This window comes from Fringilla coelebs (genome assembly GCF_963513975.1).
Source record: "Fringilla coelebs genome assembly, chromosome: 1".
NCBI lineage: Eukaryota > Metazoa > Chordata > Aves > Passeriformes > Fringillidae > Fringilla > Fringilla coelebs.
Window position 1 is genome coordinate 106,690,734 of NC_140028.1, and position 60,948 is coordinate 106,751,681.

Here is a 60,948-nt window from a genome sequence, read left to right on the forward strand (position 1 = left end):
GAGGGCAATAGACTAGATATGATGCCATGAGAAAGCAACATTTATTGTATCCTGGGGTAGAGAAGGTACATACAAGGATGCCTTCTCAATCTCTTGAATTACATGAGAAATTTCCCCATGGCTGACTGGCTTTTACATGTCCTTGGGAGTGTGATGTTTCAGGGTGTCTGACCTACTATAAGCAGCAGGTCAGGGGATGAAGGTTCCAGAGCCAAGGTTCACTTCAGCACTTAGATGTTTTTTCTACCTGTAGCACTCCTTTAAAAATATATGAAACACTGAAAAGCACAGAATCTTTGTTGGAGTTAGGCGTCTGTTGCACTTGCACACTTAAGGTTATTTTCTATTATGACCTTTCTTTCCTTCTTTGTCCTCTGACTTTTCATTTTCTTCCTCATTTATTACCTACTCCTCTTCATTCTCATTCCACATACACGTCCCCTATTCTCAGTGCTACTAATCAATTATTGTCACAGCTCTCTTCCTTCCTTGTTATCACCTCATTTTACACCATCCACTGTACTTACAAAGTAGATCTGTGGCAGACCTAGTAGTGAAACCTGTGTGCCTCTTTAAGACCCAGGCTAGTTTTCAACTGCAAACTCAGTGTTACTTCCTTTTTTTCTTCTTCTGCTCTCCCACTTTAAAAGAAAGGCCCAAGCAAATATTATAGGTTTGTCCCTGCTCTACTGCTTCCAGAGTTCTTTCTCTTTTCTTGTTTGGTTTTTTTTTTTCTTCTTTTTCAGATAGTGGCAAAATTTAAAGGTGTTGCCCATGTAGTTTACTGTTGAAGACTGATAATCTCCAAGTTACATAGAGCCTTTGTGATAAACAGCATGGCATCTCAGGGTAAAAGTAGCATTTTCTTCAGTATATTGGGAGCTGGGTGGTCTCCAACTCAAAGCTGGGTCAGGGGATACTCAGGATGAATGTTTTTCATAAATACTCACTGAGGGATTAGCCAGTATATAATAATAATAATAGGTAGGGCAGAAGGGGTCTTCAGAGATCATCTCCTTGACTCAAGCCAAGATCAGTTTATAATTAAACCACCTCTGGAAGATGTTTATCTTTTTTGTTTTTAAAACCCCAACAATGGAGACTTCACAGGTCCTTTAAAGATTCTGCTGCTTAACTATTCTGTCTTTAGAAATTGGCCCTAATATCCAAACTGACCCAGACTGAAATTTTAGCCCTTCACTCCTTATCCACTGCTTCTGTCGCTTCTTGTAGCAAGCAACCTTTTGCCTATTTGAAAACTGGTATTACATTCTCTCTGCTTACTCTTGTTCAGGCTACTTTTTACATCTTCCTTGTGTAGACTTCAAGGGTGTTTTCTGCTGTGTGTATGTGCTTGGTGGAGGGGGAAATCTGCTCTGCAACTACCATGGCTGATGTAAAATAAGGATGACAGCAAGGGATAAAGGAGATTAGGAAAAGTCCCTGTCTTTCAGTGGGTCTACACTACTGAAGCACAGTGTTCACTCTCAGAGACATTCCTTTAGCTGAGATCTCCCCAGTACTAACTAAAGTTAACAGATGACTGCAAAGTAAGACTGTCATAACCCATTTTGTATTCTTTCTTCTGCGGTTTTTCTAATAATGCTGGCAGTAAGGCTTATAATGACAGCTGATATGTGGAGGTTCCATGCTGTCTGTAAAATGGAGTTCCACATAGGGCGTGCTAACATGAAACTACTTTAAACCTGGTTCACGCAGTCTGTGAGTTGTTAGTGGGCACTGAAGCTCTTTCTGTTTGAAAGGCAGATAGAATTTTTCCAAGTACCGCCTCACCAGATCAGAAAGTCTTCTCTAAAGAGACAATACCTTTTAAAACTTTATCATCTTTTTCTGATAGTTATTCTGCATTCTGCTGTTTGACATACTTTTCTCCTTCCATTAAGTGGCAATTTTAAAAGCATCCTTCCCAAGAAGTATTTCTTCAGCAAAACCCAGGATTACTAGAGGGCCATAGTTTCTTTGCAGTGCAAGCCTGGGACTCATTCTGAAACCAGAGCTCTACTCACTGAAATTCTCTGTGACTTTTTGACATGGCAGCTGCATGGGAGAAATGGCTAAAGACAGGAAATATGCCTTCCATACCCAGCAGTGCAGGATTTTTAGTATTCTACAGATGCTTTGTATATCTACATGCATGCAAACACATACACTTGTATGTGCACACTTGAAAGTGCATTGTTTAGTGAATTCTCTTCATTTTGCTGTGGGGCTAGCAGGGGAAAATGAATGCCATCCTATATTCAGGCTTCAGTCCATCATCAACATATACCTTGATATACATCATCAGTGGAATCTCTCTGGAAGAGAAATCCTCTGAACTCCCACGTTACATGCCACAGGGAGCCATGCTACAAGATCCCTTACTGGGAAACAAGCTGTAGCACGTTGAGGAACTGGAGTGGTTGCACCTGCCTTGTGACACAGGAGGTCAGCTGCTGCTGTCTGAGCATAATCAGTTATTCTGTCAAACTAAAAAGAAATTGAGAATATGAAACAAACAGTGTATTTTAGGAGTTTTTCCCCTCCACTCACATAATCTCTTCAGTGCTGACAGCTGCATGCTTCTTGAGAAATGGGTGATGCTAGAGATTTTTCTTGCCTATAGATACTTCTTTTGAATTGTTTTTGGTAGCATCAAAAGTTCTAATGGTAGGGATGGAATGGGCAGAGCAGTCCATGCCTTGTGTAAATGTAAATGGGGCTTATGGGGTGAGAGAGGGAGTGCCACCAAGGGCCTGTGGTTACTTGTGAGCAGTGGTCCCAGGCTTTCTCACAGGACAGTCTGTGGTGCTCCAGGCAGCACTCACAGGGAAGTGAAACTACCTGAATTGCCACACAGCACTCATGGAGAGAGTGAAGGCAAACACAAATTGAAGAGGAGCTTGTAAAGAACACCTCTGTATGAAACAGGTAATTTGTATCTGCAGAGCTGGAATGATCACCCGGAGCAATACAAATCTGTGGCAGAGATATTTACAATTTGTAAATACAATTGTAAATCAGGCCTTGAAACACAGGCCTGATTCTTCTTACTTTGCATGCATCTCCAAGTTCTTCCTCATGTAGACTTACTCAACATTTACAAGTCAGGTGTGATTCAAGATCTGCATAGATCAGTTGTTTAATTTAAATTATCAGCAACTTTGACAAAGAAACATTAGTCAGCAAGAACTGACAATGGCCCGGCCAATCTGTTTTCTTTCCAATCAATGAAACAACCCCAGACTTGGTCTACTAGCCTAGATGAAAGAGTATATTGAAACATAAATTAACGTGTTATTTCACCTGCTGTTGCTTTTAATTATGATGATGCAGTAGCAGAGAGAATACATTGGACAGTAGAGGGCACCGTGGCCTCAAAAATAAGCTTCAAACTGGGCTGTAATTGAGCCTTTTTGTGAACACAGCTGATCAGAGACAAATGACCTATTCCAACAGAAAAAAAAGCTCTGTTTGTTTCTTAGTAGTTCTAGAAACTAGAGAAATAATGTCAAAAAGCAAGGAGGGGTTGGACTTAGATATAGTGTAAGGGCATGATCACTACAAATTTCCACAGGAACAAATTGAAAAAAGGGGATGAATTCCATCAAGATGCTTGACACTGTGGCACATCTTAATGTTTTGTGAACACAGACTTTAAAGACCGAGTTAGGTGCTATTCTTAACGAAGTTTAAGAATGTATAGTGAAGTATTTAGGATCATCCTCTGAGACAGATTGTCAAAAAGTTGAAAAGGTGAGGAAGGAGATGAGAATATGCAACTACCATTTTTAGTCACCAACAGGGACTACTAGTACCGTTTTCAAAATTTTTCTGTGTAAAATTTGTATTTTTAGTCTTGTATGGGTATAGAATAAAGGGTTTGTAGCCTCAGTATTTTTTTCCTCCTCCTCTCTATAAGGTATCTAGCAAAAAGACTATATTTACCAAGAAAGGATGCCCTGCAGCACTCAAAGTGACTGTGTTAGTTACCTCAGTTTCTCATAAAGAATTCACCCTTTCTCAGTCATATACAGGAAGCAAACAGCATTCCCAAGCCACGGTTTTTGTTTGTCATTTAAGGGATGTCTGATGTGTAGGATTATCTTGCCTTCAGCCTTGTCTGCCATGCTGCTCAGTTTGCCAGAGGTACTTTCTATCACTGTCTTAATGTGCCTCTTCTCGACCTCCAGTAACCAGGGCAGCAAAGCATTCTGGAATCCCCACCGAAATGAAAATCAGGTCAAGCAAAGAGTGAAACAGAAATAAACTTGCTAACTTCTGAACAGGCAAGCTTAGACCCTGCTGCTGTTTCTGGTACAGCTGTTTGTATTTCACAGTGGTCCACAAGCTTCTCTTGCCAAAACAGATTTGCCAGTAAATCTCCAGCGTTGCAGATATACTGACTTCAATATGGCAACATATTTCAAGAGCCCCACTGTCTCTCACATCTGGCTGCTCTGCCAGTTGTTCACTGGGAGCACATCCAGATCATTGCTTTTCTCCTGTTGTTAAGTCTGTCGCTGACCTTCCTGTATTTCCCCCATAAGTGGTGTCTATATTCTCAATCTCACACAGTGAGCATCTGCCATGAAATATAGTAGTAGCTCAGGCCCTGTTCATATGGTCCTGTTCTGTTGTTACCACTTAGCTTCTGCTTGTCGCTGCAAGCTGTTTCCTCCGTGTTCTCTGATGCATCTTTTGGCAGCTTCTACTTGGAGACACAGCAGATAAACACCGACTCCATAAAAAATTAAGTAAAACCACCGTGGCTAGTAAATCAGGTTAGGGGAAGCCAGATCCATCACTTCTGCTTGTAAATGTTGAGTTCTCTGGTCCTCGGATAACTTACTCTATAATTTGCTCCTCCAAATAGAAGCATAATGGGATGCAGTTGCTGTGGCTGTGAATCATGGCATCTATGCCAAATTAGCATGACTACTCACAGTGGCCAAATGCCAAGCAATGAGAATGCGGCATGTACAGCAAGAGATCTTCATTTTGAAATCTGTAAGGAGATTATGTCATGCAGAGGAGTTAAAAGTCCTCAGAACTGTGAAGAATTACAGAAACATTCCAGGCCTCAGTTGGGAGGAGATGATCACACTCCATGATTTAGGAAGGGGCATTGCCAAATCTTCCCAGTCAGCTGCTCAATAGGGCAAATGAACGCCTGTGCTGCTTTCATCGCTCTGTCTGCAGCAAGGAAAGAAGGGTAACTGGAAATATCTTAGAATTACCTAAAAGGTTCTCAGAATTTATTTCCTGAGGTCATAGTATTTAGCGGCCTTTTTTTTTCTTCAGAGCTGCAGGGAAGCACTTAAGGTAGCATGAATATATGGTACTGGAAACTGGAAGCAAAGAAATAAGGAAAACTCTGGTGGAGACTAATTAGGTTATCTGAGTCACTAATGTTCTTCAGTGTAATTCTGGCAGCAGGAAGTTTGAGGCTTATAATCAACATTATAAAAACAAAGGAAGTAATTTCCATGTCAAAGATAGAAGGGCATTCAGGACCTCTCATTGCCAATACATGATTTTTTAAATTTCTTTTGTTGTTGTTGCCAGGGTAGGCAAGCTAGGTAAATTGTTCTTATTTGTTTCTAGTAGAAACAAGGTTTTGGTTGTATGAGCAGTTAGCCATACAGACACAGATAATCCGCTTCTACATGTTGTTTTATATATACAAAAGTTAGAGTTGATGCAACTACAACTTGAAAAGTGAGAGAAGATACATATGAGCAAACATGTGTAAGCAGAGATCAGATTTTTAACACACCAGGAGCATATTTACCCCTCCTCAGAATATAGGTAATATACGTTTAAAGGGGTTAGCTCAAGGGGCAATATTTGTATCCTGCAGAAATTGAACTGGTCCCACAAAAGTGTTAAAAAGGACAAGGTACACACTATAATAGTTTGCCACTGCATTCTGCTGGTTTTGTTTTTCCCTAGCAAATTCCTCCATGTACAAACTCCAGTGGCAAACCCGTATCTTTACTTCTGCCTTACGAGACTCCTTTGTCTTCTGCACTTATATTCAGCCTGGTCTTCAAAAGAAGAAGTCCCAAATATTTCTGTTTTCATAAGGTTTTTTTCTTTAAGTAAGAATTTGTCTGCCCTGTGACTGAAGCTCAAGTAGTATAAATAATGAGTTAAGTCAGATATGGCCATATGGTGTGGAGCTCAAAACACTCTAACATCCTGGTTAGTTACCTGAGGCTCTGAGCTCCACATTGCTGCAGCTCTCTTGCTGTCAGCACTCAAAATGGCTCATTTAATGCTAGGTTGAGTACATCTAACCATGCAGCAGTCACACAGTGGTTTTCTGAAGAGACGTACATTCCAAAACATGCCTTCATTGCATGCTAACCTTGGATTAAATGAACCAAGGAAAGGGAGCCTGAAGTTCCCTAACTTGCTACAATGCAGTCCTGCTATTATTAAGTCTGCTGCTGAACGTGTGAAAGTGTGGGGGATCAACAGAAACTTCACAGAAGCAAAGCCCTGTGGTAGGTGCGAACGGCAGCCTTGTCACAAAATCTACAGAACAAGCTCTGAAGCAGCTCCACTGGAACAAAGCAGAGCAGTAGAACATCATTACAGACTGAAAAAAGGAATCTCTACAAGCACCCTTATTCAGATCACCTTGAAGGTGACTGGAGAGAGAAATGGTTGGTATTGGTAACAAACTAGAAAGTGAAGGTCTCACTTGAGGCAAGAGAAAAAGAGAGAACTGGTGTAATGAAACAGTACAGAAGATGAGAATGAATTGGGGGAGGAATGCAAGCTCTGGACTGTTTGGTAATGAGGTGTGCCCATGCAGCCTCCCGAGGAATGAATGTTGTTAGAGAATGTACAGGAACTGTCAATGTGCTTCACTAGCAGGGGCTTATTCCTGAGGACTGTGAATTATTTCCACTGACAGTGTGCCACAACTGCTATCCAGCTGAGATTGCTGATATCTGTCAGAGAGATTTGGAAATATGAAGGGACAGTCTAGTGATCATAGAAAATGTGTGAGCAAAGAGAGAAGACCTAGCAGAAACAGAAATATCAGGTTCCAGAACGTGCCTTGTCCTGGGACAGCAGAAAACCGTGGAACAAACTCTTATGGATTTTGCTTTCCCCAGACAAAAGAAGTCAGGACAATCTGTCTCTCCTATGTACTTGTATAGGTCCGTCAGCACCCTTGAGAGTTGAGAAAAATCTAATTTATTTTCAGAGATATATTTCTTTCCTTCCCTTCCTTTTTTGTTATAAACAGGAAGATTTATTGGAATCACTCCTTTCGCTGTAGTGTGCAGGATTAGTAATGAGCTACACTGTCTGAAATGTGATGCTGGATATTAAACATAGCACTTCTCAAAAAAATATGCAATTCCTGTGATGATATAAACCCGAGCTTTATTTCTTACTACTTGTATCTTTTAGATTGAAACAAATGTCATTTTATTTTTAGAGGTGTACTGCTCTAACTGCAGCTCTTCTGAAGTAGTGTTGGAGGTTTTCTATAGCAATTCATGGTTGCTGAATATGGGCACCTTAACATTTAAGAATGTGGTGTTCTGTTTTGCACACTTATAGTAACTTTTAAAACCTTTAGAATTGTTTAGTAGTATGTGCCTTTCTAGCCAGGTTCTATGTGTGGCACCTGTTGAAATAAATTGCCTGAAGAGTTTTATTAAGAGAAAACAGGTAATTGATCCGCTGCAGGCTGGAGCAGGCCCAGTTAATCTCAAGAGCTAAGCCATCCCCCAGCAATTTTATGAACCTTAATAATATCAACCCTTCAAGTTTCTAAGTGTTCATGACTCTATTGATTTTGGCAAAAATTGAAATATAGGTTGCAGGGCGTTAAAAATCAGCAGAACGTATCATATTGCTCTTTTTCTATGCTGGTTATGTACAAAACTCTATCTGGAGTCTGTACCCTTCAATCACTCAGACAGCAACAACAGACTCCTTTGGTTACTGAATTTATAACAAGGCTACTCAATTAAAATCAAATACAAAGAAGAGCAGATTGTGGGACTTTTTCTCCTGAAAAGCAGGTGGGGAAAATAGTATGTAGTCCTCAAACACTTGAAAGGTGTTCCTTTTATGCCTTCATTTATATTTAGTATGTAATAAGCACAGATAAATGTTTCTTGCAATATGAAACTGCCACACGTAATTCATGTTGGAAGAAGAGCCTGGGTACTCAGGAGACCGGCTGTCTTATATGAAAAATTGTATTTCTTCCTTGCTTGCTTTTTTGAGATCAGTGTAATACATGTCCTTTGCAGTTATCTCCCCAAAACAGCTACTGGTAGAAGGGTGATTCTCCCCCAGCAAGGAACAAAATATGGGCCAGGAGGACTTGGACACAGGATTTCTGTCAGTCCCACAGGCTGGTTTGTTTAGCACCAGTTTTATCTTCACAACCTTATTGGGGTGTAAATGGCCTTACTATTACCACAAAGACAGCAAACCCCATCCTGTTCTTACACTTACATTTGCCTCACTAGCTGAATCTGAATGGAAATTACTTTCCTGTGCTAACGATGTGACAGTTGTCTATCTGTTAAATAATTTTTTATAATACTTAGTATGGCACTTGCCACGATAGACTCAAACCTTGTGTTTCACAGGAAAGGATTCATAAAAATAGTTAGGAAAAGGAAATGGACATAAAGAAGTTGTAAACATTTTTAGGAGAAACCTACATTTGTCCGAGGAAAAAAGTGGAAAGGCTAGGGAAAGTAAACAGAGTTGAATGGAAAACTCAAACATAGAAAACTTGTTTGAGCAAGAACATAAAATGAAGAGTGCAGAGGGATAAAGAAAAGCGTGAAGACAGCAATGAGGAGCACCTGGGACGCAAGGAATAGGTACAGTCAAGAAAGATAAAAATAAGAAGAGGTCAGGGAGGAAAGAGTGAAATTGATCTGTTTGGAGAGGCTGTATTTACTGAAGAGGTTATACTCTGCTATACTTAATCAACACTTCCAAAAAGTGGTATTTAAATTATTAATATTTCCCTACTGGATGAGCTGCTGCTTGAGCGCTGTTCTGTGCTGAGTAGGAGAGCACAAGGAGGAGGAGAACAGCGGCTTTGCTGTAGCTGGGTCTTGTTCCACAGTTGTGCTGTATATTCACAGCTCTTCAAAGAGGAGTAATTAGAGTAGGAGCTTCGGGGATTGCAACTGCGAGCTCCCGAAGATAACTGCTCTGGAAAAGTCATGAAACGCCTCATGTCCCAAGGGGCCATGTAACAGAGTTTTTGTGCAACGGGGCCTTTTAACCCCTGAACCCAAAGCAAGGGTTTGGCTGGATCTGCAGGGTGCTCATGAGCGAAAAGGCCGCTTTGCAAGGGCAAACCCACAATAAAACTCCAGAACAAGGAGCAGAAGAAGGAGGAGGGATGTTTTCTGGCGTGCGGAAGCCCTATAGGACGTAGCAACAACACAAACAAGTTACCTTCTTCTAGGAGTTAACATTTTGGGAATTTGGGCGGGGGGAGGAGTGCCGCCCACTTCTGGAGCGCACTCAGTTTAAGCAGACGGTATTACAAAGCGGAACGGCCCGGGAACGGGAAAGGCAAGTGAGAAAAACACCCAGAGGTGTCGGAGGACGAGGCCGCAGCAGCGCGGGGGGCAGGGCCGCCCGCACGGGGACCGACGGGAGAACCGCGGCCGGCTCTCGGGAAGGAGCGAGCGGGAAGAGCCCCGCTCCCGCCTCCTCTTTCCTCCTCCCCCTCCTCGCTGGGCTCCGGGGCGGCGCCTCCGTGAGCGGCGGGGCGGAGCGGGGGCCGCGGGAGCCGCTCTCCGCCCCGCCGGCAGCGCCGCCCCCGCCCCCACGTGTCCAGCCGGGCGGAGCGGGCGGCGGCGGCGGCGGAGCGAGGACCGGCCGCCCCCTCGCCCCGTTACTACGAGCCCGCCGGCTGCGGCTCCGCCCCGTGGCCTCCGGGCCCTGCCAGGGGGTGGGGGAAGCTCCTCGCTGAGCACCGCCCCCCTCGGCTCGGCTGCCCTCCCCTCCGGCGCGGCGCCCCGGCCCCGGCGGGGACTATGCGGAGATGGTCGTCCCGAGCCGAGGCAGGAACAAAGAGTCGCCTCCGCTCAAGCCCGGGCAGCAGCAGCAGCAGCAGCAGCAGCAGTCGCCAGGCGCCAGCCCCAGCCGCGGCCGCCGGTCGCACTCGCCCGGCAGGCAGGGCTCCGGCGGGGCCCGCGCCATGCGGAAGGGAGGCGGCGGCCGGCGGGGAGCCAGGGGCGACCCCCGGGGACCCTACCGGGAGGGGCCCGCGGCGGACGGGGAGCGGGACCTGCTGGGCCGCGGCCCCCTGAGTCTCCTGCGCCTTTGCGGAGAGCGGCTCCGAGGTGAGGTTGCTGCCCCGAACCCTGCCCCCTCTCCGCTCCCTCTGCCCCCGCGGGGATGGGAGCCGGCCCTTCCGCCCGGGGAAGTGCGGTGGGGCTGAGCGCCGCTTCCCGTCCCTCTTTCCGGCAAGCGCGGTTCCCTTGCCCCGTGGCACGGGGTGGCTTTTGCCGGGGAAGGGAGCGCCGGGACGTCTTTCCCCGGGAAGCAGCGATCGGGGTCCGGCGGGCGGGAAGGTGCCTCCCGCGGCGGGGAAGGAGGAAGGAGGCGGCGGGCGGTGTCTGGCACTGCCCGGGGCATCGGCGGCGAGGTCGCGCTCCCGCTCTGCCCGGGCCCGTGCTCCCCCTGTCACTGCGCGGGGACGGTAGAGAGAGAGAAAAGCTGACGAAACCCACACAGGGATCGGCGAGAAACGGGGGCGAGGGAAGGGGAAAGGGTTTTTTACCACTTCGGCATCCTTTGGGAGGGAAGCGGGGAAGCGTGCTGTTTGTGTAAGTAACTCTTGTTAAAGCAGTCTGTCTGGTGGTGTTGACTATCGCAGCTTGCGGTGCTGGCATGACCAGCTTATTTCTGCTGGAAAGCACGGAGGGTTCAGTATTCTTTAGAAGTCTGACTTTCTGCTTGAGCGAATTTGCCAGTAACATAGCTGTGTAGAAATTCCCTTTTGACAAGTTACTCTGTAAAAGTTATTTCAGAGATTAAAAACCTGATGATTTATATAGTCTCCTTAGTAGTCTGTCTGTGATGTTTAAAGCTTTCATGTGTAGTTATGAACTTGCTGTATGAAGTTTCTTTCAGCATTTTTGAGGTCTAGTCAAGATTTTTACATAAAATGTTGCAGACCTCAGATATCCTTTTATAGACGCTGCACTTAAGTGATGCTTAAGGTACTTGTGTTCTTTTGGCAGTATTTGTTGTCGACAGAAAGGCCTTCATCACAAAAGCTGATAGCAACGTCTGGCTCACGGTCCTTCTGGGTAAGTAGAAGGAATACTTTGTGGCAGGGGGAAATACCGATCTTTTTACCTTTTTTCCTCTGTAATTGTAAATTGTGTCAAAATATATTTGGAAATATAACTTTGAAAAGGAAAAAACCATAGCTGATGTTGAAAAGGGACAGGAAATAAGACAGGAAATAACTTCCTACCTGGTAACTTTCGGAAAGCTGTTACTGTAGCAGTTGATGTGGTATCAAAATATTTATAGGAAAAAAATTTCCAGATATTTATGTATATCTTCTATCTAGTCATTAATTTGTAGTGGAGAAAAAAAAGGCAGCAACTCTTATTAAGTAATGTAATAACAACAGCTTGTTCGGTGGAAGAACATACAGTTGTAGAGGGATGTAAATTTGGGTGTTATTATCTTTGGGAATATTTTTGAGTAAATAATGGAATGATTAATGACGAAAGGCTTGAAAAACCACCTGATGTATTTGCAGAGATGCATTCCTAAAGTTAACAAATGTTAGGTAATAGCATATTTGTCAGCTGCACCATTAGATATACCCTAAAAGGTATTTTAATAAAGACTTTCAGGGTATTCCAAAGATGCTGGTACTGTTAATCACATCACCAGTAGTCCTGGCTGCCGGAGGGAGTTTCTTCAGTTTGATGAATTACATTACAAAGCAGTAGCAGGGAAACAGCCCTTAGCTTACAAACTAATTAATGAATAAAGTGTTCCTGAATTGCTTTACTTGCATCTGTTTATTCACTATTTCCTAGACTCATAGTTACTTAAATGACATAGAAATGATGGTCAGAATTGAAAAAGGTTTTCCTCTGATTGAAGTTTGAGAGCAGATTAGGGAGAGAGCTGTATAATTTCTGGAATTTGAATTTGTCCATGAAACCCAGAAAACATATTAAATATTTCAGGGAGTTTTTTTCAATTGAGTAAAAGCAAAGTATTTGCAGTAGCAAAGAATGTACATATACTAAATATGAAATAGTGAGTTTTGATTAAGTTTAGTGGAATTTGAATTTTTGTTGTTGCTTTGCTTAAGATCTAAGGTCCATGTTTTAAAAACAGAGGCTCCTGCAGCTGGAGGTAATTTAATTATAGACTGTGAATTTTTTTCTCTTAGGAATTATCTCCCAATTTATGTGCAGCAGTATAGTCAGATTTTCAAGGATGTTCTTATACAACATTTCACCCTATCATGTTGTTTGGGTTTTTTTCATAATGACCATTGATTTGAGGCCTTATTCCTGAAGACATCCATATTACATTGCACAGAATCTCAGAATGTAACAGTTTGACTAAGCTGCAGAGGTAGTCAATGCTTGCAGGTTCCTCATTGCTTCCAGTTCTGCTGTATTCCTACTTGGTCACTTTGTGGATATTTGCATAATATGAATCAGTTTATTGTAGCCTTCACATCCTGTTGGATTATAGTGTCTCAGCATTTGTTGTTCTCTTGGTAAATAAAGCCAAAGAATGGCTATATTCTTCAGTATTTAATTTCCAGAATTAGAATCCTTTTTATATGTCATTCATATTGCTTTTCTTAGAATAACACGCAGACAAAAATAGGAAATCTATCAGATTTTACATTAGCCCTAGTCTGCAAAAATCTTATCATATGCTTTGGTTTTGGGGCTTCTTAGGCTGGGGGAGAAAATGGCATCTGCAAGTTCAAGTACATGGTAGCTGTGTGTCTGTAGCATTAGGACTATAGTGTTCCCTTCCTGTCCCCGCCTTCATTCCCTCTCCACTAAGGATATTAATGAGATCAAAGGGTGGTAATTTGACAGAGCTGAGCTGCATGTTTTCCATCAGAAACTGGCTTAATGCAGTCTGTTGAAAAATGCTGATTTGGACTTAGAGTGGAAGTCTATGAATTAAGCCCATTGTCTCTTGAAATATGAGTAATTAACATTAATTGCTGTGTGATTATGAGAGGTCTTCACTTTGTACTTATAATAGAATGATACTGTGAAAATGTATAGGAAATTCTCCAAAATAACTGTGAATGTATTTACATTTACTGCATTGACTTTCAATAAAACATTTACTGAAGGGAAGAATCAGATTTAAAGACATTGTTTCCTCTATGAAATAAGTGGTATGTCTGGATGTGAAGTGTAATTTCCATAATAATAGATCATTTATTTGCATCAATAAAGTACTGTATATTTGCCTTACTTGGAACTATGTGAATTTGAGTTAATGAACAATACTGGTAACAAAGATGCAATGGACTTTACTGTATATTCTTACCTAACGTGTGATCTGTCTTAATTTTATTTTTTTCTATAGCTGGTGTGTGTGTATATGCAAATGCATTTCAGTATCTAATCTTACTGGAAATCTTGTGAATGTTGCTGAGAAATAAAATAATGCCTTGTGCACATGTGTAACTATTAGTCAATAAGCAATAACTAAGAAAGATATGGGGTGCTCTGTTTCTTTCCATACAGTTGCTGCAGAATGTTGTTTTGTATGGAATATGGTTTGCTGCATTCTGATAGAGCTAATGTGCTTACCTGGAAATCCGTGTCATATCAATGCCTGCTCTTCTGAAAGACATTTGCAGCTTTCCATGAGAACTAATGTAAATGTCCTTAGTATAAAAATACCCCTGCAGCTGCAGAACCTTTCCTAAAACATTAAGTTCTGCTTACACCAAGCAATTTTGGTGATTTTTTTGTTTTAGAAAGTATATAAAAAGGTGAAGTTCTAAGTGAAAGATTGAGGTCTTGATTTTCCAACTGGAACCGAGTTGTCTGGGTCCAGTCTTGTCTTTGAAAAACCTACTTCAAGTGATAGAAGTGGAGCTGTAAAACTGAAGGAAGTTTCAGTGTAGTATAGTACCACCTCACCTGCTGTGAGAAGTGTTTAACATGAGGTCAATATTGTTAAATTGTACCGGCAGCTAGTTTAGAAGTTTTTTTAGGTAATTTTTTGTGTGTTTTTCTTTTTTTGTTTTGTGGTGATAATTTTTTGTTTTATCCAGCTTCACCTTGAATGTCTTCACTTACAAAACTTAAATTTTAAAATTAGGTCATAATGCAACACACTACAGTTAGGAACCTTGTTGTGACCATGATAACAAGTACTGGCAGTAGCAGCAGCACTTCCAGGCTCTGTGTTGGAGGAATATATTTTTTATATATATATATAAGGGATATATACTAGGACATGAAGTGTAGATTAAGTCCACTCCCATTCCACATAAATGTAGTGGATTTGCAAAGGGTTTTTCTTTCTCTTATCCCTGCTGCTTTTCAGAAACAGACAACTGCAGTCTTGTAACATGCAGCCTGAACAAATGTACGTTCCCTAACTCAGGCTATATTCTGCATCAGCATGCAAGCACTGCTGTGTGTTTTACCCGTGTTCAAGCACCTTGACTCATTCCACATCTTCAGAAAGGCAACAGCAGTGTCTGGGTGCCAGAAGAAGGGAAGGTGTGTGCTAGTCAGCACCCTGGAGAGGGACACGGTGCTCAGCACCTTTCTGGCCACAGCTGGGTCTAGGCAGGGAGGGTGTTGTCCTCTCCATCTCTGCTCCATGCAGCCTATGTGAATGAGAGGGCTCTTATTAACAATAAAGATTTCTGTGGGTTAAAGACAGCTAGTCTGCCAGATCTTTCTCTGGCAGAAAGCCTAGAGGGGAACTGAGACACCTTTGGTCTAGAAGGAGCACTGTGGTCCCTCTAAATGCCTTCCCATTATCCCTCACTCAGGCAGGCTTTGCTTCCGTGGTAGGCTGCATTTATTGCCAGCACTGCCCAAGCGAATGGAGTGGTTCCTGCCCTCTCTGGGTCTTGTCATGCTCAAGAGGTCAGAGACCTAGACTGTTAACTCACTGCTTTATCAGCATTTGTCTCTTCCCTTTGTCCCACAGACTACCCCCCTTGTTCTGTATCTACATGGCAGCAGTGCAGATAGTCTTCAAATGGACAAATGGAACCTAATTGTGCGCAGAGTCTATAATTTTTTACCAATTACAGTCTCAATTAGATTTGTGTTGGTTGTCATGGTCCATTTGGATTTCTCATATTTACAACACAGTGTGCTCTGTAAATTAAAATTTATTTTATGAGTCCATTAGGAAAGAAAACAAACAAACGTGACAAACAAGGGCCAGTCCACTTTGTACAGGCTAGTCTAACATAGGAATTCACTAAATCACCATTTAAGGCATGAAGTTTTGAACTTAAAAGTTCTCTAGTTCATAGCTCAACTTGAAACTTCAAATTTGTGCACCTCTCAGCAAAATAATTACCTGGATGATGGTGGGAGTGTTCATCATTCCTTTTTCATCCTGATGCTGTATCACCTGTGAAGCATGAAAGCCTCAGGAGTCCAGCTGCTGCTTTTTTTGCTAAGCTTGTGTTTTCACCTTAAAGTTTCAAAGTTTGGTTTGTAGCATTTCCATGAGTTAGCAGATTCTGAAGAAGCTGGCAGACAATCAATACACCAGGAGGTGCAGGAGAGGCTGCAGGAGACAGCAGGCTGCAGGTGATAATGGCTGCAGAGTGACCTTAAGCCTTTTCAGGCCACCAGGTTCTGCCTGTTGGTTGCCCTTGCTTTGACCTAGCAGTGCTGCTCGTAGTGTGCTCCAGGCCTTAGGATGAGCTAGTGAAAATCTGAGCAGGAGTTTAGTGAACATTCACAGTAGGTGTCACAAAAATTGTGAATATATTTATGCTTATTTATAAAAATGCTTTTAATTCAGTTTTGTTGTCAATAACTGAAATGTGTGCATTAGATGCTGGTGGGTCAGCTTGTGTGATGCAAGATGTAGGTGAAAATGTTGCCTACTGCTGCATACCACAGAAAATTTTTAAAGACCTGGCTGTGGAGGTGTAATTCAGGTGTTTCTATTGTTCTGTTTGCTGGGGTCTTGAGCATCTCTGAAGTAGTACTGCAATTACTGCAGTGAACATGATTTCATGTTCAGTTATATAAATATTTGAGTAACTTTGCACCTTATGTTTCCTTTACAGCTGTTTTCGCAGGAGTCCTACATTGGTAAGGTTAAATTTATTGCTTCAAAGAAATGTGGTATTTTAAAATAATAAAAATATAATTTTTAGTTATTTTTATAGAAGATGTTGGGATAATTTATGTTTAGAACTTTCCTCTCAAGACTAAATGATCTTTGAACTGAATAATTCTGTTCTTGTGAAGATGATGTGAAAGGTTTCTTAAGCCTATTCAGAGAAGAGTGAAACCTGCTTTTCAGGTGAAAAATTGCTGCTTAATTCTTAAGTGTCTGCACTTAAATTAAAATACATTACACTTTTATGTATAATATTGTTACTAATGCCATAATAGAATTTAATAAATACTCTTTGTTCATACTTTTTCAGTTTAAAATTATTGGAATAAATGAGGATATTGGTATAATATACAAATAAATTACAATAGCAGTTTGTGAGTAAACTTTGGGTATTCATTGAATGTTCTTTGGTATCTATGATTTAGTACATATTCTAAGCCTCTTTATTCCATTTTAATTATTATTTTTTGGCAGGTGTCATATAACAACTCTTTTTGAAAATGACCGTCATTTTTCTCACCTGTCAACACTAGAAAGAGAAATGGCTTTTCGCACGGAAATGGTGAGATTATGTTTCAGTGTTTGGAAAACTTCTGTCTGTAATCTGATCACGGGCTTTCCAACATGTCTTAATACATTCTGCATAAGTGTAATGCACAACTGCTGTGCATTACACTTTTGCATGCATTTGTGTGACTTGCAGCCGATCCCTATGAATGTGTCACTTCACAGTTCACTTAAAATATAATAAAAGTATGTTTCTGGAGGACCCAAAATACTAAACTGGAAGTACCTTATACCTTTCTTTCAGTTATAGTCTTCTTATGCAGCCTTTTTTGTCTAAATATTTTTTCAATTAATATATGTTGGCATATATATACACACACGCCTTTTATCTGCTTTTATTTTGAGAATTGTGAAACACTATTTAATGCATAGTTACCAGCCCAAATGAGAGATTGCCAGGTATGCTATGAAACAAAGTGGAAGGAAACCCACATGACTTGTTCTCGTGGCAGTAATAGAAGTGATTTAAAAAATGGGGTAGTCATCTTCGATAAACCTGTCCTGTTTGTTCCGTTACAAAATTTGTTTAAAAATAAAGCTTGTATGTAGTGGTTCCTGAAGCAGAAGTGACATCTTTATTGGAAATAATTAATCTGTTCTCTTGTAGGGTCTTTATTATTCCTACTTCAAGACCATTATTGAGGCACCATCATTTTGGAGTGGAGTATGTGCCATTATGAATGACAAACTAACTGAATATCCTTTAGTGATTAACACCTTACAAAGGTTCAATCTTTACCCAGAGGTGAGTTATGTTTTAAGTATAATGCCTTTTGCAAATCTTTTGTTGTTTTAGTTTTGACTACAAATTTGTAAAAGGTACTGTGGAGAATGTGTTTGCAAAGATACAGTGACTAATGAAGTGTTGCTTGAATATTGTATTTCAGTTCCAGATTTTGAATGAGAAAGTTACTTCATACGTTATGATCAATTTCCAAATTTCAAGTATTTTCAATCAACTCTGAAAGCTTTCTGGATCTTAATATTTTGTGCCCAAAAGTTGCAGACCAGTTCTGTACTTCTTGTCTGTTTTTGTTCTTTTCCCTGAAAGCAAGTAGGTTGCTGATGTTGTGTACTTCAGGAAATAAGATGTATGAAGTATCAGTAGTATGTGACAATAATGACTGAAGGGATGCAGGTTGCAAGAGATTATTTTGTTTTCCACTTTTTGTAGGACACACAAAACTGAGAGAGCCAAGCACATCACAGTTCCCGGTGGCTGTGAAATTCATGAGTGGTAATAGTTTACTTAGATGTTGCAGAGGAATTTCCTCTGTGGAGAACTGACTGCTGATTTGTACATACGTTAGACTTGTTACCTGGTTAGATCACATTCCTACTCTGCTTTTTTGTCAGTAAAAGAACCTGTGTTCAGAATGTGTTCAAAAGAACATGTGTACAGAAATGTTGAGGTTTCTGTCTCTTAAGGTTTTGCAAGTGTGTCTCAAGCATTTTGCAAAGTGAGATTCCTTTGGTTAATGTACATTTCTGTAATTTCATGTGTCAGCAGAAGTTTATTTTTATGAGAGCCAACTAATAATGGCTGTGATTGTTGGGTACTAGCTTTTTTACTCATTCTTCTGCTCTGTTGGAGCAGAGCTGCAGTCAGGAACTGTATGTGTGAGAGTTCTTGGTGTGCATATATTTGTACAAGTTGCACGTAGTGGTTTCATTTCCTTCTTAAGTCCTTGCTCTGGAAGAACTAAATTCTATGTAGATGAGCATGTTTTTGTTGCCCTCTCACTTATTTAGGGTTTGTTTGGAATTTTTTTCTAATTCCAGATGGATTCAGTTCAGTTCAGCCCTGTTGTGAGCATCATTTGAATACTAACGAGTTATTTCCTTTAGCTGAAAAAGATTTATTGACTTCAGCTATAGTCTGACTTTCAAAAATCAAGAATTACTGGTAAAATGAACTTGTTTTTAACGACTCATCAGTATCATCCTGAAAGATGACTAAATAAATTGGATTGTGAAATCAAATATAGTGGCTGACATTCTATAAGAACGTTGGGTTGATTACAGTGCAAAATGTGTAGGTTTGTCTGTTCATTCGGATTTCTAGGATTATTCTGGCTTGTAGAAATTGGTGATAAGGTATGAATTCATTCATCTTTTCTGGACCTGTGTGGGCATGCAAAGCAGACAAATGGTCTCCTCTACTCCTTTCAGTCATTTACTGCTTAATGTCTAGACTTCCTGTAAATAGTGCTTTGGGGGATTTTTTTAAGTGTATTTCTCGTGTGCTCCTGTTTCCACATAATTGTGTTTATGAAACTGTCAATAGGTGCAACTTGACATTTGAAGTACGTTGTCCAAATTCATAGAATTTTCTTCTTACTATAATGGGGCTGGGTGGTGAGAAGATGCTTGTGGATTTATTTGTTGGCAGTAAAATTTTTCCTTCAGATGCTCAGTACCCAGTCTTGCTTCCTTAAAGTGTTTCATTTCCTGTTTGATATTTTGGGATCTTTCCAGCTCTTTAAGCACATTAGTAGCACTAAGGCTGAATTCTAATAAAATGTTTGTTTGTTTAATGGATATTAAAATTAAACTCATCAAAACCAATCTGGAAATCCCATTGCTAAATAGGACGTTAAATTAATTAAGAAAAGTAAAACAATTCACTTATATGTTTAGCCAGTACTAGCCTTAAAAACTTCAAAAAAAGGAAAAAAAGTAAAATGAGTGTGTAGTAATCAATACATCATTTATGTAAATTATACATATAAGCAGTAAAAACAACTATGGAAAGCTACAAGGTTGTCCTTGTAGCTGTACAATGTTAAAATTCAAATAAAGTTGATTTTCCAAGTATTTGCTCCATAGTCAGGTTGTTCTAGTAATTGTAGTGTTTTCATTTCTGATGAAAAATGGTAGAGAGATAACATGTTAGTTTCTGTGGTGGAGAGATAACGTGTTAAGTTTGCTCTCTGGATGTTCATTGTTATGGAACAGTTGATAGTTCTGTGTGTGGTGGTGATAATGAAGATGTGAGTTGAAATGAGGAGTGTTTTACAATGGCCCATGTAGTTGGCTTTAACGTGCACACTCACAGGCAATTAGTGAAAGGGCTTGACTTTTTTACATGTTCTTTTGCAGCTAAGGACTGGCCTTGCACACAGAGTGCTCCTGGGTCTGAAAGCTAGGCTTTTGTTTTCCAGGTTCTGCATTTACTGCTTTATCTGATACAGAACGGTAGAAATTCCAGAAACATCACTGTGCTCCAACTGACCTAGCAATTTTGTGCTGCTTACTGATTTGTTTCCATTTCTATGCCCATGTTAACTGTTTCATGTAAAGTAGCTTTTGGCAAAAAACAGGTTTTTTTGCTTGAAGTACCTAGCCTGGTACCTTTTTAGGGAGTATTCATGTGTAAAATCTGCAGCAGACACCAGCACTTGTGGCATAAACAGGTTAAATGGTTAGGCTGATAAATTAGTAATTTAATTTCTTTTTTTTTTTTTTTGGTGCAACATTGGTTTGGCAAGAATGCTTTATATGCTTGGCTGGTGATGCAGATATGCCATACAGATGTCCCTAACAGAGGGACATTCAGGAGGAGGAGACTGATTTGATTCTCCGGGCCTATTGATGTCTGTCTGGATATGGGGCAGTGTCTGGTTCATGTATGCACATGTGCACTGCCAGAAGCACCAGGGCACAGATGTTCAGAAAGCTTCCAGGAATTCAGGATACTGTACTTTGTAAGGCACAATGTTGAGGCACGGAGTCTGGGTCTAGGAAGATGTAGTTATATTTTAAATATACAGGATTTACGTTGTGAGGGTGTGAAGGTCGCAGATGAAGTGAGCATGAAGATAGGAGCCTTGATATTAAAAATTAATGAATTTTAGAATCCCAGAACAGTTGAGGTTGGAAGGGTTGTCTGAAGGTCTTCTAGTCTCAGCACTGCTCAAACCAGGGTGATGTAGAGCAGCTTGCTCAGGGTCATCTCCAGTTTCAATTTGAATATACTCCACCTCTCTGGAGATTGTTCCAGTGTTTGACCACTCTCAAATTAAAAAAGTTTTTCCTATGTATAAGTGGAATTTCTTATATTTGAATTTGTGCTCATTGTCTCATCTCTTGTCAACCAAGAAGAGTCTGTCTTGCTCATCTTTATTCTATGTCCTCCTTGTCTTGGGCAGCCCACAGCTGAGCTCAGCACTGCAAATAGAGTGTTAGCAATGCTGAGTAGATGGGAAGAGTCGCCTTTCTTGTTCTGGTCACATACAGCTGATGATATATTTGCCTTTTTTGCATCAAGGACTTGCTGCTGGCTCAAGTATAAATTGTCCACCAGGACTCACAGGCCCTTTTCTGCAAAACTGCTTTCTAGGTGGTCAGCTTCCATCTGAACTGGTGCACAGTGGTGTTCATTCCCAGTGCAGGACTTTGCATTTCTCTGTTGGGAAGATTCCTGTTGGCCCATTTCCCCTGCCTTTTGATGTGCCTCCGAATGGCAGCAAAAGGATCATCACTCCTTCAGTGTTTATCCTGCAGATTTGCTGAGGATGTTCTCTTGTGCCATCATCTAGTCTTAAGATGTAGAACAGATTGGCACCAGATTTAAAAAATATCCACAGTTGTCTCCTTATCTATCAAGACAGTCATCTCAGAAAGTTATAAAGCTGGACAGGTGGGATTTGACCTTTGTAAATCTGTGCTGATTGCTTCAAATCACTTTTGTGTCCTTTGTATATTTGGAAGTGGTTTCCAGGAGGATTTACTCCATCACATTCTCACACCCATTGTCTGTTTTTTCTTCTTGCCCTTCTTGAAGATAAAAGTGACATAAAGGGTTTTATTAATTGTATGGGGAATGAGAAGAGAGAATCATCTTTCTTATATATGTTCTCTGTGACACAGGGCAGAGGCAGCTAATACTGCAGTGGTGAAACATATTGTCAGTCTGGGAACCCCTGGGTTATAACTTTCAAAGCAGCTCAACTGGAATGGCCACATTACTCATTTATGAACTCTATAAAGTCAGATATATCCTGACAGAATAGCTTGGTAATGTTATTAACTAATGACTTTGCTGTGAGATGAGTTCTCATTTTTGCTGTGTGTAAAGTACTGATGTTTTCTGTGTCAGGTGTTAAGAATTAGTTGAGTTGTTCTTAAAAGAACATTACCGCATTTGCATGGAAAATGGAAATGCTCTCTTACATAGCATCTGGAAGCCCTTTGAATGCTTGCTTAAAATTAACCTATCAAAATTTAACAGACTAAAAATCCTAAAGATTTGGTCCACTAATATTCTTGTGAGGTGGAAAAAATTAATTGTCTTGAATGGGTTCAGTTTCATTCACTGTCCTCTGTCAACAACATCTGTGATTTTAATATCTGATAAACAAAAATACTCAAATGAGGAGCCTTCCAGACAATGGAATATGTAGGGCTTTTTTTCCTGAATATTGCAGCTTGATGCATGAAATTATTTCTGTTATAAAGCATCTGAGTCTCAATAGATGTAATTTTAGTCTGTTAATGAAGTCTGTTAGATACCTCTAGGAAATTGTAGTCAAAATTGCTGAGATAAATCCTGAGTTTGAAAATGACCCTGGATGAGAGCCAGCTGTCAGGAGAGGTCACTCTGGGCAGAAACTTCTAATCCTGTTTTCCCCCTAGGTGGTCCTAGCCAGCTGGTACCGCACATATACCACCATTATGGATTTCCTTGGTGTACCAACAAAGACATGTTGGACTGTAAACAGAGGAAAAGGGCTTAGTCCTGTTGAAAGCTGTGAAGGTAAATTCTGGTTTATCATGCTTTCTTCTTGGAAGCCTGCACTTGTGGCTTTAGGTATTTCAGAAATAATAAATATTCCTGTGTTACCGAGTGGGGAAAATGTGGGTTTTCCTTATTAGATAACTCCTCTGGCCGAGATTGAATTCCTATTCTGGAGTTCAAAACTTCACAGTTATGGTCTGAGCCTTCATAATGTTGGATTGTTACAAAGAATAAGATGTTCTAAATGTAATGGGAAGCCTACTGTACATGTATTAATTTTTGTAACTTCTGAAGGATCCTAAATACATTCCAACTTCCTGCATTTCAAAATTTCCTCCCTCAATTTTGGAGAATTTTTAGAGAAATCTTACCTAGTGATGCTGCTGAGAAGAATCCTCTTTCCTCGCATGAGCTGTTATTCAGCATAAGAATTCAGCATAGGAATTTCAACCTCAAACCTTGATTTGACACTGTGCTCCAAAGGACACTGCCACTTTTTTTTTTCCCATGTTTGAAATATTGGCTTGTCAAGTAGGTATTAAGCAATAAAAGTACCTTACCCCAAGAAGTGCTTTTGAGGTGTTCTACAGTCAGTTCAAGCTGAATAATAGATGGTAGTTTGTGAAGTTGTTTCATTTTATCATTTAGAATGCCTTTGTGTGATGACAGGGTAGTATTTTTCCTTTGCACAAAGGCTGTAAGAAATTCAGAGCTTGAATGGGTCACTTTCTCTAATTTTGTAAGAAGCAATAAACGGTGTACAACCTTTCATTCCTGTTTTTCATGAAAACAAAACCAACAGAAGCACCAGCTATTGAGACTACTGTGTTTCGTGAGCATATTATCATTTTACTTTAGAAAACTGTCTTGCTGTGTTTTCAGCAGTGGGGAATAATCAGTTCTGCATATGAAACTGAAGTTTTGCTGCCATTCACTTTAATGAATAAGGCTTTTTATGCTGTATTGCTGAAATGATTAGAGCCAGGAGGGTTTAAAGAAATAGTGGGAAAGAGAATAACGGCAGAAGAGCGAGCACAGAAGTGTCTGTTAATGAATAAATGGAAAGACTTGCATTACTGGAAAATATCTTGGCTTATAATGAAACAAAGAAAGCAAAGAGCATTGTGTGTGGTACGTTGAAACATGGATTTACTCCTGCAAGAGATGGGAAGTGTAAGCCTAGTATTAACAAACCTGTTCTAAAAAGCTCTATGAAATAAAAATGTAGTCTAGAGAATATTCTTAGCAGTACTTCTACCTTCTAAACCTCACAGGTTTTTCTGTGCAGTCAGTGCATCCCTCTTGGCTTATTCTGTCACTGACTGCCCCAGTGTTGTATCTACCTCTACTCTTCCTGGTTTTTTTCAAAGCTATGGTCTCCTGATTGAATCTTCACAATAGTCTTAATGATTCTACTTTTTTTTTTTATTGTCTCTTTTTGTAGACACCCTGAGATACTGTACTGATAGTTTATATATAATATAGATATATTAAGATAGTATACTGATTGTATGGTGCTTTCTAACCAGTATGGACTTTCTTCTATATTTGACAACATATATTAACTGTTTTTTGTTAGGGTTGGGAGACCCTGCTTCCTTTTATGTTGCTGTGATTTTTCTGTTGAATGGATTCATGATGTCACTGTTCTTCATATATGGTACATACCTCAGGTAAGGCAGTTGAGACTGGGCTATTTAGTTGGTATTAGCTGTCATTTTTTAGACAAAATTTGAAAAAGTGAATGTAAAAAGATTTTTATGGGATATTGATGATTTGTTTGTACAGTAGTAGTGCTTTTTTAAAAATACACATTGTCACTAAAGATTACTGAAATAGAGAAGCTTTTTGCTTAAAACAATGATGATGCTGCCGGAAAAAAAATTGTCAGAAATTTTATTGAGGTTGTATCTCATTGACACCACTGGGTTGTGGATTAAACTAGATGTTTGTATGTGTTTTAAGCAGCTTTTGACATATTTCTGCTCTTAAAATTATCACTGTGACTCATTTTTACATTTTTACAACAAGTTGAATGATGGTGTACTTTTAACCAAGACTGGGGTTTCCCCAGTGCTTTGCTTCAAGTTGTATTTGCATGTATTTCCATTTTAACATAACTGTGCAGGCAAAATGTTTTTTGACCTAATGCATTCTTGTGGACAAATTGTATGCACTTCCCTTTTTCTATAAATTTGCATTTTCAGTATCTGTCCTTACATTTTAGGAGCTTTCATACAAAAATGGATTCCACAATCAGCAGAAAAGCAGAAGTGGAAATATGTTTTCTGTTTACATCTGTTTTCATGTGTTGGTTTTGCCAAAAAGTGAAAGGCAGCTATATTTTCCTCAGAGATGTGATTGGTTTCCCCTCATTTTCTGGCTTCATTGTCATGGATTTTACTTCTTTCTCTTTCTCAAGAATGTGCTGATAGTTAAAATAAGGACTAGCTCAGGACAGACACTGTCAGTAAAAAGAGGAAGTTGCCTAGTGCATGTTTTGAGGAAGTAGGTAAACTTTTGAATATTTGTGTCATTAACTTGTAATATTTCTCTTAAGGGAGTTATACAGAAATTCACATTTTATTTATGAATGTCATTGAAAAATCAGTGAGCTCTTTATTTCTCACTACTTCCTTTAGAAAGCATAGGCCTTGAGTTTTGTTTCTGGTTTGGTGTGTTTTTTGACAAATTTTTGTTTTGTTTCTAGGGATAACATATTTAATATTGAGCATGTTCTTATTGTCATTTTGCATTTTAGTGTTGAAGCTTTTCAAATTTATGGGATGTAAAGTTGAGTTTTATGTGCAAGAATGCACAATTCCTGGAAATGGGTTTTGCACTTGGTATCTTTAAATCCTCAGATTTTGTACCCAGAACGTACTGATTCTGTTTGACTTGTATATTAGTGATGGGTGAAGGGAGAGGGTTTGAAGGGGTTTTTTGGGGTTGTTTTTTTTGTGTGTGTAGTTGATTTTTTTGTTGTTGTTGTTTGGTTTGGGGTTTTTTTCCCCAAAAATCTTGACAGCTAGCTGCTGCTTTTGTTTAGTTGCAAAAATGGTATCATCTGTCATTCAGAGTAGTAGTGAACTTGTGTGCACAAAAATGTTCTTTGCTTTATATCACATAACTTGAACAATTACAAATCTGTTCCAACAAGTAGGAACTTCTATTGCTCTTTGAAAATGGGAAAAATCTAATTAATATCTTTGTGTTTACTTTTGCTATTTATTCAATAGGTGAATTTGATTGGTATGGAAATGTAAAAAATACATTTAAGTCAAGGGCTTAAAAAGCTTCCTCTTGTTAACATTGCAGTATTTCACATAAAAATTAAATTGTATCTTGCATTGACCCATATAATGAATTAATTTTTAAGTATGTTTTTTGAATGTGCTTGATTTGATTACCCTAAATTAATCTTTAGATCCAGACCAAAATTTCCTGTTGAGTGACTGAGCATGCAGATTCTGAAATTTACTGCTCATCATATTAGGGAAGAAGTACTGCATTTATATTGCCTGGTCTTTAAAAGCACCGGATGTAATGGTCTGCACCAAAATTTGTGAGCAGTGGAATAACTGCTTTCCAAGTTATTAACGTTAAAATTGGTGTTCTGCAAAAAAGAGGTGATATATGAAGGACTGGTTTGCTCTGAAATAAACACTCTCTGACTAACTAGTATTTTAATATTGTATGTACTCTATTGATTGCCTTCCATTGATGTTTGAAAGCTTTCCTCCCTTCCCCCCCAATAAAATTAGCTGCACACAAGTGCAGCTTCACACTTTTTAAGCAACATTGACCATGATAAGATTCTGTTGTACCTATTTTTCTTCTTTTCACAGTGGGAGTCGTCTAGGAGGCCTTGTTACTGTGTTGTGCTTCTTTTTCAATCATGGAGAGGTAGGTTTCCCTCTCCCACTACTCCTTTTTTTTTTAGTTATTATTGAAGTTTAAGCTAATTCTCATTTCATTAAATGTAGTGATGTTGCTTATTTATTTGAGATTGAATTAACATAACTTAAATTCAATTAAAATAAATTATTAAGACAGTTGAAAGCAAAATAGACTGTGACTGAAAAATACGTAGCACACTCCAATGTCCCTTTAGTGCTTAAAATAAAAAATCAGAAAGGATATATATTGTAAATTGGTCCTGAGACTGAAACTTAGTAGCACAATGACTTCAAGTTTCAAAACATCAGAATACTCTATTTTCATGCCCATACCACGCATAACTGGGCTACATTTACTGTATGAGTAAGCTTCAGAAGCTTCTTTAAATTGCTGTATATTTTACTGGAAATTCATCAATACAAAGAAAGTGCAAAGAAACCTCTGTATTATTTATATACCCAGGATACACAGAATTTAGAAATAGTGTATGTATGTAAAGGATTCCAGTGCTAAACTTAAGTAAGCTGCATTGCAGGACAGAAAAAATAAAGGAACTGTCACTTACAACATCTGGTTTTCCCAGTTAATGCTGTTCATGTCATTGTTTCATATTTTGGAAGAAAAATCATAGCTTTCATTTCTTCTTTCATTGGGATGTTTTTTTTTTTTCTTAGTGCTCATTTTATGAATGGAAATTTGTAAATAACTTCTAAATGGAAACTAACTACCTTGTAAATTCGTTTGGGGTTGAATTAATGTTTTGTTTTTTTATGTTACTGAGCTGAACTTGGTAGAGAACACTGAGTTGTAAGAACATGTACTGTACAAAACAGAATTAGAGATGCTTCCATTCACAGTAAGCTTTGACAGTTTTTTTATAAAACAAAAATATGTGGGATAAAATGGCTATTTTATTTTCAAGTTTTATTTGAAATGTCTTTTCTTTAAATATCTCCCACGTGTGCATGGGGGATATTGAAAGAATTTAGTCATTTAAGAATTTAAGCATATCAAAGCATTGTCACTCATGGATGTTGAACTGCCTGGTTGAGAACAGGTAAACATTGTAGTTCCTAAATTTATTTTTTGTGCTCTGTGAGTGTAAATGTGGCATTTTATGTGGATTTCTATTCTAAATGGCATCCTGAAGTGAAATGATGTTTCATCCTTTGCTAGTGAATGCTAAAAGAATAGGCACTGTTTTCCAAGTCTGTGCAGGGGGTAAGTGTAACTTCAGAAAGAAATGTGTCGAAAATTTCAAGGTAATGGTAGGAAAAAAATACTTATTTCACTTTGGTACAGTGCAGTTCTTTCCATAGGTGACTGTAGGAGAGCTTCTCTCTCTGTGAATGACTTGACTTGGGGTAAAAGCAGAGATAATGTATTTTGGAGAATGGTGTGAAAGCAAATCTGCGTAGTTTTACACAGATGTAGTCTGGACTTAGGTAGGACTTAAGGAAGGCAATCCTGATTCCAGCTCAGCTGTATGGATTTCTGGAGAACAATAGGAAATACTTGCAGAGGATCTCAGCTGGCACTTTTGTGTTTGGACTGTGGCTGAATGGAACAAATCAGACTTATTTGATATTGTTGTGTATAGAGTTGTGGTAGTACCTGTAGTTAGAAGTGCACAGGGGCTCTCTGCTCACAGGGTGCCCTGTTGAATGCCATGCTGTGGGTGTGCCTGTGTGTGTGGAAGTAAGGCCCAGCTCTTTGACAGGCTTGTCATTATGTGCAAATCATCTTGTGTGGGTCGACAGTGTGTACAGTCGAGCTAGACCAGCTGCCAAAAATTTCCCTTCCTATTTAGGAAGGATAGGACTGAGCTACATGAGTAAGCCTGATCTGCAAGCCTTGGTATCTCAGCTCTAATGCTATGTAAAAGTGGTATGTAAAAATGCTCTCTGGCTTTGAGCTAGTGACCCTAAGGCTGTATGTTTTTGTTTGTGCCATGCTTGTGCTACTGTGTTTTAATGATTTCAAACTTAGACAAATCTGATATATTTCTACCTGCAGCAGAGTTGAGTTTACAGCCTTGATAAATCATCCACAGATGATTGAGTTTAGCATTACATTCCAAATATAGAGAAGTGGCGTAGCCCACGTTAGTCAATCCACTTTTAAGGTAATGCTTCCTTTTTATGGTTGTATATGCTCATCATTTTTTTCCTGCCTTATCTTCTCCAGTATCATAAGATTTGGTAAACCAAAAGTTGCTGTAGTCTTGAAAAATATGCAAAATGACTACACTGCTTTAGAATAATCATGATTATATTTATTGCTTATTAAAAAAAATTAGCTCATCACATCTGTGCAGTCAGCTGAGGACAGCATATTAATACATATATTTATGAAAGGTTTATTTTAATGATAATTGGTGCAGCTTTTACAAAGAGTGCTTTTAGATGTCAGAGACTGTGATTAATGTGATGGGTTTCTGTTCTTTGCTTTTATTTTACACTGTTAATTTATCATACTTGAGAAACAGCAAGACAATAAGCAAGGAATTACATAGTGTTTATTTTAGTGACTTGTTTGGTCAAACAATATTTTAAAAGATGGTTTAAAGATTCTAGGAAGCAAAGGAGAAGGAACATCCTGGCAACAGTATGCAACATTATTTTCATAGATTCATTATAGTCTATGTTAAAATGAATTACATTTTTCTCTTGTAGTTATAAAGAACTTACTTCTAATTTTTAATACAAATCACTTGATAGCCAATTTGGACCTGTTTTTTGTATGTCAGAGTACTCCTGTAAAGTTGTATTTGTTCTTTTTTTTTAAGGTCAGTGCAAGCACTTTATAAAGAGCAAGCACTTTATAAACATTGGAGATAACAGTTGTAGCTGAGCCATTTGCCATGAGGGTCATTATTTATTTGTCATGAACTGCATTAATTAAGAAATAAATGAAATAACTAGTCAGTTGACTTCAGTGCATTATGCTTTGCTTTATTAGGGTTAAAGAATGGAATAGATAAGTTATATATAGGTAGTATAGGGTCTGTATAAATTTAATTTCATTATTTTAGTGTACTGGCCTGTTTTGTAGGGCAACTTCAGATGTTATACTTAATGTGCTGTTACTGATAGAAATTTGAAATGTTTACAACCTAAAGAACTCTAGCATAATGAGGAATATACTACTTTATCCTTCAGATCATCTCCCAATCCACTGTCTCTGTCTAAGTGTGGCAAGTCACTGCATGAATTTGAGAATTAATTACCTAGAAGAGTTGATTATTTCAGCAAAACCAGGGACAAGTAGCTGCTGCCCTGCTTTTTTCTTGGATATTTTCTAGCTGCCACATTTCATTTTGGAAAAGCCGTGCTCTATTTTAATTAAACAGTGTATATTAGGCCCCAAGTGTGGAAGCCACTTCCTTTTCCTTCCTCTTTTCTGCTTCCTGGCTTATCTTTTTAACATTCTGACTAAAACCTCATGTAGCTTGGTTTTTGCTTTATTGGAGTATCTGTAGTCATTCATTTTGAAATACAAATGCGTGGTTTTATGGAAATATATCAGTGAATGTTGCCATCTAACCCAGTTCTTATTTTCAGTGCACTCGTGTCATGTGGACTCCACCTCTTCGTGAAAGTTTCTCGTACCCATTCCTTGTGATGCAGATGTTGCTTTTGACCTATATTCTCAGGTACCTCTCAGTTTATACTGGGTTTTTACAATGCTTTAAAAAACTGAATGTCACAGGACATTTATTTAAGTGCCTTTCTTTAAATGCCTCCATGTGCTGTAATGATGGTATCATTAACAGAGAAACTTTCCTGTGGCTGTTACATTACAGACGCTGCACCAGTAGAACTGCAGTCATATTACTCACTTATTAAAAGGAAAAGCTTTGCAACTTGAAGACATGATTAACATAAAAATCAAAATTACTGTGTTGGCAAATACGTGTCTAAAGTAAAAATCAGAATTTTTGGTTGATGTCCCTTCCTTCCCATGAGAAACAAGCTGAAACTTCATCAATTGGTTTTGTCCCTCTTGGAGAGTGGTATGTTGGCTGCACGTAGAGTAAGCCTATGCTTTGCAACAAAGGATGCTATAGGCACCCATAAGCTAGTATGTTCTGGCAGTTTTCTATGACTAATTAACTAGTCTCATTAACTAGTTGAATGATTTAGAGTAGTCTAATTACATTAATGCAGGGATGCTCTTGAGTTCATTAGCCCTGCTTTTCCGTGATTATTTCTGGCTTGCAACATGATTATTACTGTCTTGCCTCTGTTTTAGAAAATAAGCATGACCATTCATACTTGAGGGTTTCTCCACCAACTCCATTGCATCAGATTTACAATGTATTTATTATTTAGTTGAACTTAGTACTTATAACCACCAATTTTCCTTTATTAGGTCATACTGATTTGTAGTTATTGATGTTTAAAGCAAAAGTATTTCATGCTTGTCACTAAGTTGTGTTTTTTATATGAGGAAAAGATAAGTGCTCTCTAGAATTTAGTGAAATTTGAAACATGACATGTTTCAGAATTGAACTTGAATCAACGCAGGATTAAATATTTTTAATAGTGTTTCTTTCCAGACATGGAGAATAGGCTGGGGTTTCAGTTAAGGATGAGTTTCATGTACTTGTCATTGTATCCTTCCCTGAAACATCACTCAGGATTGCTAGCAGAAAGTAAATATGGAGGAAATGTGAGACAAAGGACTTAAATAAAAAATGCAGACCATTCTGAAACAGTTGTGACTTCAGCTGAAAGGGAAATGGTTGTGACCTGGCTGTAGAGTTGTCACAAGAACGTGAAGCACTTTCAAATGACATGCTTTGGCCTGCTCTACTGCATACTGCCAGGAGAAGACTTGTTTGGTAATCAGTGACTCATCAAACAGTTAAGGAATCAGAGCTGTTGTCATGGAAACTTAAGGAAAAAATGATATTAAATTTACTTGAGCAGTGTTATTTGTAGTTGATCAATATTGCTAGCTATCTTCCAAGGTAACTGTGCTTTTATTGCATTTTCTATTGTACTTTTCAATTATATGCAAACACCTGTGTAATTGTACTTACTGATGCCTATTCTGTCTCTTTTTCCCAAGGATTCCGAGTATTAATACAGGAAGCTTGATTGCACTGTGTGTTTCTAATATCTTTTTCATGCTTCCCTGGCAGTTTGCTCAGTTTGTTCTTCTAACTCAGGTGAGCCCATATTCATCTCTAAATATCCTCTTTGTCTAACCTGGACAAATTGATTGCTTTGTATAGACAGCCACTGAATTCACAACTATAACAGCGCTTTCCTTTTAGCCAGATTTCATTCTCGCTGTCAGGAAAGATTCTCACCCTCTACCACATCAATCTTGCTAGTCTTGAGTTTAAAAGTTGACTGTTTGCACCACTTACCATTCTGTCTCCAGGACTAAAAATATTTACTTTTCCCACATAAACAGCCTCAAGCCTGAGATCAGTACATTCGAACAAGGAGAAAAAAACTTTGTCTTTTGAAGCACAAAAACAAAAAAAAGCATTGATCAGGCTGTTATAAATTTTTTAATGTACCAGTGTTTGCATGGCATGTAATGTCTGGCATGATTTTGCATGATTTCCTATATAATTTTGATGAGTTCTTGTGTAGTGCTGTAGTCTGAGATTTTGGATAGTTGAGGGAACTGTAGTTAGCACTGAAGTCTAGGGAATGCTGATTGGAACCACAGGATACTGTCACACAGCAACTTTCTTTGTGTTTGAGTTGGTTGAAATGTAGCCTGTTAACTGAAATCCATCTGTGTGTCCAGAGCTTTTCACTTGTCTGCCTTACTTGAAGCAGATTGAGTTGATAGCTTTAAGCAATCCGTATAAGCTGTGGTGTGCAAGGTTTCTAACTGCATAAGAGGAAATGAATAAATTCTGTAAAATATTGAGGAAAAACTCATCACTGTAACCTGTTCAAGAAGCTGAGCCTGAAAATTCAGGTTCGCTTCATAATTTCATTAATTTCCCATATGTCTTTTAAGACGCTGTCTGATCCATGAGTCAACAAGCCTTATTTTCCTCAGCAGCAAATTGTGGATGTTTCCATACTTTGCTGAACACTTAAAATTAATGAGTAATTCTTTTGTGGTTTTGACTGATATATTTTGGGTTTTTTGGTTTTGGTTTATTTGGGGTTTTTTGTTTGTTGGGTTTTTTTTTCCATTTTTGTTTGGTTTGGTGTTTTGTGGGTTTGGTTTGGGTTTTTTTTTTGTTTGGGGTTTTTTTTAAATTTTGTTTTAAATTTGAAGGTGAAAGGTAATGTGTTAGTGCTGTATTTTGGTGACTTGGATTTTTATAAAGTTGAATACTTATTTTTTAAATATTCAACTGTATTTGTTAATTCTTATTTAGAGCACCAAAACAGGATTTTTGAAAGAAATAATTGTGAAACATCTAAGTGCTTAGCAAAAAGTAGCAATACAAGTTAATATTGTTTGAATAATCTTTTCTTTTGCATGAAGGAGTACACCAGTGCAAATTTTTTTAATTTCCCTTTCACTTTTGATTTTAGATAGCTTCATTATTTGCGGTGTGTATTATGGGTTATATTGACTCCAGCAAATTACAGAAGATACTGTCTGCTCATATGGTAATGCTTTTTTAAATAAACCTTAAGTCCCCTCAAACAGGTCAAAGCATGAAAAGAGACCATTTGTCTGAAGTGTTTTCCTTACTTGCACAAAGGTTGAAAACATGCAGTGATAAGGGAGGGAAGGGTCTGGATTGGAACTAAAACTGGGTTTTGAAAACTATTGTAGTCTTGACCATGCAAAGATCTTTAACTATTTGGGGAGATACTTAGAAAGGAGGACAAGAAAATAAACTGGTAGGTTGAAAACCAATTTTTTTTTCTAATCTGTATGAAAAAGGGAAAGATACATAAATGATGTGTAAGTTTCTGCATAATACCTGATTTTAATTTTTAAAGTTGAGATAATGATCAAGTTTTGCTTTTTGAAGTGAGATTACAGTTTTAAATATAAAGGAAGATGTAGACAAGTTTTTTTAAGAAATGTGTAAAATTTTTTTTTTTTCTAAAATTGTGCTATGCTAACTCAGTGGGTGAAAACACAATATTTTCCCAGAAAAGAAACTAAATTATATTTCCTATGTTTTAAAACATTTTTTTGAAATACTGTAAAGGATAAACTAAAGGCAATGTTAAGTTCTATGTGATTCATTTCTCATGTAAATCCAGGACAAAATAAGCAGATTTGTTTGGTAGTTTTTGACAGAAGCAGGATGACATATTTAAGCTTTCTGGCTTATGTCAATAGCTATATCATAATTTAGGTGCTGAAGTGCCATAAATAGCCTATTTTCAGATAGATAAACAGTCAAATTATGTTACAGAGACAGCTTATTGAGTCTGGGTAAACTGCCAGTCCGTTTCATGGTGTTTTCAATTTTTGCCTCCCTCCTACCCTCCTCCTTCTGTGGAAAATGAGAGTCTTAATTATGTGAAGAGGGGAGTAGAAAAGTCTGCAAATTACTGTGTTATTTTTCCTTATTCCTGTGTATAAAAGAAGACAGAGCTTGCTTAGTGATTTTTGCCCTCCAAGTTGGAAAATGTAATTCAGATTGCTTTCTGTTAAAAAAGAGAGCACAGTAGATCAGGATGGTGGATGAAAGTTGTATTTCAGCCTGGATTTAGGTGCATATGATCAAACAGAGTTCTGCTTCCTTGACTTTGATGATGATGGTATTTTAAATAAGTGTTTGTCAGTTAGGAAGAAAAAAGACGTCAAACATTCTGTTAATTTTTATGTTTGTCCAGAATTCTGAAAGGTAGCAAACAGGATGGAGAGAACTCATACAGTAATTTAGAAAAAAAATGAATATGTTAGAAATGCCTTCAGAAATTTATCTATTGGATTACATAAGCTTATCCTATGACAAGGATTTGTTCTTACATACTTTTAATGAATAAATTATCTACACTTAGCTACCTCCTGCCATTAGGTCCTTGCAATCAGTGTTTTCAGAGCAAATCTGCAAGTGTTTCAGAACTGCCCTTTGCTGTAAAGTAGGTGTTTTTAAATTTAAACTGTTAACACATTAGGTAATCCTTACCTTTTCTATTTTAAATTCAATAATTTTTATTTTCTTATTTCAGGTATCTCTGCTGGTGTGTTTTATTCTGATGTTTGGTAATTCAATGTTACTGACATCATATTATGCTGCATCTTTAGTAGTTATCTCGGTAAGTTGCTTAAGAAGAATCGTATGCTGTGCTGACACTGCAGTGCTGTACTGTTATATTTGTATTGATGTAAAATGTGCAACTGCTGCACTGCCAGACAGATGAGGAGCCTTTCACATGAGAAACAGAATTAGACCATAAAGATATCTGGTGATACTAATTCAAGAAGTCGAGGATTTACACCAAAACCTCTTTGTAAGAGAAATTCAGTTAAGACTCAGCTCTTCTACTTTTATAGTTCTCTTCTTTTTATTTTAAAAAATATATTTATATTTTATATTAAAATATAAAATTTACCATGTATGTAATTTTGACCAGAATGACTATAAAACAAGAAGCATGAACCAGGAGGAGCTTCATTTAAATGCTTCTTATTGACAGTAAATCCTCTAGTGCAGAACAAATTACTAAACCATATATAACAGTGGTTTAAGACAGTTTGAAACTGCTGCATCATACTGCTCTGTTAGTGAAATTATTCACTTAAGATTTAGCATCTCACTATTAATTTTTCTTTAAATAGGAAAAAGCCCCGCAACCTCTTTTAGTTTTGTGTATCCTCATAAAGGATTTATGTACGTAAGAAAAAGGAGAGAAAGTGTTGTGAGCAGATCCTATTTAGCTTACTGCAAATCATCCTAATTTCTGATTCTTTTTGTCTGTTTGTATTTTGTCAATCAGCAAGAGTGTGGCAATTTCTCACTTATGCCAGTTGTAGACTGCCTTGGCTGCATATTTGCTATAGTATAGTTTGCTTTTTATGAATCTATTCTAGTTTCTTGTAGCAGCTTTTGTAATTATATATTAAGTACAGGTTGAGTTGAGTTCTCAACCTGTTGAGTTCCTTGCCCATTTTCTGCCTTGATAAAAGTATTTATTGTTTGTGTGTTATTTGGATACTTATATCCAGTCTGACATATGGAATGGACTTTTGGAAGCTTTTAATTACATTGTTCATCAAATTAGCCTAAAATGGGTCTTCCATGTGTCATAAAATGAACATATTGTGAAACAGAAAGGAGTGGCTCCTGCCACCTTCCATACTCTATTACCTTACTTGAAAATTGTTTGTTTTAATGCTGCCAGTAATTTATTTCTTGCTTCAGTGTCTTGTCATTCACAGAAGCAGACAGAGCTCAGTTTCCCATTGGTTTTGATTTAAAGAAGCTTAGAACTGAATAATACAGAATCTCCTTGCTTGTTCAGGAGAAAAGTAGTCTTCCATAATTGTACTCGAACTGCAGTAACAGATTTTATGTTGGCAAGTTTTGCCAGTGCAGGGTGAAATCATACATATATATATACTATATATATTCATATCTCAGGTTGTATTAATTATGGAAGATTTTTTAATAACTAAATATATGATGTGATAGGCTTACCAAAAGGAAAAACCTCTCATTCAGGGTACTAAAATAGCTTGTTGTTATCACGTTACCTGAAAATATGCATTAATTTATTTTTTTTATTAGGGAATTCTTGAATGGAGTCCAAAAGTCTTGAAAAGGCGCAAAAGAGAAGTCTATGTATGGGTAAGGAAAAACTGTGACTTTATTTTGTTTGTTTTTGTCAAATACAGAAACAACTTCTGATTTAGTTTCTAATAATTGAAAATCATGGAATATAGCTGAACTACTGTCTTTAATAAATTGTCAGTGATCTGCAATTAGTGTTAAATTCCTGAAGAAATAAAGAGAGCATAAACACATGTTTATGTTAGAAAGCTGAAAGAGCCTTTAAATGGCAACACATTTAATTCCACATTGACAACTTAACATGCTTACAAACCATAAGATCTGTATGCAAATCTTTTTAAAGTAAAGGTCAATTTAGAAAAGGCAAGTAAAAGGCTAACAGTGCTTGCAGAAATGGAGATTAAGGTACTGCATTTGATAGTCATTGAAATGTGGATATCTATATAATTTTTAAAGGATATTTTTATGACAACAGCAAACATCTTAAAATTGCCTTGGGAAACAAGTCAGAGTGAAGCACTGTTGAGTGTGTGGGTGAGGCTGGAAGGTAGTAGAAGTCATGTCCAAACAGGGAGAACACTCCCAAAACTATTATGAATAAAATGTAACACTGTAGAAAACATGAGAATTGACTTGCTGCTTAAGACATGATATTAACTTGGAGCCTACCAAGACTATGCCTGACTTAAGAGAGGCTTTCTTATTAAGTGAAGGGTAAGCTGTTAGCAAAACTGGATTAAATTCATACAGTTATTATAAAGAAATTAGAATAGGAAGGAATTAAAATATTTGTAGGAAACTGCAGTGCATATATACATGCCTGGCTGTAGTGCCAGGGAAAATCAGTGTAGGCAAATTTCATGTCAGTTTTCTGAAATGGAGATCCAAGGCACTTGTGGAACAGCAAACTAATAAATCTGAGTTTTGTAAAAGAATAAAAACCTTCATGGTGAGGAAGGTATTAAGCTGTATGTACGTGCAGAGAGACATCCAATGCAGCCTTTCTAGAAGGAAGTCGTGCCTTGCAGGAGTGTTTGATTCCGGTGAAGGATGTAGATAAGGGTGTGTGGGTGAATGTAGTGTGCATAAATTTCAGGAACTTTTGGAGAAGTTGTCTAACTGAAACTATAAAAGAACCTCAATGTGTTTTACCTAAAAACAATTTTAAAAGTATAACGCCTTCCCCCAAATCTATTGACAATGCGTATGAAGATAATTGATAATTGTTAATGTAGATTTACCAAATAGCTGAGATGTTAAAATATCTTGAAATTCTGCATCTTGTAAAATAAAGGTAAATATGACAAAGCCAGTGAAGAAAAGTAGAATATAATTATAGGTTTTTTTTGTTCCCCTTATGGTAGCAGCAATAAACTTATAAGGAATAAGAAAGTTGCTGTGGAAGAAAAATACCCAGAGGCATTCAGTAAAGGATTAGGATACTTCCTAGGTATTTAGGTTTCTTAGCAGCCATTAAATGAGACGATTGAATTCAGCCCATCGTCACATAAAACTCTGGTTACATAGGGCAAAGATCAGTTTTTTGTTGCATTCTCTCTGAAAGCATCTGCTGTGAGTCTCAAAGACAAGATACTGGGACAGGTTGTCCTATTCAGTTGATCCAGCTTTATAAAGAATTAGCTAGATTAAGCTACACTGCCAAGAATTTAACCTTCTTGGTACAGGAATAAAGTTGATATTTAACTAAAAGTAGTAACTGGACATACTTTGTTTATATTTCCATCAACTTCTAACCTCAGATCATCTTGAGGTGGTACAATAAGTCAGCAAATCCCTCCAAAGATTTGAATTACCAGGCTAGCACAACCTGATAATATGGAGCAGCTCTTCTCCAAAAACAATGTGCAAAACAGATGGAGCAGACAGCGAGGCTGCCCCTGTTTCAAGATAACTTTTCTACCCCCTCTGCTGCACTGTTGTGTGCAGTAGTACACCTGTAGTGTAAAGCAGTGGCACAAAATTATTTCAGCTATAACATAGGAGAGTTTATAAGTAGTAGCTAAATTTAAGAAGCCTTTTAAAAAAGAAAATATTTGTAAAATTTAAAGACATCCATTTCATACTAAATATATTTTTTCAAGGTCATTGAAGGATGCGCCTGGTTATTTGGGACAGTCACCTTGAAATACCTGACTTCTCTTGTGTTTGGAATAGCTGATGATGTAAGTTCTATTATCAGAATATCTGGTTGGTATCTTTCAAAAATTTTGTCATTCCTAATATTTGATTATGACATCTTACTGATGCACTTCCTGAATTTCCGGAATTTGTTTTAGAGAAGTGGGAGAGAGATTGTATATTTGCTTTTTCTTTCATTATGTATTATCACTTTGAGATCTTATTACCAAAATTTGCAAAAACACAAATATCTTTACTTTTGTCTTAGTGAATGCTGTATGTGTTTGTTTTTAAATGTGGATTTATAGGGCTTTGTTTGTCTTGGGTATCTTCTACCTGCACATTTATTTACTCAGTTTGCCAATTCACTCTTCTCTGAAACTAATTTCCAGGATAGTTTAAAAGTGCTTGTTGTAACAGGTATACAGTCTTTGCTGTATTTCAGCCCTTCTATTGTTAAAAACCTGTCTGCAGATGTGTATCAGGGGATAAAAGATAACAAAGATCACATCTTAAAATATGACTATGCAAAACTATAGTCTTGTTGAATACAATCACAATGATAACACCCTTTTTTTGCTGTTTTCTGCTTTTTAACACCGTACTATCTGTGTTAGACTCAAAGGTGTTATTTAATACACTGGAAATAGATTTTTGGTGCTCTTGTAACAATACTGTAAGTGATACAAACTTGTGTTCTAATTAAAAATATTTCTCAATACAGTATAATTTCTCATATTTGTACTACTTTGTTGTGGAAAACAGGACAGTTGTTGCTTACTGCAGTTTGGTATTTGTTTCCTGTGTATCCTACCAGGCTCATATAGGAAATATATTGAAATCTAAGTTTATTGGCTACAAGGATTTTGATACATTAATGTATACCTGCGCTGCTGAGTTTGACTTCATGGAAAAAGAGGTAATTTGGTCAAAATATGTGATTTTGGAAGAGGGAACTTCTTGCTTTATTTTTGTTTGTAACTTACAGCATTTGAGAACCACACCTCCTACTGCCATCATAAGTCCAAATATATAATTGAAATGAGAAATTAATGAACTAAAGTTAAATTCAGTTGGGTTTATTGCATTTAAGTGAACTTAAACCGAAGCAGTGTTTTGATTTTAAGTCTAAGAAATATGCTTGATTGAATGGCAGAAGTGCTTCCTCAGGAATAAAAGAAAGGTTACAGTTCTGCAAACAAGATTTTATGGGGCTCTCAGTGCCTGGTTTTGAGTGTATGGAAAATGTACTGAGAGCTGCAAGGGCCTTATGTGGTAGGTTTAGACAAGAGAACAGCATTTAAACTTCGTAATGTGGCATTAATAGACTTCTTTTAATTTATCACTGCCTAGGTATGCATTTAGAATGTTTATAGATTAGTCAACCTATAGTACTCAAATTCAGATGAGATACAATCTATTTCTCATCTTTGAATGGCTTGTCAAAGAACTGGAAATAATTTCCTGATGACCCTAGTATTATGCCTTTAGTTATTTCTGGGTGGAGTTTATATTTACATTTTACTCTAGAAAGATCTCATTATATTAATTTCTTTAAAATGGTGATTGAAATAATTACAGATGAAGGAAAGCAATTAATGAACTTGTTTTCCATTTTAGACTCCAGTAAGATACACAAAGACTCTGCTATTACCAGTTGTTCTGGTGGTTTTTGGGGTAATCATCAAAAGGGTAAGTGATTGATTTCATGAGTCACCTTTACCTTGAACTTACATTTCAGGTTTTTTTAAGGGATTGCTATTTATTTATTTATTTAATTATTTATTTAATTGAGATGGAAATAAATTGATGTGGTAGGTTTGTTTACCTTTGCTGACTGCCAAGTGCCTGCCAAGCCTTGCTGCCATTCCTTACCCTCAATGTGATGGGGAAGGAAGGATAGAAAAAAATCTCATGGGTCTGGATAAGTAGGGGGGCCTCACTCTCTGATTCACTGTCATGAGCAAAACTTGAATTGAGGAAGATCAAATTGAATTTTTTGGGAATTAAAGATGAAATGCAAGAAGCAACCCAAAAGCTAAAACCGTCTTCTCATTCCCAGGCTCAGTAGGTCCTTTCCATAGGCTGCAGTTGTTTTAAGAACAGGGTCGGCATAGGTCCTTTCCATGGGGTACAGTTCTTCAGAAACAGACTGCTCCAGCATGAGTCCCCCACAGGTTGCAGCTCCTGCCAGAAAACATGCTCCTTTGTGGGGTCTTGTCCACAAGCTGCAGTTCCTGCCAGGAGCTGTTTCCTCTGTGGGCTCTCTGTGGGTTGCAGCATCCTTCAAGGCATGTGCACCTGCTCTGGCAGGGGGTCCTGCACAGCTCTCAGGTGAATTTCTGTCTGCTCCACCGTAACCCTTCATTACCCTCCAGGGGAAAAAAACACTTACATCACTGTGGTGTTCTCCAAAATCTGCAATCTCATGGTTCTCATGGAGCACCTCCTCCCTCTCCTTCACTGACCTCAGTGACTTGAGTCTTGCTTCACTCCCAGTTTTCTTCCTGCTCTCTCGTAAACGTGCTGCAGTTACCTTTTTGTAGACATGTTATCAGTAGGGGCCCCACCAGTGTCGCTGATGAGTTTAGCTTTGCCCAGTGGTAGATCTGGCTTGAAGCTGTCTGGAGCTGGCTTTCTCTGACATGGGGGCAGTCCCTGGTCTCTTCCCACAGAAGCCACCCCTGCAATGCTCCTGCTACTGAAACCTTGACATGTAAACCCAATACAGTCAGAAAAACACGTGTTTTCAACACACGTTTTTTCAAGAACGTGTATTTAAAATTCTGTATTCTCATTACAAAGATTTTTGCAAAAGTCCAGTCCTAAGTCAGTTAGAAAAAATTTCTGTTATTTAGCTGATGAATACTAAAACTGGAGTTTATAACTGTTTTTGTAAATTTGATTATGTATAATTTGTGTAAAAACAACTTACAGTTTGCACAGGAACAGATGGGATAACTGCTAACTGCCTGGCTAATTAATCATCCTCTAAAAGAAGTTCTGGCTAAAACATTGCATGTCTTTTATCTTAGCATTATCTCAAAAAGAGTTTACCCAGGTGTAGTTTAATTTAGCAAATGTTGAAAATGCTTCAAAATGCTTTTGAAAGTATGTTTATACTTTTTGTTGTCTCTTGTTTTCTTCAGGCAGTTAAATATATTCTGTGCTCCTTATCTCACACAGGCCGATATGAAAAGTAAGTATTGTCTTCTTTTTTAATGCAAAACTGAATTTTGTGCTGAAAGTTCATTTGATTTGCTATATGCTACAAAATTCAGAATTCTACAATATGTAAGTCCTTTTTGAAAGGTTAGTTATGTGCAGTTCAATAACTGAATGGATGTATTGCAAATGGTATTTTTATATTATAAATAAAATGAAAGCTATCTAGCATGTTTTAGACATCTTAACCCATTTATTCATATATTTTATATTTAATGATTTACTTTTCTGCTCTTTTCCTAAAGCAGTATTTATGTGCTTTTTTTGCTTTTTTACTATAAATAGTGAATACAAATTCTTTTTTCCCCATTAATTTCTTCCAGGTTATAAAGATACCAGAGTTTCATCTCATGGAAGTAATTTTAAAAAAACCTGCTAAAATCAATACTCGAGATTTCCAAGTAGATACAGGGATTAAGGAAGATGGTTATGATTTGCAATTTATTTCAAAACTTGCATAGAGGGGGAAGAAAATTCTGACACTTGATTCATGCTTACCAGATTAGTTGCATTGTCTAATACAATTAAGATTATTTTAATATAAAACCATTTCTTCTATAGTACATAAATAATGATGGGTTTTGGGTTGTTATTTTTTTCAGAGAAGAACGTTTTAACCATGGTGAGGTAAGATTCTTTTTCTGCACATTTTTATTCCTGGTATGTCACCAGAATAACTCTGAAATACTGGCTAATGGAGGTGGTTGTGCAAGAGAGGAATCTTGGGCTTTTACTGTAGCTGTTCCAAAAGACACTGAAGCTAGGCTGGACCTTCTGTTTTCTATATGGAGACTGAGAAGGAGATTGGTTCCTTTACTGGGGTTTCACATGATGTATAATGTTCAAATTCTATTTTGAGATTTTCCATAATGAATGTTGTAGTACACATGGTTCTTTTTAGTTAAACTGCAAAGCAACATAGTGTGTCCCCCTCTGGAGCCCTCAGCACAGGAAGGATGTGGACCTGTTAGAGCAGGTCCAGAAGAGGTCCACAAAAACAGAGGCATAGAACACCTCTCCTGTCAAGACAGGCTGAGAGAGTTGGGGATGTTCAGCCTGGAGAAGAGAAGGCTGCAGGGAGACTTTATGGGGCCTATAAAAGAAATACAAGGATAACTTTTTAGCAGGGCCTGTTCCATTAGGACAAGGGATAATGACTCAGAACTGGAATCAGGTAGATTTAGGCAAACTGTAGGGAAGAAATCTTACTACAATGAGAGTGGTGAAACACTGGGATCAGGTGGCCCAGAGAGTTGGTAGGTGTCTGTCATGGTTTAACCTCAAGTTGTCATAGAGGAGGTTTATTAGGATATTAGGATAAATACCCAAATATACCCAAATACCCTTTTGGATATTAGGAAAAATACCCAAAAGAGTTATCAAGCTGTGGCATAGGCTGCCCAGGGAAGGAGTTAAGTCACCACCCCTGAAGGCATTTAGAGATGTGGCACTGAGGTCATGGTTTAGAGATGTGGCACTGAGGTCATGGTTTAGCAGTGGACTTGGCAGTGTCAGATTAATGAGTGGACTTGACCTTAGAGGCTTTTTCAAGCCTAAATGATTCTATGATTATTAATCAGATAAAAGCACTGATTGCAAAAATGCCTCTGATTTAGCACAGCACTTTGAAAGTATCATAGATTAATGTTAGGAGTAATGAGTGACATATCTGATGCTTTTTAGAATACTAAAGCAAGCTGCCTCTGATTGTGTCATTATCAAGGATGATCTTATTTTCTTCTCTTACTCCATACATGTATTTTGGGCACTAAAAAGCAGGATCTCTTAACTTCTATAAAGAGGTTATAGAAGAGGTTTTGCATATTCTGTTGTTGTCTAAGTTAAGCCTGTTAATGGCTAAGGATTTTTTTAATAGCTAGCTGTTTCTCTAGCTCCTTTTTCTTTTATTGATAATGTTTCTCCTTCCTGTTATTTCATTTGTCAGCATACTACGTGCACTTTAGATAAAAGATAACAGAAAGTCATTATCACCATCTGAAATATGAATATCTTTACTTTGACTTGGATTCTTTCAGACGAGCTCATCATTTAAGCTATACTGAAAATGAAGTTGTGTGTTTAAGGCAGAAATGAAAAGTATGCAAATTTGCTTCTGTGTCTTGTGGTTTCTTTTTTTCTTTTCAGCTGGTATTCCATGCATTGCAGCTGTTGGCATACAGTGTCCTAGCGATTTTAATCATGAGACTAAAGCTGTTTTTAACACCACATCTGTGCATTATGGCTTCCTTGGTGTGTTCAAAACAGGTAAGGTCTTTTTTATCCTGTAGCTGTCTCAGTAGTTAGAGTATTATACAGATATTTGTCCTAAAACAGATTTCTCTGTGTGTAATTGCTGAATCCGAGGGTACCACATAAAAATAAACCAGATTATATTGCCTGTCAAAAACTGTTCCATTCTCCCCTGTTCCCAAGTAAAGCAAAAGTCTTGCTTTATGCAACCTGTCCAGCTGCATTATTGTACGAGTTAACATGCTGTGTATCAAACTTGAGCACAGGGAGACATCTTTTAGATTTTACTGTGTTTGCACACCTCTATGCCACTGCAAGTTTTTATTGACTATTAATTTTATCCAGTGTTTGTCTTTGTTTACACTGTGTTTTCACAGCTCTTCAGAGCTTACTGCCTTGCATATTTCTTGCCTATTAATTCTTTCTAGAAGTCTCGTTTGAAGTCTTGCATGTTGAAAACATTTCAGTCATAAAAATCAAAACTTATATGCGTAACTCAGACTTAATCGTACTACTTTGAATAATCTGTAGCATCAAATGTTACTAGATTTCCTCCAGATATAAATGTCTCAGAATAGGCTTTCCACGTTTCATTATCTGAGAAGTTAATGTGATTAAATCTCTATTTAAATAGCTATTTTAGAAGCTTTGAACGTGCAGCAAAAGTAGGGTAAGTAGTCCTTTGTCTGGGAAGCAGGCAGGAAAGGTGGATTGAAAATGTCTGAACAGCTGGGCCCAGAAATCGGTGGTGCCAAGTCTGGTTGAAGGCCGGTAACCTGCGGGGCCGGTGCTGGTCCAGGGCTGCTCAATGTCTTCGTTAGTGGACTGAATGGTGGGGCAGAGTGTACCCTCAGCGAGTTTGGTGATGGTGCAGAGCTGGGGGAATGGCAGGGTCTTTCACGTGGTGCCCAGTGACAGGACCAGAGGCGATGGGCACACGCTGAAATGCGGGCAGTTCCCTCTGAACGTGGGGAAACCTTTTCACGGGGAGGGTGAAAAGCGCAGATTGCCCAGGGGCGTGGTGAAGTGTCCCTCCTTGGAGGTATTCAGAAGATGGACATGGATCAGGGGCACTTGGCTCTGGGTGACCATGCTCAAACCAGCCTTCAGAGGTTCCTGTCACCCTGCACTACACTGTGGTTTTGTAGAAAGTGTCTAAGGGAGAATTAGGGTGCTGTGGTGAAGGCAGTTCCTGTCTGTGGAACAGCTGATACCCGTGTCAAACTGGAAGATGAGTGAATGAGACAGATTTATGCGAAGAGGAGAATGCTATCTCGTGTTAGGCCAGCTGAACAAATAATTGTTTCCCAGAAAACTGAACTGCTTCCTAAATGATCTTTAGAGAAGGGTAGTTGTTTATAACACCGGACAGATTACACAGTATCAGTCTGCTTAAATGTGCTCATCCCTTTCTTGATGCCTGATGTGCTTGGCGTAGGTGAAAGTGCCGTGTGTTTGCCAAAATCAAATTAATCTCTACAGTTAAAATATAAAATGCTAAGAAATTATCAAAGCTTCTATCTTTAGCCACTTTGTAATTGAGTATTGGGACTTAGGAGTTTCCTCTCCCTGCTTGCTATTCTGGAAGATTCACATATGTGCAGTTTTGCAGCTCTTAGTTGTTCTTGAAATGCTGGCATCCTCTTAGGTGGTCTGGTTGTTCAAGCAATAGCAGTTGCGCTGGTTATTTTTCTAAGTGAACTTTCATAAGGTATTTCTGAGTAATTGGAAATGAAGCTGCTTTTCAAAAGTCAGAGGAACAAAATGAAAAAATGTTCTTTTAACATCCAGTTTCTAGATAACAATTATGATTTAGATTAATGCTGTCCAAAGTTGATTTGTTCTAAGTTCTTTTTTAACTGTGTATTTCTTGATGGGCTTTTCTTCCCTGTTGGTTGTGGTGGTGGTAGTAGTAGTAGAGTTTTGTAGTGAAGTTCAAGACTTAAAGTATTTATATATTTTAGGCCACTGTAAAATCTGTGCTGATTTCTTTTTAGCTGCAGGGTGACTTTTAAACTTTTTTTTTAAGCACCAGAATAATAGCATTTCAATAATTTTTCCTGGATTATTGTGAGTTTTTAGTACTGCAGCAGAGGTAATCAGGCCAGCTAGTGAATGCTGGTGCTTTTCCTAATTGTTGCATGTTGGATCTTAGAGGATGCCATGTGTCATAAATGTGTAACTGTTGGAGGAGAGGACAGTAAGCAATATTTTGTCAATATGTTTTTTATCTGCTGCTTCCAACTGCATTTTGGCCCTTTGATTGTTCTGCTGTTTCCTATTGTAGAGTGAGAGTAAGCTTCTCAGGGAGCTGCAGTTCCTGATGATAACCTGTTGTGGGAGCTGCCTCTGTTGGATCAGGTGACTGGTCCAGAGACTTTTCTTTCCTTCATTGCAGCATCATGGAGGCGTAGGTGGCTTGAAAGAAACAGATCATGAATGCTTGGGAAGGGCTTTAGATTGCTGCAGGTCACACATTTATTTTGAGGAGAAAGGGATAAATGGACAGCAGTGCTACATAATGCAGCCTGGGAATATCCTGGCCCTGGCTTGGGCTTGAGGAGAAGTGCTCAAGTGAATCCAACTTTAGGTGAGCAGCATAAGGGAAAATAAAATTGATTTCCTTGTCCTGTTATTAGTGAAGGCTCTTTTGCCTGTTCAGCTGTTCCCCAGCTTGGTGCTGATTGATACCCATAGAAGACAAGCTGGATTTTTTTCCCGGTCTGACAGATGTGTGCTTGCTTTAGTAGAGAGAGGCTGATAATCTTCCAAGCAATACAGGACTGGCTCCAGCATGGTAGGCAAACACAGGCCCATAAGGCTGTTGAGCCACCACTGAGCAGATCACTTCTAGGACTTAAGCAAACAATAAGAAAACTTTTTTTGTTCTTATTTTGGTTGGTTTGCTTGTTTTTGTAGGGCCAGGAAAATATCAAGTGTTTTTTAATGAGCTCTTTCCATCCTACTGACAGCTGAGGAGAAGTAGCCTTTTGAGGCTGGAAAATCTGATTGTATATGCCATACTGATCCAGAATTTCTTGGAAGGAGGAAGATGGGACTTGTGACAAAATGATTGATTAACACTCAGTACATTTTATTTTTGGATAAAGGTTTTAGATGTTTGAAAGAACATAAGTTAATAAGTGACAATTTGGTTTTACAGATGCAAGAAAAATTTAAACAAATTTAAGATAGGCGTTTATCTTACTGTAATTGAGGTCAACACTATGCTTTCATCTAGCAGACCATGAAAGCTTATCTACAGTGGTATGCTAGTATATCTCATTCGTTTTGAGGCTAAAAATTACTGTTTGCACATGGAAAAGAAATTTTGTATGTTATGTTGTTTCAGCCCATTGCATGAATCTCTGCACTTTCCATTTTTCCATTACCAGCAGCTTGTGGCAGCTGATGGGCAATAAATATGATAATGTTCTTTTTCTAATAAAGAGTATTTTCATTGTCTGGGATGCTTTCTGATGAAAAGGAGTGAACTAATGTTGATTTTCATTGGAAAGTAATTCACTTCTTAACACATTTTCAAGAAAGGATTTTTGATGAAATAAAAATATAAAGTAGCTGCATTTTTGCAAAGGGAGTAACTCCCTTTTTCTGTACAGCTGCATTTTAAGTATGAGAAACCTGCTATTAGAACCTTTACTTCTCTTAGGTTGAACAAGGAGGAGTAATTAAATTAGGAATCGATTCAGTTTTGTCATTTAACTCACTGTTTGTTCTTCAAGTTAGGCCTAGATCTTCTGTTGTGACTGTTCAGACTTTTGACCATTTACATCCACACATTGCTTCTTTCTGTTAGGGGAAATGATGCTGTCCTGAGTGGAAATTTGAAAACAAAATAAAATAGCTGGAGAAATACTTAAAATATTCATTTGGGGAAAATAAGCAAAAAACTAAAAAACAACCCAAAACCTTAAATTGATTTAAAAAAAACAAAAAAAACATAAGGAACAGCATCCGATGAAAGAAATGCTTTTTTTGCATTGCATTTATATTCAATCATTTTAGGCTCCTTGTGTAAACAAAATAGTGCTAAATTCAGAGACTTTGAACATCAATGAGGCTTTATAAAAGTGTGACAGTAATGTAATTTTCTTTGATTTTCAAAGTTGTGGAACTGTTAAAATTCTAACATGTCAATGAAGTGACATTTTTGCAGCTGTTGGTGAAAAGGAGGTTTGCTCTTGTAAAGCAGCCTACAAATGAGTTCATTCATTTCACTTCATCTTTCCAGATCAACACGGTGGTCACTCCTCTTTAGGATATTAACTTTCCTTGTATAGTGTTGCTGTTCTTCTCAGAGTTTTTAGTGAGTCTTTAGGGATGAGAGTAGAGCATACTGTATTTTTGGAGAGGTGGCTGGAGAATTTTAATAATCTGAGGTAGTTTAGGGTTAGTTTATAAGAAAGATAACACACACTACTTAATTGGTGTAGTCAGCCTTGTGGGAGCTTATACTGAGAGACTTTCTTTCATTGTTTCATGCTTTAATTAAAAAAACCCAAGTAACAATACTATGAATGAAATGTAGTTATTTAGTGTGGGTTTGATCTTTTTGATGTGTGGAGCTTTCTAATTGGGAAAAAAAATGTAGTTTATACTTCCTTATTTAATGGTTCAAATTTGGATAGGGTAAACTGTTACTGCTCAAATTAAGCTTCAACACAGCACATTTAATACTACTTTTTTAACTACCCCTTTTCACGTATTTATGAATATTTGCTTAGAGCATCCAGCAAATTGTCTTTAGGAAACAATGCAAGCCCCAGTTCAAGAAAGGAAAGAGTGGGGTATAAAGCAGGATTAAGCTTACTATCTTCAAAGTCTGTCTTTCTAATACGTTTCAAAAGTTTGCAGTACAATCTCTAATCTGTATACTACAGATAAAAACTCTAGATGGAAACAGGAGATAAAATACTGTCAAAGTTCAGTTAGCTTTATTGAATCATCTTTACTTGCAGATTTTGAGATCTGAGACTTGACATACAGCTTTAAAAGTTTATATTAATGTGACTTTTTAAAATTTGTTTTTATTTATTTAGAATTGCAAATGTAATGTGCAATATTTGTTAAACATGAGTAATTCTCAGGAATTGCATTCTGAAATACAGTATGTATTGTATATAATATAATGTTCTGAACTATATTATAATATTATGAATTATAATCTGAAGTTTAGTGGAGAAGAAATAGCAGAGATGTTTCATAGTGCAATATATGTTAGATTCCTCATAGAGAAATAAAAATGAATTGTTTTGCATACAACATTACGGAATTGTTGTCTAGGAATTATTTGATTCTTGCATTTCAGTTGTTTGGATGGCTCTTCTATAAAGTCCAGCCCAAAACATTGGTCTTTGCTATTTTAGCATTGATGACAATAGAGGGATCTGCAAACCTTCGAACTCAGTGGAACATCATGGGAGAATTTAGCAATTTGCCACAGGAAGAACTTCTAGAGTGGATACAAGTCAATACCAGACAAGGTGAACTATTTAATAATGCAGGATGTCCCCATTTATTGTGAGGTTGGACCATGTAGCCTGTCACAAATGACTGCAGAGGTGTTGCTACTATCTGTAGCTCTGGCATATCTGCTTGTCCACATAAAAGCTATATACAGTGAAAAAAACCCCCAAAAGCTGTCTTTGTTAGACTCCTGGCTGCTGGTCTGGAGGCTCTAACCACTGGTGGAGTATTTTCAACAAAAGCATCTCTGCCAAGTCAAATTAAAATAGGTTTTTACTTAAATGATGCTGGTCTTGTATGTAGGTACATGATCAGCATTTTGCTAGAAGAGAATTAAAAATGTCTATGTGTGTTGTGATTGCACCCCTCCTATTCCTAAAATCTGTCAGAAAACTGATTGGAAACAAGGTAGTTGCCTTTCTAGAGGGAATATATGTTAAAGTCATAGTGAACTGAGATATTACTGCCCGTTTAACACTGATGAAAGAGTTGTTATAACAAGTATGTTATTCTGCCCATTCAAGAAAAATAAGATGTGTTAATTAAATCTCCATTCTTAGATGCTTAGTTATCTAATTGCTTATATTGAGTTCAAGGTTTCAAAAAACCCAAACTAAAGCACTGATTTTGTGCATTTCCTGTTGATACTTCATATGGCGTTTTAAAAAGGAATACCCTACCCTTTTCATGGTTTTTCTACAGGATTACTGTTCAGATATTTGAATTGCTTCTCTAATTGTTTGATTCCTCAATTCAAAAATGCCTTTGATTGTGTATTTCAGATGCAGTTTTTGCAGGAGCAATGCCTACAATGGCAAGTGTTAAATTGTCTACACTTCGTCCTATTGTAAATCATCCTCACTATGAAGATGCAGGATTAAGGTAAATTTTGCAGTCGAGGTTTTATTTGTGTCTGCTGTTGATTCTCATAATGTCTGTAATAGAGAGTAGGAATGGCATTGTTAAATTTGTTAAAATCTCATAGAACTGGATTTGATGTTTCAGTCAGAATGAAAACACATTATTTCTTGAGGATTTGTGCTCATCAGAATGGATACGCTCTAGGGACAGATATGGCTTCAAACTTCAAAATCAGAATTAAGTTAAGGAATCTGATTTCATCAGTTCAATTATATCTTTTCTTCATTCTTGCTACTCCTGACATTGTAGACATATCATTTTTTTTCCCAAGATAGCCAGTATATTTATTTCTATTAGCTTTCCATGATGGGCTGTCATTTTTTGTGATAATTGGTTAATTATTGACACTGAAATTTTGTAGTGGAGTTACTAAGATTTGTACTCTTGCTGTTTTCAAAATCAGGATATTTGCCTAAATTGAAATTGATTTATCTGAAAAGGTCATGAATTTCTTTTACTAAATTTAATAGTGTAGCATCATTTCTTTCTTAATTTGGTGAAACTGCTTAAAAAGAAATCCAACACAACAGGAAGGCAGCAAGATATAGAGAGGGATGAAAGAGAAAGGGCAGGGATTTGTTTTACATGTCTTATGTCCTTAGTTCTCTGCCTGGCATTAAGTGGCTTTAACTTTTGGTCAGCCCCCAGTTGGTCAGACAGTGGGACTTGGATGGTCACTGTAGGTTCCTTTCAACTGAAATATTCTGTCCTAGTTACAAAATCATGGGACAGGGCATGTTTGGGAAAAATAACACAGGCAATACCTGTATTAAGTGTCAGAAGATGGATGGGCTTTAAGAGCATCATGCTTTGCACATTGAGAGGAGGATATTACTGGATGTGATATGGACTGGCCTGGTTTGGAGGGACCTTAGAGGTCTTCTAGCTCCAAAACAGGGTCATGGTGTCCAAGAGCTGATTTTGCTTGATGACTGTAGCTGGACTCCAGGTCTTGTGCTCTGCGTTTTAGAATGTCCCAGCAAGAGCAGTGTGACCGTAGTGACCCACAGTGATGGGGCTCTTTTGTGGAGAGGCTTGGCACAGGATTGATTCCTCCTGGTCACTCCAGTCCAAGCAAAATCATTTCTAGCCTTGAGTACTACGTGGTGAATGCATTGCTTTGACATCTTTACACTTGCAGTTCACAGTACCCATGGATCTTGTTACACAGTTGTCTCCTGCTACAGAAAAACCAAAGGGCTGTTCTTGGAATCTTTGTATTTCTGAAGACGTGATCATACTTAAGCAAATGGCACAATTAATGTAAACTTTGCTTTGGCATAGTTACCTTGTGAAATAAAAAAGCCTTCCTCTCCAGTCTAAGGTTAAAGCTTACATTTTCATGCTCTATTGCAGCTAACCCTTAGATTTTTCTTTTTGAAGGGCCAGAACTAAAGTAGTGTATTCCATGTACAGTCGAAAACCTGCAAGTCAAGTAAAAAGAGATTTGATAAAACTAGGAGTGAATTACTACATCCTTGAAGAGTCATTGTGTGTAAGCAGAAAAAAGTAAGTAATCTCCCTCTTTCTCATAAGAATGATGCCCTCCTGAAATATGTTGTCTAAAATTTATATCAAGTTTTGATTTGTGGTTTATTTATTAAAAGTGTCCAAAATACATTTTTGTCCAGCATCTGTAGATAGTAACTGATAATATTGACTTTACCCTCATTAGCAGCCCTGTGTTCTTGGTGTGAACCTGGAAAGCTGTGTGGTATGGGTTTTTAAACTTCACTGAAGAATACTGAAGAAAAGAAGTTATTACAAAGGAAGGAAGCAGTTATTCTCTGATGGCAAGAACAGATGTGTGTGTATAATGAAAGCCTAGTATGAATAAAAGGTGCAGAGTAAAAGATAGTTGGAGCACCAAAATGTTATGACCACTAATAGTCACTAAAAATTTTGTTACATTTAAGGTGTTCTTAAGAAAGAGCTATGCTTTTACTTCCCCCTCACTCCCCCTTGGTTTTTGGCCCCCCTTCTCTTTCTGGCCTCCAGAGCAAAATTAGTTTGGATTTTTGATTTTATTTTCTTTTCATTTAGAATAAAATTAAATGTATGTGTTCAATTTCTTTTCTGTTGCCTTTGATAAAATTAAAATATTCACAGTTATTATAACTCTGGAAGGCAGTTGTACAGGAACTGATGTTGGCTATGATCTTTTATAAAAAGCAAGGAATTACTGCTTTTTTAAGGTGTTTTATTTCCTGAATTTTCTTTAGAAAAGTTAGCAATATGTAGATCACCCTTCATTTAATAGGAAGATTTAAGAGTCCCTGGTAATGTATAATGTGTTGCATAATTTGCATTGTGTTATGTGCTTCCTCCTCCAAATTAATTCTTTATTAATTTCAGAACCACAAAACCCAGATGCATTTTACACATTCTCAATACTATTTTTAAATTACTATTATTTTTATTGATTTTGATAATTTTTCTAGTAAAAAGACAAACTTAAAAAAATACAGATGACACAATCAAGTATTCATGGGACACTATGAAAGAAGCTTCATGAATTTTTTATGGCATTTCTTAATTTCTCTTTTTGTATTCCTGTTTTTTAGGCCTGGCTGCAGTATGCCTGAAATTTGGGATGTCGAAGATCCTGCTAATAGAGGAAAAATTCCTTTATGTACCCTTATGAGCAAGGATTCCAGGCCATATTTCATCACAGTATTTGAAAATAGCAATTACAGAGTCTTGAAGATTCCAAAGGAATAACATTTCAATGCAATGAAGCATCAGTCTTTCAAATCTTTAAACTAGTAACTGTAAGAATTCTAAATCAGAAATACCTTTTTTACTAGACTTAAAATGGAAAAATGTGTATTTTATTTTTTACCATTTTAAGTGAATTCTGATTATAGAAATATCTTAAACCTAACAGTTTGGATTTCTATTTCAGGGTCAGTCCCTTGAGATTTGCTATGCAAATGATTATATGTTTGCACATTTTATTTAACACTGATCCAAAAAGAGCTAAAAGTAGCTATGGAAAAGTTCATAGGTGGACTTGAAACTTCATTTTTTTGGTGCATGTTATTGGAATCCTACTGATATTAAAAAAGAAGACTAATAAGGGTAATATTTGCAGTAAGCAATAGTTTAGCTTCTCAGTGTCCAAGGGTTTTTAGCATTCTTATGCATTCAGAATAAGCTGGCATAATATACATGAAATTTTTAAGGGAAAATGCTTTATTCAGGAAAAATCTGTCATAGCCTTAGAAAGATACTAAAATAAATCCTTCACTGCCTTAACTAGACCTTCAGCGCCTAACTTAATAAGAAATTACTTTCAAAATGTAATGCCCTTTTTCCTTTCCCCATATATTAGATCCTGCCTGGACTTTTTCATCAGCATTAAAGAAAAACAAAATTTATCCCAGTTGTGCTATGGGTGTAGTCAGTTGTGTGGGTATAATTGCTCCAGCATTATTAGACTGGTTCTGCTGTTTTTCTGTCATCTTGATGTCACACCAGTATTATAATTAGATAATAGAGAGCTCACTTTCCGAGATACCCAGTGCAAGGACACCCTTTAGTCGTTTAACTGACTTAGTAGAATTTTTGTATGTTTATTGCCATTGGGAGCTATCACAGTAATTGTGATTCTACTGCATCATAAGAGTGCTAAGGTCTGATGTTTCGCCGTGTGTCGTTCATGGTTTGGATTTGTTCCAGCTGGTTTTTTTTGTTCACATCAGTCTATTGGTATGACTGGTCTTTCCAGCCCTAATAGCATCTGGTGATCCTGGATGTTAATAGGGACACCATCCATCAAGCCTGTAACAGTGTCAATTAAATGGGAACCTGTGATAAAGTAGTAGTATAACAGCTGATCAGTATTCTAAAACATCTTATTTTTTTATAATCTGTTTTATTGAGAGGGTGAGGGAGAATGGCTGAAAATGCATTAGCTTTTTAACTTTTACAGAATAGATTTTGGAAAAATTTCTATAAGGAAACTCAAAAAAAAAAAGGGCTTTTGGGAAGTCACTTTTTAAAATGTTAATTGAATTCAAGGAAGCAGGAAAAAGTCTTTATATAAACATTGTGACTAGTGTTTCGGCACAAAAAGGTACTGTATTTTTATGAAGTTTATGCCAACTGTTGACATGTACTTATGTGGTTAAATAAAAAAGAGAAAGATGGAAATTGTGCTCATGTTTCTGGTAGGTGTTACACTTCTCTTATGTCTGTTAAACTGAAGTTTAACACAGTTATCACAGCAGATACGATTGGAGCTGAACTTCCAACGAAAAAAATGCACAGAAGGGCTGCAGATGTTTAAACCAAAATCACACACCTCTTTCTGGCTTCCTTTTTATTCAAAATATCAGTGCAGGAATATGTGAACAAACTGGTGGAGTGAAGAAACATTTGAAAGTTAAGGTTCAAAGATGTGCTTTAGTAAAAAGGTTCATCATTTCTTGATCATCAACATCATAACTGTTACTCAGTACCTGGCCAGACACTGCAAATTTTAATCTCCAGAGATGTTATGCTGTTCCTCTCTTTAAACTGCTCTGAAACCCAAATAATTATTTACATCTGTTTGGTATTAATGTGATAAAATTTAGTAATGAAAAAATATGGAGTAAAAAAGGCAACATATGATTATGAGGAAGAAATCTTTTAATTCTTGAATCAGGTGTCCTATGTTATGAATTTCCTGTCATCTCAGTAATTTGCTCTCAGTTTCAAAAGAAAGAATTTTTATTTAAACACAACATTTAACACATAGGAGCACCATGTTAACATTATGCTTATCACTGCAACCTCAGCCAGAAAACACAAGTTGGAGGCTTCTTAGCTCTTATTGAAGTTGCTTCTCTCTTTGCAAGATCCGAATCGATAAATGTGTAACACAAGTAAGTTTGGCTTTAAATACATGCAGGCCTTAAAGTAATTTAGACACGAAGCTGGAATACTTCCATACTTGAAGACAGTTTCCATTACATTTTAGTAATATTGGATGGCTGTGCTGCTTTTGGCTGCTGGCTGTGCTTTGGCAGAGCCAAGGCGTGCTGCCAAACTGGCCGGGAAGTTGGGGGTGCGTGGGAGGTGGGGAGGAGACACAGCCAGGACGGGTGACCCAAACTGACTAAAGGGACGTTGCAGAGCATGGCATCATGTTCAGTGTGTAACAAAGTGGGGAGAGGGAGGAAGAAGGGAGGGATGTTTGGAGTGATGGTGTTTGTATTCCCAAGTCACTGCCTGTGGGTGGTGGGGCCCTGCTCTCCCAGAGATGGATGAGCACTTGCCTGCCCATGGGAAGCACTAAATTAATTCCTTGGTTTTTGCTTGTGCGTGCAGTTTTTGCTTTCTCTCTTAAACTGTCTGTATCTCAGCCCACAACTTTTTTGGCTTTTGCTCTTCTGATTTTGCTCCCCCTGATCCTGCTGGTGGAGGAGTGTGCAAGTACCTGTGTGGGGCTTGGCTGCTTGCTTAGGTTAAGCTATGACAATCTGCCTGAAATGTCTGTTGGAATCTGAAATACTGCTTGCTTTACGTTAAATTTCTTCAGTACAATGGGCAGAATTTGGTACCAGACTTCTGATAATTGTGCAAGCTTAATATTCAGGATGGAATCCAAATGAAGGACCTTTGGGAAATGAAGGTGCTATGTCGTATTCAGTACTGGCCTGCACTTCATTCTATTCATATACTATTTTTAAAAAAATGCCCTTTTGATTTTTTCGCAGTTCAGTTGAAACAGTGAACTTGAATCAAACTCTTGAATTTTTATAATTAAGGCATGGAGTTCCAAAACGCAGGACTTGCTCCAAGTGAAGAAAATTCCTTTAGCAAAAGCAGATATGTAAGGAAGAGTATAAACATAGGCTTGTCAGAAATCAGCATTGTTTTTCTGCATGGCATGCAGAAGTTCTAAATGAGAGCTGGTCAGCTGTGCAGAATTTGCTTGGGTAGTGAAACCTGTCAGTGCTACAATAAGTTCTCAGCTGTAGGTGTACAATATAAGCACTTTTATTTCAGTACAAAGTCAAAGTCAAGTACTGTGATGAACTGTTTGTAGTGGAGCTTTAAGCTGACCTTTTAGGTTGGAACAGAGTAATAGGAGAATTTACAGGGATAGGCAGAATCTCCTTCTCAGCAAACTGGCTTGTTCCTGATCTCATGCTGTAATTCTCCATTACTGATGTAATTCATACAATGTCTGAAAGCATCAGTTGTTTGAGTGGGTTCATCATGTAATAGTTCAACAACTTTATTACTTCCTGTTACAGCATATATAGAACAGTTATGGCCAATAGATCAAGAGATATGGATGGAAAACACCGAGTGAATGAATAATATTGATTTCAAGTCTGGCTGAGGACTCAGGGAGGATCCCTGTGGCCAGTCTTCCACCCTGTCAAGGTTATTAATGTTTAAAGTGAGTCTTGAGTGCAACCAGCATTTGTTTCACCTGCTTGGTAGGAAGGATGAGGTCCAGTTTTTATCCTGAAGAATATGAAAACACTGACTAGAATGCATTTAAAGATGATACTGAGCCTGCAACAGGAAATCCTCTCTCCTTTAAATGTTTACCTGAAAGGAGACAAATCACTCTGGTTCATTCTTTAGGCTTGACCAAGCTTGTTTTTCAAAGCCAGTGCACCAAATTCTTACTTCCATTACTAACAATCCCTGTGTTTGAGCACCTGAGCAGTATCATCTTCATGTTACTGAGCAACCGGTTGCTCGGCTTCTCTGACTACAAGTCCCTGGAGTGTCTTGGGATGCTGTTAGCAAACATTATTTGCAGGCAGTTAGTGTTTTGGTGTAGGTATCTCTGAGCTCTGCAAAATAAATCCTAACCTCTTCTGAAGGATTGGCTTTTATAGTTTACCTATTTCTAAAAAAAACCTGCTTTTTTCTTGGCTTAAGCAACGTAGCAAAGCCTGAAAATAGCCAAGAGTAGGATGCCGCCTATTTTTTTTCCTAAATTAGCTTTATGATGGTGTATGACTTGCTGTCTTGCTTTTATTTGGAATGTTAAAATGTAATGCATCTATAGTTGGAGAAGTTTATCTTCTGCTGCTTATTGAAAAATTTTTGAAAAAGCTAAAGTTAGAATTGGGCTTAGTAAATGCATTGAGTAGAAACTTACATTCCTGGGGTATTTCAAAGGCCATTCGACTACACAAATTGTATAAAAGCACTAGGTATAGATGTTTTCCTTAACCTTAATTTTCTTTGTTCTAGATTCTTGCTGGATTTAGCTGCAGTTATCATGCTACTGGCTGCTGCATAAAGAATCTTTGATTTGATACACTTTGGCTATTTTTGTGTTACTACATAATTTAATCATAAAATGGTTTGTGTTGGAATGGTCCTTAAAGATCATCCAGTTCCAGCCCCCTGCCATGAGCAGGGATGCCTCCCACTAGGCCAGGTTGCTCGAAGCCTCATCCAGCCTGACCTTGAAAAATGAAAGGAGCAATTACTTTGAGAAAGAATAGGTGGTAACAAGATGATCAAAAGAAATTGTATTCTACAACTTATTTATTCAAAACTTTAATTTTAGAATTTACTACCTTCAATGCTTAAAACCAATGAAACTTTACTTAGGAAGTGGTGCTTACAGAATCTGTAACTAGTTTTAAGCTAATGACATCTTGCCTATTTACTTGAAGAACTACAGGTTTGTTTCATCTGTGAGGTTTTGCCTGAAATAAAAAGATATTGTAAAAAAGCTTTTGAATTAGGAGCTTGTGACATGTATTGTCTTACTGTCTGTCTTTGAACCCTCGATGTGCAACTGAATTAATATTTTAATTTAGAAGGAAACCTGTCAGCACTGACGGCTTGTTTTGTAAAGTTGCCCTTGCACATAAGGAAGTAGTGAAGCAATAAAGTTCCAATTGAAATAAATTGAAAAGCGTAAATATTTGCAATGTCAAGGGGCAGCTGGACTGTCTAAAGGAAACATGGTTTCAATAAAGTCAGACCTTATTTGGAATGTCTCTGTTTTTTTTTTTCTTTTTCTTTTTCCTGTGTTCCATTTTGCTTTATTCTGTTTCTCTTCAGTGCTGGGAAATGGGATAAAACAGAATAGACTTGAGAAAAATTGTGTAGCTGAAACTGAGAAGACATTTGTGTCTTCCAAAATTGACCTGGTTTTAGTAAATCTCATCAAAATGCCTGGCTTGTGCCAATAATCAGAGCATGTGGTCTTCTGTGTGGTCATGAACCAGTGAGTTAGTAGGAGATGGATTTGTTCTTAGGGAGGAGGACTATGTTGCTACTACCCTAAGCAGCACATCCAGACGTAGCCTTTACTGAGGAATTTCTTCAGGCTGCTGGAAATCTGCATGACATCTTTGTTCAGGTCATAGTGGAAACCAAGTTTCTCAAGGACTTCGGTTTCATCTTAAGAGCACTTGGGACAAATGTTACACACTGTGTCATGGTGCAGTCCTTTGGTCTGACTAATGAATGTGACAGTTGGTGTACAGAGGAGGCACTCTGGGCAAATTGAGGGATTGTTAGGATTCTTAATCACTGGGAACATAATGCACAAGGCTTACAAAAGAGGTGAAGGAATGGCTTTTCCAAAGTCATGAATTATTTTGTGTGCCGTCATTCTAGGGTCTACAGCTCTGGCCCAACTTCCAGAAAAAAAGTGTTGGTCAAGTCAGTCACTCAGAACTGGTTACTTAAACTGAAACTTTCACCCCAGGAGGAAGGGAGAGAAGTGGATATCCTACAAGTAGCTTGCTGGGCTACTATTACTATTATAGCTGGGCTATGTGTGTAATAGTTGTTATTAAGAGTAGTAATAGTAGTAATAACAGTAAATCTTGAAAGCTTTTCAAGAAAGAAATAAGTTTTTATTTTAAAAAGATAGCGTGATCCTCAGTGATTACTGCTTCAAGTTGCCCTTTTGCTTTAGATGTAGGACTAGAGTTCATTGTTTTTTGCTGCCACATGAACAGTTGCAGAGTCCTTCCACTCCAAGGCTCCTTTTTTTTGTTCTCTTTCCAAGACTGATGTTAAAGCACATTAAGACAAGCCACTGAAGAAGCAGCAGGAGGATGTTGCTCTGCTGTGCTAAGCAGGTCAGTTGGAAAGCTTTTGTGAAGAGCTGCACTTAATGAACATGTGACCTGTACAGTGCCCACTCCTGCTGTCAGAGTTTTTGAAATACAAGAGGATATGTCCAGTGCATTTAAAACCACAACATTTGAATGGCCTGTGGTTGGTGATGTCACTTCATAGCACTATTGTTTACCAGCTTAACTGCTTGGTTTATCTTTGTACAGCTGTGTTTTCTGAATTGTTTCAAATCATCTAGACTCTCTTAGGCAGCACATGGTTGCACCTTTGCTGTCAGTGAGGTAAGACACATGACCTCTGTTCCCTATTGTCCCACTGTGCTTTGCACTTCTTTCCCCACCTTTTTACCACTTTTTTACCCTTATAACCACTGTGCTTCACCTAATGCCTTTGTGTTAAAAGTAATATTCCATCCACTCTGTGACTAAAGGGATTAAAATGCTGTCTGTGCAGTGCAGACAACTACAATGGAGAGTTACCTGTTTCTGCTCTCCCCTGTTTAAATTCCACAATAAGTAACAACAGTGATGAACCTTTTGGTGTTGCTACCACTCTGTAAACGCTTACAGTTCCTTGTGGAACTTTCTTCTGCAAATTTGTGACAGGAAATTACAGTAAACACACAGGAAAATTTTACTGTTCATTTTATAAATCAGGGCAATTTCCTCTGATAAAGTGGCCAAAATGTCAGAAGATATTCTGACAGCGTTTCAGATCACACTGATTGGTGGGTCAGATTACATTTGTTAAGAACCAAGGTTGAAGGAAGCACGCAATTTTGAAATAGAATTGAGGGCAAACAGTACAGACACATTTAATCAGTTTCTGGTCTCCCGATAGCCCTTCGTATTTTTTCATGTAAGGTGACTGCGTGACTGTGGGCACCTTTCTCTGTTGCCATCTGAGCTGATAGCAGAGGGTATGTGAGCACAGAGACAATTTCAAGGTAAAAAGTAAAGGAGCCAAAACCTCTTGCTGTCTCGGCTTATTGAGTTCTCTGTGTCTATTGTTTCTCCACAGTCAGTGGCAGAGGTCCATTGCAGGGAATCTTTCTGGACATTACTTGCACCCTTGGACACAGACCCCGTAAATGAGTTTCACCGACTCCTTTGTGAGTGCCTGAATCACAGCTGTGAGAACAAGATGGGTGGTGGCAGTGAGTGACCAGCAAGGTCCTTCCCAGCACTTGGAGGTGACATTCTGTGCCGTGGGCTGTCACCACGGAGCGTGCTGCCCTGCACAGCTGCGTGCCGGAGTTCAGGTGGGTTTCCTCTGTAGTGGGTACCTCTGCTAGGTGAGAGGCCATTCGAGTGCTACTCCAGTGACTTTAGGTGAGAGGCCATTCGAGTGCTACTCCAGTGACTTCAGGGAGCTTGCCTTGGTTTTAGTCTACATTTCCAGTATCCAGGGAGCCATTTACTCCGGCTTTGCTTCATGAGTGGTTGGTTCAGTCTCATCACTGGATGAAACTTCCTTATCCATTTACTAGCATGTGTGTTTGATTTTGGAAGGGTTTAGAGAAGGATAAACTAAACTTTCCCTGAGGCAGAGATTTTCTACTTCCTCAGGATTACTGAAGTCTAAACACACAATTTGTACA

The 60,948-nt window shown here is 37.9% G+C and overlaps 1 protein-coding gene across 1 annotated transcript; it reads left to right on the top strand.

Moving 5' to 3' along the window:
- Window positions 1–9,882: 9,882 nt before the first annotated feature.
- On the top strand, window positions 9,883–54,387 carry DPY19L1 (dpy-19 like C-mannosyltransferase 1). Its single transcript, XM_084211188.1, has 23 exons — window positions 9,883–10,358; window positions 11,262–11,330; window positions 16,313–16,337; window positions 16,843–16,930; window positions 17,543–17,680; window positions 22,573–22,693; window positions 24,255–24,348; window positions 26,524–26,581; window positions 30,139–30,230; window positions 31,652–31,751; window positions 33,097–33,174; window positions 34,702–34,788; window positions 36,261–36,320; window positions 38,366–38,446; window positions 39,220–39,321; window positions 40,023–40,094; window positions 41,552–41,601; window positions 42,230–42,254; window positions 43,773–43,892; window positions 49,207–49,381; window positions 50,147–50,246; window positions 51,669–51,794; window positions 52,850–54,387. The coding sequence occupies exons 1-23, from the start codon at window positions 10,058–10,060 to the stop codon at window positions 53,004–53,006; spliced, it is 2,319 nt and encodes a 772-aa protein (XP_084067314.1). The 5' UTR covers window positions 9,883–10,057; the 3' UTR covers window positions 53,007–54,387.
- Window positions 54,388–60,948: the final 6,561 nt, after the last annotated feature.

Bases quoted from the DNA above. Each gene is read 5' to 3' on its own strand.
- DPY19L1 (XM_084211188.1), top strand. From the start codon at position 10,058: ATGGTCGTCCCGAGCCGAGGCAGGAACAAAGAGTCGCCTCCGCTCAAG. The intron at 26,582-30,138 runs GTAGGTTTCCCT...TCTTATTTTCAG, and splicing joins TCTTTTTCAATCATGGAGAG to TGCACTCGTGTCATGTGGAC. The intron at 34,789-36,260 runs GTAAGTTGCTTA...TTTTTTTATTAG, and splicing joins CATCTTTAGTAGTTATCTCG to GGAATTCTTGAATGGAGTCC.